The sequence below is a fragment of the Hermetia illucens genome, chromosome 2 (assembly GCF_905115235.1).
Source record: "Hermetia illucens chromosome 2, iHerIll2.2.curated.20191125, whole genome shotgun sequence".
In the NCBI taxonomy this organism is placed as follows: Eukaryota; Metazoa; Arthropoda; class Insecta; order Diptera; family Stratiomyidae; genus Hermetia; species Hermetia illucens.
Genome location: NC_051850.1, coordinates 121164710 through 121236798, shown reverse-complemented (window position 1 = coordinate 121236798; position 72089 = coordinate 121164710). Strand labels below are relative to the sequence as shown.

General features: G+C 41.8%; 1 protein-coding gene across 1 annotated transcript; it reads left to right on the top strand.

Moving 5' to 3' along the window:
• The first annotated feature begins 12031 nt into the window (after window positions 1-12031).
• On the top strand, window positions 12032-63608 carry LOC119648545 (gustatory receptor for sugar taste 64a-like). The gene is made up of 9 exons (XM_038050314.1): window positions 12032-12140; window positions 12229-12420; window positions 23317-23511; window positions 23605-23768; window positions 35101-35226; window positions 35605-35762; window positions 35848-36010; window positions 63127-63216; window positions 63406-63608. Exons 1-9 carry the CDS (start codon window positions 12032-12034, stop codon window positions 63493-63495), a joined length of 1287 nt encoding a protein of 428 aa, XP_037906242.1. The 3' UTR covers window positions 63496-63608.
• Window positions 63609-72089: the final 8481 nt, after the last annotated feature.

Genomic DNA, 72089 nt, shown 5'->3' with positions numbered 1-72089 from the left:
AGTACCTTATGAACATGCATCAAATAGTTCCCAAGACAATAAGATATTCAGTCAGCAACAGAAGATAATAAAAGACACATTGTTAACTTAAGATACATTAAGTTAGTTAGAAGTTAGTCGCAAGGCAGATTAAATATGAATAAATTTACTTTTTATTTAAAATTTCGCACTTCGTAATTTCATACTCAATACATACTTGTTTGTAGGAAGCTGCATACGTCGAATGTTCCCATATTTGAAATGATATGTCTTGTAGGATTAGAACTTAAAGGGGTCATCCCGTGTGTCGGGTTGGAGAAATTGATTTTTTTGCATGAATTGTATCTATATATAGTGGAGAATATGTGGGCAAAGGGATTTTCAGATATTCTGAGTGGTTCAGAAATTACAGTGTTAAACAGGTAAGGAGTTTGCAGCCGCGGCTAGAGTACTCGATGAGAAAGAGCATCGAATCCTTTTTAACTTGTTAGTTTTTTACCTGAGCCTTACAAATTCGAACACAGGTATAAAAATATAAAAAGATGGAAAACCAATCAATTGTCTAAACTTATTTGGGCAACTTTCTTCCATAAATGTTCAACAGATGAAAATCCTCAGCATCAAAATTGTCCAGCAGGCGAGGACAGTTTGTGCAAATGGCGCAAAGTGGAAGCTAAAGGAGAACTGGATAGTTTCCACCACGAGAAGGCACCTTTGACTGAAGAAGTTCAAACAGTCATCAAACCAATCTACGAAGATTTGTCGCGAGATGATCTCTTGAACAGATGTTTAGGAGCAGAGACCCAGAATAACAATGAGTCGTTAAACGCATTGATCTGGATCGCTCCTAAACACCTTCATTCTGGGGCCAAGGTCGTAGAAATAGCCACTTTTCTGGCTGTAATTATTTTCAATGAAGGATTCAATGGCATTCTCAAAATCCTAGTAACAATGGGATGTCAAGTTGGTCATATATGTCAGGTTTATGTCGACCTCCTGAAAACTCTTGATATTTGATAGTAAAACTATTTCAATCCAATTTCGCAAATTTCGACTTGGTTTTTCGCTTATTTGCAGATGAATGTTTAATAGGTAGAAAATAAGTTTTGGGATTAAATTTAGGAAGCTGCTTCTTTTATTGTGTTCAGACACACACATGCAGACTATGCTATTATTTTGAAAGTGAACATTGCATTCTGAAGAGTGCACAGACGATTGGAACTAATGACGTGGAAAAAGTGAAAAGTAAATTGAATTCTGCATCATCAGACTATGAAATTTTTCGAACCTCAAAAAACTTCAATATTGCGCATGTATATACATGCATATGTACCACCATGTATGTATCTTTCTGCTAGGATACAGAAGATGGTAGCAGGCTATAGAATTTGTAAGCATGACTGTCCTCATAAAGTTGGTATCAAAGTCGACTGTAGTCTTGGCGCTCTCAGAATTCCCATAAATTTCCGTTGACTTCATTTTACATCTTATAATGCATCACGTTCACATTCGCCAACCATGACACGAATGTAACACTGAACTTCATTTATGTGAAACTGCGGATAGCATCCTTGGCCGCGTATTTCTTCCGCTTAGAAAGGATTGGAAACATGATCATCTCATATATGCGCTTAATACCATATACTTTTACGTAAACCGTTTCAATAAAGTGAATGTTATGCAGCGTCCAAATAGTTTCACGTACAACACATAGTTTGTATGTATTATATGACTTGGATATATCATTATCATGTTCTCGACGTTCTTTCATGTTCTTGAAGTGAACATGCATTTTCACTATGCTGCTCCAAGGAGTCGCCATGGAAACTGTATATCAACAAGCAAATGAGTGTAAAATGTCAGATTTGTATCCTCAATTTTTTTATAGGATTATAAATAATATTTACTAAATATGTGACTATCTGCAAGGAATCTAAATTATATTTCTTTGCGATTATCATAGGCTCAGTTATACGTTTAAGAAATTCAATCACGAAGACTCACTAAGAATAAAATGTTTCAATGCATCCTTTGAAAGTACAACTCGTAGCTTGCGTTTTAAGATTGGGATAAATGAGGCCAGCTGTGTGTGTTTGAACAATTAGACCGTAGTGATTCCTTGCATATTGATGCGACGGGTAAGGGGTTCGATGACTACTTATGGCTTCAACCTTGCGCTGGAAAAAACCGAAGTAGTCATCCTAAGTAAAAACAGAATTCCGACCCTGCGTCCCATATCGTTCAGGAAGTCAATAATCTACTCAAAACTAACGGTAAAGTACCTTGGACTGACTCTTGACTCAAAGGTGAACTTTTTTGAACAAGTCAAAGCAGCAGCAAACAAGCCTGCAGATGGAGTTTCGGTCTTAAGTAGGCTAACGGCAAATATTGGGGCCCTATCTCTTGCAGGCGACGTCCCTTGATGAGTTCAACGCAGTCTGTCTTGCTCTACGGCGCCAAGGTACGGGCTAACACCTTGGGAAGGATGTATATTATAAGCGTTCCGCGCAAGTACAGAAACAAGGAGCTTTGCGGGTGCCGTCTGCCTACCGCACTGTCTCTGAACTGGCCGTAATGGTGACTGCGGAAGTGATCCCCTTTGCTTTTCTTGCAAAGGAGAGTAAAGTGTTATAGATGGGCAAGGGCGAAGAGCCAAGCCAGGTGATTGCAGATGAATGTAACTATGATAAATGGTAACTCTCTTGAAAAAATGAAACTAGAGGCAAATGGTTCCTTGAACTGACAGTTTGCTTCCTCCTCTCCCCTCCCGTTGGTGAAAGGAATTCCCTGATTCGAAGGCTCCGGAACGCGGGAGAGTTCGGGGCTAGTCCCAAGTAATGTGACAAATGGTTCCAGGCTAGCTCTCTGACGATGCGGTGATGTTTAGTTGGTAGTCTAACCACGTATGTTTGCTGGAGTCCAACACTGTGCATAAATGCATTCACCCACCCTATGTAAAAACAAGGCGGAATACCAGAAGCTCGTGCTTCTTTCATATTTTTTCAAACTACAAGACATATGTACATATTACAGCCATAGATATAATCCTCATCCTAAACAAGCAAACTGCCTATTTGCAAATACTGTACATATATATGCACGTATATAAATTGATTGTACCCATATTTCCAATTTACTTCGTACGCAAAAGCACACATCTTTTTCTTTTTCTTCAGCCTTTGTCCCGTTCACAAGCGGGGTCGGCTCGTCGTGATCGGCTTCGCCATTTGGCTCTATCGAATGCCTGATCTGGGTGCAATCTCGAGGCTTTCAAATCCCCATCCAGCGTATCAAGCCACCGTTGCTTAGGTCTGCCTTTTGGTCGTTTACCATCGACTTCGATGTTCAGACCAATCTTTGCAAGTGAATTCTCGTTTGCACGAATTGCGTGACCATACCATCGAAGACGCCTCTCTCGCAACTTTTCCACGATCAGTGCAACCCCATAACGATCGCGGATATCCTCATTTCGGATGTGATCTAAACGTGTGACGCCACTAGTCCAACGTAGCATCTTCGTCTCCATTACCGCGAGACGCCGTTCATTGTCTTTTATGGTCGGCCAACACTCAGAACCATAGAGAGCGACTGGACGGACGACATTGCGGTAAATTTTAGATTTGAGACGTTCGTTGATACGTCGATCACAAAGGACACCAGTTTTGGAACGCCACTTCATCCAGGTTGCGTTAATGCGTGAAGCAATTTCATAACGCAGCTCTCCATTGGCTGATAGCGTTGACCCGAGGTATTTAAATCGCTCAGTTCTGGGCAGATCATTGCCGCTGACAGTGATTGTGCCTATTTCATGGGGATCGGTCGTCAAAAATGCAGTTTTGTTTAAATTCAATCTGAGACCGTGTTGCATGAGGCGATCATTCCATTTTTGAACAAGTTGCTCGAGATCATTTTCGCTATCAGATGCTAGGAAAACATCATCTGCATAAAGCAGTGTGTAGGGCGCTGGACGTTGGATATCCCGTGTGACGGTGTCCATAACAAGGACAAAGAGGAGTGGTGAGAGGGCACTTCCTTGATGAACTCCAACAGAGACACGAAGCGGTTTTGATACACCCGCCATACTTCAAACTTTACTTTTCGGATCGTGGTAGAGTAATTGAACCCAGCGCATGAGTTCTTCTGGCACGAAGTGTTGTCGTAAAGCATACCAGATGAGTTCGTGTGGTACACGGTCAAACGCTTTCTCTAGATCCAGAAAGGCAATGTAAAGAGGGCGATGCTTCTCACGGTGTTTCTCCATGAGTAACCGCGCAGCGTGTATTGCGTCAGTAGTTCCGCAGTTCTTGACAAATCCGGCTTGATTCACGGTTGCATGCATTCAAAAATCTTCATGGTATGGGAAAGTAACCGGATCGGACGGTAATTTGAACATTCTGCTGGACTACCTTTCTTTTTCCATATTGGAACAGTGGTACTTTCTTGCCAGTCAGATGGTGTTCTTCCTTCCTGAATAACCCGGTTAAAGAATTCACTCAGCCACGGTGTTGGGTCCCAGCTCTTTGCTTTCCAGAGCTCAGATGCAATGTCGTCAGGTCCTGTTGCTTTCCCCGATTTCATTTGTTTTATTGCCTCCTCGACTTCAGTTGCGCTGACTGGTGGAACTGCTCCAAATGTCGGCAATGATTGTGGAAGTGGAGGATGAGCAAATTCTTCAGTTGAAATCTGCTCGAAGTATTCTCGCCATCTATCCGTCGCGGCTCGACGATCAGTAAGCAAAGTAGCGTTCTTGTCATTAACACAACAGAAGTGTTCGATATCCTGTGTGCGTTCATCACGGCTTTTAGCAAGTCGGTACAGATCTCTCTCGCCATCCCGAGTGTCCAGTTTATCGTAAAGATTTTTGAAATGGTTCGCTCGAGTGACAGCGACCGCTTTCTTCGCTTCCCGGTTGGCATTCTTATAAATTTGCCAATTAGCAGGCGTTTTATCGTCGAGAAATTTGTGGTAGAGGCGTTTCTTTTCACGGACCTTCATTTCAACATCATCATTCCAAAGCCAAGTATCTCGGTTGATGTACCGCTTAGCCGGCTTGGTGACCCCGAGGGTTGCAGAGGCCGCTTTGTGGATCGTGTCTTTCATTTGGTTCCATGATTCTTCCACATTCGTAATGGTTGGCAATTGTATGAGTGAGACCGCTTCTTCGTTCTTCTCACCAAATCGCCACCATTTAATGCGCGGCGGGCCAGTGCGTTCCTCACGCCGTTTTATCGGTGGCTTAATTCGCAGGACAGCAATCAACGGCCGATGTTGAGGTGCGATGGTCTCATAGGGAACGACTTTGCAATCAGTGACAGTGGTAAATTGTTGACGTCTTATGAGAATATAGTCGATTTGCGTTTTATTGTTCCCACTATAAAATGTGGGAAGATGAGACAATCGTTTGATGAACCATATATTCATAAGTACAAGGTCATGGGTGTCCGCAAAATCGATTATACGCTCGCCACCTTCGTTGCGCGCTCCGAACCCCTTTCCCCCATGGCACCTGTTACCGTCTGCCTTTTCACCCACATGACCGTTAAGGTCGCCGGCAATGATTATGTAATCGTCAGCAGGCACGTGACAAGTCTTTTCATCGAGAAGTTGCCAGAAGGCATCTTTCTCGGCATCAGGTCGACCTGTCTGTGGTGCATACGCGGTGAAGAAGTGAATAGTGCGATCAGCTGATATAATGGTGAGCTTCATCAGCCGATCATCAAATCGTTCGACTTCTTTAATGGCATCACGAAAACCCTCTGAGATGGCAATGCCAACACCATATTGAGTGTGTGGGTTACCAAAATAGAGAAGTTTGTAGCCATTTTTACCGCGTTCGCGTTCAATGTCGCAGCTTTTGGAACCAGACCATCGGGTTTCTTGCAGAGCGCAGATGTCAATGCACCTTTTCCGAAGGGCTCTTGCGAGTTCCTCGGTCTTTCCAGTTAGGGTACCAACATTTAGCGTGCAGACGTATTTGTTTTGTTCGTTGCGTGCGGACTAACTTGCCCGTCCTGCCGCGTCGACTGAGGTGGACGCCCTAGCATTTCTCCGAGGCCTGTGACTTAATCCGATCATCATGTTTGTAACGACATTCTATGCATTTTCTTGGTCGACCTGTCGCGGGGTCTGTCACCAAGAGAGATCAGGTAGGATTTAGCATAGTGGAATAACTCCAACTATACTTTATTTATCTCTTTCCCTGATCTCAGCATTTTATTTTTGTTTTACTGAGGATAGTACAGAGTACGTTGCCTCAAACCCTCCTCCTTTACCTGGGCTTGGGACCAGCATACTATGTTAATAGCATGGCGGAGTTACGCAAAAGCACACATATGTACGTATATAGTACGTATATTAAATACGGCTGGTCTGATGTGCAAATATATCTATCTAAATTAGACACTACCCGCAAACTTCATTAGCATGCATGTACAATTGACATGTACCTGTACCTGTTTGGAGTATTTGATATTCATATACAAATGACTGAAAAACTAAAACAAAATAATTCTTTCCGACCCCATTCATATGAACTTATTTCGTTGTGGTATTGACGAATTGATATGTGACAATGACGTCATACACGTTGTAGAATGCATGAAATTCACAAAAAATGGTAAAGTTTCAACTCCTATAATTTTGTTAATAATAGTTGGATTTTCTTCAAATTTCAACAAATTGTGCATTATGTTCTTCATTACATCCATGCCCAACGCTGTACTTCTAGGGTGGATGTAACGGGAGTTGCCGGGTAAATTTCTAAAATGTGGAAACATACTGTTATTAACTTTATTTGTGCAAATATCAAAATCGGATATATTTGGGGCCTAGATTTCGTAGATATGCACTACTGAAAATTTTTCTGTCGGGCAGGTTCTAAGAACGAGACCTGTTACACTTTTTGATGGTCATATTTTGAGACCTCACTCCCCTATGTTTCACCCGATATCAAATATGGAACCAGTTTCTACTACTACTACTAATTGAGCCCTTTCATTTGATACCCCACATCGCCAAATTTAATGAAAAAAAATTGTTCACCCTCCATTCATATGTATGCGCCACGTGCAACAGGAAACCAAAATACCTTTTTTCGTACGAAAACCAAAAATTGCGACACTATTCGAAAGCAATATGGATATAGCCATTATGTGCGAACAATGTGAAAATCTGCAAAGTGGAGTATGGATAGCAGATAAAAACGGCAAGTCGGGCTAAAGAAGACGCGAAGAAAGATCCGGAGGAATGGATTGACACGTGCCAAAATAGGGGGTATATATGATACATCTATAGCTGTTATGCAGCACTGAGCCACACATTAGAGGATTTCCCGTTATTGCTATTGCAAGCCGCTACAATCCAAAAATAATACCCGGCGACTTCAACGCATGGGCAGAAGGAGGGAAAACTAATGGACTTGTGCATTCTGGAGGAGTCAGAACTTTTCCGATAGACAGTGATGCGTTAGCAAAGGATTTGCAGTGGAATGTCAGCAAAGAGTACACACACTGCAATCATCAGACTATCAACTTCCAAGACTCGCATGGGAATAATATCAAGTCAACAAACAGAACTACGATGGGCTGGGTAACCCACAAATTTGATGCGAAAATGTTCAGAGGGCATTTTATTGTCGGGAAGCGCAAAATAGTTACAAAGGTCGTGCAAAAACTGCAGTGGCCATGCGATGCCTCCATGCCTCACGAAGAGCTTTCCGAAGACGAAATCTGAATTTCAGGTGGAATTTCGAAATGGAGGCATGTCGGTAAAACTGCTTCAAAGCTAGAAGACGCTCCCAGCACAGAAAAAAACCGTCTTGAGTTCGAGGAGATACACATGCAATATAAAAATACGAGGAAAAAAAATTGCAGGAAAGTATCAAGAAGAGTAAAACCGAGCATTACAAACGGATGTGTTCCGAAGTTGATTCATGTTCATGGGGTGACATATATAGGTCGGTGATGTCATCCCTAAAGGACATGCGCTCTCCACCGATTACTTGTCTTAAGTTACTGCGGAATATAGTGAACACTCTCACGCTTTAGAGAAGGAGTGTTTCCCGAGTTACAAAAGTTCATACTCATTTCGAAGTCAAGTAAACCATTGGGTGATCCCTCTTCGGATTTCGTAAGGCGACATCAACTGTTGACGCAATCAGTACGGTGACTGGTCTGTCGTAGGCTGCAATAGAAGGGTTACCTTCTTCTGGTGCGGCCTGTTGTGGAGTGGTAACACTAGATGTGAAGAATACGTTCAACTGTGCAAAATTGAAAAAAATCTTTGAGGCACTATTCAAACTAGAGGTCCTGATATAGATTGTAGACATTGTTTGAATCGAATTCTCCTGGGGAGAAACCTATACGGCGACTCTGACGATAGATTGAAAATATTCCTGACAGCTTGCGGTGTACACACAGAGGTTTGTTCTTCTATTCTTTTGCTGTGGCTAATTATGTACCCTGGAGTGATAACACTATTCCTTCCCAACAGCGCGCTGGGATTGCAATAGTAGCAAAATGTCTAGATTTTTTTTTTTGGGGGGGTAGGGTAGGTGAATGCATTTACGCACACAGTGTTGGACTCCCGATTCGGTACGTCGTCGGGCTACCAACTAAACACCTCCCCATCGTCAGAGAGCTAGTCTGGAACCGTTTGTCACATTACTTCGGGCTAGTCCCCGAACTCTCCCGCTTTGCGGAGCCTTCAAATCAGGGAATCCCTTTCACCAATGGGAGGGGAGTGGAGGAAAGGAACTATCAGTTCAAGCAACCCCCTGCCATCAGGCTCCTCCACCGGTCGAGTTCTATCTTCTTAGCAACGAGAAGGGCCCGAACGTAATGGGCAACACGGTTCCACCTGTCAGCAGTCCTCACCATCTTTTCGACAATGTTGTCTGGAGAGAGATCCCCTGTGTTTAAATAGAGCTGCTGACGAACCCCATCCCACCTTCCACAAGAAAAAAAAGTGTGGTGGTCGTCGTCCACAACTCCATTGCAAAACACACAATCCGGAGAAAGCGTCTTTCCAATCTTGTGCAGGTAAGTCTGAAAACCTCCATGCCCACTTAAAAATTAGGTAAGGAAATAGTCAGTCTCATCATGCTTCCGATTCAGCCACGCACCGAAGTTGCCGATGAACCGCGCAGTCCATCTGCCTCTAATTTCATTTTGCCAAGAGAGCTGCCACTCGTCTAGAGTGTGTTGCCGTTCTTCGCGAGCAACCACCTCCCTTGGCTCATCTCCCTTGCGCTTGTACATGGCCTGACGCTCCCTAGCAAGAAGGGCAACGGGAATAACTCCCGCGATCACCATCACGGCCGGTTCAGAGACAGTGCGGTACGCAGACTAGATGAGATCGAGATTTACGCAAACGTGGCGATATGGGAGATAAATTTTTGGTTAAAGAATTCCGGTCTACTACTTGCTGAAAATAAAACAGAAGTATTTCCAATCAGCAAGAGAAGGAAAGCAACGACCGCGAAAATTAAAGTTGGCGAGCAAATTTTTCACTCCTAACCATCCCTTAAATAAGTAACAACTGACAAATGCTGCCGAACATTTGTGGGCCAAGACTATGCTATTCTACGCAGCTTCAATATGTGCAACTGTGCTCAAAAATAAGCTAAACTGTAGAAAACTAAGAATGGCATATCGCCTAAGTACTCTTCAGACAGGCCGTGTTTATCGAACAACATAAAGGGAAGCACCACGCGAATAGCGAATAGCAGAATGTTCCCCATAGACATCTTAACTAACGAAGGCCGATAAAACATATGTAGCTGCGATTCTGGCGCATTTCGACAGCAGCTTGGCATGGCAAAAGAGGTGAAATGAGTAACAAACTAGTCGTTGGACCTCAGTCCGGACATTCGAAGATGGATTGGACGAAGACGGGGGGAATCAAATCGCGAGCTGGCACAATTCTTGAGCGAGCATAGAAGTTATAGTGCATACCTACATAGATTTGGGCACGACGATTCGGCATACTGCCCAAGATTCGTTAATACGGCTGAAAATGTGGAGTATATTGTATTTGCTTGCCCTACTGTGCACCCGACAAGATTGGAGGCTGTCGCATATAGGCGCTTATCGAATGAGAATATTGTAGAGTTCAGGCTATAGTCAATGGAAGCTTGAAAACAAGTCGAAAAAGTACAAATATTCACGAGTAGCTTAGGCAGGACGAATTCCGAAGGAAAAAAGAAAGGGAAAGAACTACAACGAGCCGCAGTTATGCAGCAGCCCCGCGGGGAAAGTGGAAACAGAAGGAGGTGGTGTTAGTGAATAAGCTTCCCACATAACTGCATGGCAGGTCCCCGAAGTTTCCGAACCTTTCTACCTTCCTACCTTTTGTGTAACACAAAACCTTAAAAAAATAGGATGGGAGGGGGGGGGGGGTGGCGGGTTTTATTTGTTTTGCACATATATATATATCATTCTTTCGGCTGTATAGAAATAGTACCTACATGTGTGCTTCGTTCCTATTGCTTCCTGTGCTATTTTTGTATCTTTTATGGAATTTCCGTTTATATAATATTACTAAAGCTGAACTGATTTTATTTGAAACGCGATATACGAGTACTGAATATGACACAATGATGCCGAATTTTGTTCTAAGTTGTCGTGGGGTAAAGGAGTTTAGCGTTAAAAATATCTTCCCTCAAACAATTCATCCACACCATATCTCCCTGATCTATATATGCACATAGATGATGAGTGGTTTTCTCCTAAACTACATAGAACAGCAGTGCGGTTCCTCGTGTAGTCTTCGTAAGCTGAATCGAAAACGATAGTATATTGCTTTATTAACATGACGTTTGCAACCATCAAATATATAAACTGCCGCAAGATAGACGTTCCAAACAATCCAAGAAACTCATTTTCTTATCCCATAATCATCCCAAAGATTGTCGTAAGTGAATGCTTGCTATTTGGAAACATCGAGAATTGACTATTGGTCTGGAAACACTCTTGAAACATCTCAAAATCAATTCGTATCGCTCATATTAGTTGAAATTATTGCCATATATCCTTGCAGTCGGAATAACTGTGGTAATCTGCTTGCCGGAATCCATGTCAATCGTCATAGCAACTCGTGCTTTGTTATCTGTAGTTTAGTAAACTCGATTCAAATCCAATTCGACAAAAGCGTATTTCAACTTTCTTGTCTCGTTAGCTATGGAATACGTAACGAGAACCATCGGATTTCCAGGTATCGGGGTCGATTTTCATATCCGAATGCGAAATTATCCACTGCATGTGTATGAAATGAAAGCAGGAATCGGTTGATTCTATTCTGGTTTTCTACGTCAACATCGGTCGAGTTGAGTTGTTATGGATGACATCCGGAATCAAAAGTGAATCAGTTATTTAATTGTCCTGGCAATAAGAGTCGTATCACATAATTTTCTTTCTCATTTCTGAGCAGCTTATTTACATATCCTCTCCCCTTCCATCAAGGGTATTACTTTCGTTGTGGGGATTAACTTCATTTCCCCCTTTCCAGCCTAAATTTTCGGAGGATGGCTAAAGTAATTAATCACATTTTGAAGTATTTGAATTATTTATATTTCTAGGACGTCTGAAATATTTATGACACCACAACAACTCAAAAATACAACATTTTCCATGGAAAGATTCAAATTTAGCATAATCACCCACTCATATGAGCACAACCCTAGTTCTGAGTCCTCCCAGAGCACGAGTATTTGTGGTTACTCCCATATTCGTTTGCTAATTATGGGTCTCTGAAATTGAGTTAAAGCGACAGTTCATTCGGTTCCAACTCAGCAAATCCATTAATATATTGTAATTTTCTGTTAATTAGATGTTTCGACAATGACAGTGTCCTTGGATGTAGAGCTTTTCAAAGATTTCGTTGTTTCATTACCATGATGCCGCAATTTCATGAAGTGAGGGTGGAAGACGGCAGCGAGCGTGATGGGAAATAATTTAGTTAAACACTTAGTCGTACTGGAGGGCACAGTATCTAGTACCGTCGCAGATTTGGTTCAAGTTAATGAAATTGGTCTCACGATAGCTGAAATAGTGAAATGAATGTTTTCCGGCGAAATAATCGAGTCAAGGATAGGACCCGTGTCAATATCAATGTTCCGGCTCGATGGGGATATTATTCTAGTTTTCATGAAGCTGTGTCTCCAGGTAAATGAAAGGATACTTAATATTCATCTTATTGATGAAATCGCAGTAGAGATCGATTGAAAGATATTTGCTTGCTTTTCTTTCGAAGTGATTTTCTGGGCTCAGTTCTTTGGTGTTATGCCTTTGAAAAATGTTCGACTTCCGGATCCTGAACATGTTGAGTTTCGCTGGCGCAGTTGGAGGCTGTTAGGTACTTATGCATTTTTGATCTGGAACTTCGTAGTTTCGGTTCTTTTTCTTCGATATCTATTACTGATTGGAATCACAGCCAGGAACACAGGTGATTATCAGTTAAAATAAGACTAAAATCAAACTCCTATACTTGTAACAGTATAGAAGCTTCATTTTAGTGAAGGAAGGACGTATTGCAGTTTTTAACTAAAAAATCACGAAGCGCCATATTTCTAAAGCTGCTGGAATTAAAGTAGTGATGGTTCGAATTTTTCCAGTAAACGCTTCGTTTGCAAATGCATGCAAGCGAATATATATTGAAATAAAATGCAATCAATGGAATCACGTTCCCAACAAATGGAAGTCAATCCACTTATTTGCATTTATTGTGATTTGCTTCCTGCTCAAATGTTAATTTATTTATTTTACTTGAATAAAATATTGTTAACTGTATATAATATATAATAGTACATTGTGGTAAATGTGTCTATACAATATAGAGCGTTAATTATGCTTACTTGCCGCTGCAATTAGGTTTGCATTATGCACTTCACTAGTGCCAGGAACAAGCCAGAATGCACTATATTCTAGTTTAATTTGCTAGCTTTGTACATACATTCGTAACATAACAAAATCTTCCGTCGGCTTTTCTTTACAATCAATGGTGATAAATTGATGCAACCCGCATTTTATCAGCCTCTTTTCGAACAACTCAACGCGATTTTCTTTGTCCCGCATTTCCCTTTAAAATTTGATCGTTCTTCTTATATAAAATTGAAATTCTAAATCTTCAAGCACGACCAAAAATATTCCCAAGCCAGTTAAATAAACAAGTCGTAATACCGGAAGCTCGCGCTTTGGGTATAAAGGTTTTGTGTTTATCTTATGTAAGAAACTTCAACGCACATTTTTCTATCCCTATATAGCTACAAATCCAACATAATCCTTCATATTTTTTCCAAACTACAAGACATACGTAGATATTATAATACATCCATAGATATTATCCTCACCCTAAACAAACTGCCTATTTCCGAATACTGAACATATATACATATGCACGCATATAAATTGATCATACCCATATTTCCGATCTATAATTAATTAATTCCTGCACAAAAGCATACATATGTACATATATAGCAGGTATATTAAGTACAATTGGTTTAATGTACAAATATATCTATCTCAATTAGACACTACCGGCAAACTTCATTAGCATGCATATACTATATACCTAGATACACACACGTCTGTTTGCAGTAATTGATATTCATATACAAATGAGTAAAAAACTAAAACAAAATGATTCTTTCCGACCCCATTCATACGAACTCCCTTCGGTGTGTTATTGATGAGTTGATATGTGATGATGGCAAAGTTTCACCCCCATAACTATGTCAGTAATAATTGGTTTTTCCCTTATCCCCATACCGAATTTTGCCGGGTAAATTTCTAAAATATGGAAATTATTATTCACTTTATTTGTGGAGATATCGGAACCGGATGTATTTTGAGGCCTAGATTTCGTAGAGAGTCACCACTATGATTTTTTTCAGATTTTTCGGTTGGATAGGTTCTGAGAACGAGACCTGTTACACTTTTTGATGGTCATATTTTGAGCCCCCACTCCCCTACGTTTCACCAGATATCAAATATGGAAGTTTCGAAAAATACTAACTGGGCCCTTTCATTTGAATTTGTATGAAAAAAATATTGCATCCTCCATTCACATGTATGGGAAGCCCCCCTTACACTTAACATAAAATGGCGTCACTTGCTGTATGTAAAGAGAACAACAGGTCACATGCTCTTACCAATTTTCGTGACAATCGGTCAAGCTGTTTCCGAATAAATCGGGTGTGATAGACAGACAGTCGGACAGACATACATCGACTCGATTCTAATAAGGTTTTGCTTCCCACAAAACCTTAAAAAGGAGTGGTGAATAATCCCTATAGTCTAAATGGCAATGTGGGTCTAGGAATCTCAGGAAGTAGGTGGCACTTTAGTAGTCTTCACTATTAATCTAAGATACCTTTACCTCCTAAGATGGTGCTTCCTCTTTCAATTGGGGATTAAGAATTCATCCAAAGTGTTCACTGTTTGCTGTAGAAGGCGACTAAAAAGAATAAGAATTTATGTGGTGGCAACCTACAAATTGCAAAATTTCGTACTAATAAAACATAACACATGCTTTGGGTAAGGAGGGATTTATCGGTTACGACCTTTGGTTTTCATACTGAGACATGAATTAATTTTTGGCATATGCACCGACCATTAGGTATTAGGTCATGGGATAGAGTTAGTTATGTAACTTTAGCTGGGACTCCTTTCTCTTATGGATGGCGTTCGTAACCGCGTCATTTTGAAATCCTCTTCGTAGTTTGTCCTGGATTGCTACCATCAACGAGCAGATCGCATCCCAGATCTTCTGACATACAAACATTCTCTAGACAATATTCTCCGATGATTGCATTTCACGAAGAGTGTGCTAGGTCTTCTAGGACCATATTGGAGTTCCGATATTCAGGTCAAATACCCAATTTAAACATGAAGGGGTACTGCTGGTAGCCTTCATGATCGGTGAGAAACTGGGTGAGATTTTTATTGATCTTTCAACGCTTTCTCTCTAGTCACTCCTCGGTAGAAGCAGCGTGTAAGTCCAACGACTCTTTTCTGACTGGTTCTATCGTTGATGCAATTTAATTATGGATCTCTTCCTTTCGGCTTTTTTCACTTACGATTGAGATAGACCTGAAATTATTTATGCAAGTCTGATTCAGAATTTCCCGAACCGATTCAGAAATTTCCGAACTAATTTCAGAAATTTCCAATCTAACTTCATACTTCTCCAAGTCAATTTCAGAATTTTGCATTTTAGTTTGGAAATTTCTGAAATTATTTTAGAAAATTCTGAATTGGGTTGGAAAATTCTGCCAAGATATCGCATCATCTTAGACGGTAGAAGGCACTTAGTTTACGTGCGTCACCTAAAACGTGTACCCCTTTTCCGCAAACTGGGACTATACGCAGCAAGATGGGACTCGCTACACTGGCTATGAGCAGCATACAAATATCTCGCGGCCCTCCTACATTTGGCATCATTCATGCTAGAGCCATACTCGCGGTAAATGCTTTTTCGGAAGTAAACATTATGTGCTGGTTTAAATAGAGTTTTGCATTTATCAGCACTCCTAATCATTTGATGGACGGCTTGAGAGTGATGATATGGTTCCTAATTGTAATGCACGCGTAATTTCTCTTACTGTGCTGGATGATGAGAACTGCTTCCGTCTTTTCTCCGGAAATTAACGGGTCAACAAGTCAGTCAAGCGCTTTCTAATCAAGCCTTAATAGCACTGATTGCTTCGCATGAGTACAATGAGCATCTTCGAGATGATTTGCGATCGCATCCAGTGCTATATTGCTGGCATAACGCATCATCGGGGACTTCTCCGGAACCGCAAGGTTTTAAGTACATTATTGTACATGATATTTTACAATTGGCGGACCAGCACGAAGCCTTGTGGGATACCCGGGGAGACAACGTAATCTTTGGGTCCATCAGCTGTATCGCACCAATGCGTCCATTTTTGCAAGAAGTTATCGAGAAGAGCTGCGAGATAGGTGGGATAGGGGGAGGGGAGGGGATAAAGAGTTTCGTATAAGGCTCCAATTGGTTAAATTGGGTGCATTCATCACGTTCGACGTCGCCACTATTAAAAATTTGTTGCTACTACTCTTCCCCTTAATTGTATTTTCTGACAAGCCAGTAACTAATGCATGCAATGGTTAATCTCGTATTATGGAACTCAAACTGCCGATCGGCTCTCGATAACCGGAAGTAAATTTCCTGTTCCAGTACTTTCTCCGTAGACTTGTGGGTCTGTAGGAGAATGGTTCACCAGGAGGTTTGCCAGCCTTAGGCAGCAGTGTTTGTTTCTGCCGCTTCCAAGAATACCATGAACAATTCTGCTAACCGGTTTCCATTTCATTGGCAGCAGCTCGGCCCACGGGATTATGTCCGCTTCCGAGCAGAGCTTGTTAAAACAGTCTCTCTTCCTCCATTGGATGGTTAACCTCAGGTTCTTCTGTCTATTTATCTGTCTGTCACACGCATTCTTCCCAAAAAATAAACGCTTACACATTGACGCGAAATGTGGTGGAAAGTATAGAACCGTAAAATATCGTACATGGGTTGCATTGCATTGCTGTACGTTGAACTTAAGGGAGTTCTCCATACTCGTAAAAGATGGATGAACTTTTTTTCAACTGAATATAGCCGTGTTTTTCGAAACAGATATTAATCTGCACAGGGAGAGTGTGGGGGTTGGAAAGTGGTCAACTACTTGAACAACGTAACCGACAAATCTAAAAAAAAATTATGGTGGTCCCTGCAGATGGTATCTAGGCCTCAAAATACCCCACGTTAGAATACCATAAAGCCTATAATATGCAGTATTACATATTTATTGATTGATACTATATATTATTATAAATTGAAAATTTACTGGAAACCACCCTTAAATTCGTCCTACATCACAACAATGTGGGCTTCAATATAAAGCATCCTACCGGAAAGTCTGGTAGAAATCCTATTATTATTGTCAAAGTTGTAGTGGGTTAAAGTTGCATCTTTTGCATCAAATTACCCTCCCTAGCAGATAAAATGCCAGTACCATGTCGAATTAAATGTCAGGCATATTCAATATATATATATATACACTACGTGTTATGTGAAATTGAGACCATCGTGTACCCAAATATTCTTGCATAAAAAATTAATAAAACATTTCATACCTGAACCACAGAGTTTTCGACTTGCTTTAACTTGATTTTGAGTTCCTGCGTTTAATAACTAGACTCTCTGGGATTAACTGGGCTTAGATAATGAACTTGAGGAGGACCCCTCTTCCTTCGGAAAGCATAATGGTGAATACTTCACTCGAAAATGTAGTGGGGAATAAGGGTCCTGACGACTGTAACGTAAACGGTGAGAGGTTTGTGTATTTCTGCAATTACTACCGCCTTGTTACTGGCAGCACATTGTCCGAGCATAGACGTTATCATAAACTCAGATGGGTTTCAAAATGTAATCTGCAGCCGACTTAGAAGCTGTTTTAACGAGGTGCATAACAAGAAAGGCACTGGCATTATTATATGGCCACTTGGCTTCTCCAGCTTGTTGTGTCCGCCGTTTCTCACAGAACTAAAGAGTTTCGACCAATCAAGTTTAACGCTCACCGCTTATGTGATCCAGCTGCTGTTCGAAAGTGAGAGAACTGTCTTTGCTGACCAGACGCATATGTCCTGTTTGTCCTGTTTGAATAGTCCGCTAATTAAAATGCTCTTTTTTCGGTTGTTATTCCAGTTGCTAACCACGTCCCGAAGGAGTGTCATAAGACATGGTGCATTGTGAAACTGTAGAATAGCATTGATACACATAAGGGATTGAATACTCTATTGATCGCTCGAAATGATGGCGAGCGTGACTTATTTTTGCCATCAATACATTCGAACGGGGTGTATCTGCCGAGCGTGATGATCTCTCTCCCATCGAAATTATTCATCTCAGAACCTCCAGCTTTTGCAGGTCTGCTATTTCCATTTATACGTAAATCTCGGGAATTTGAGATCTTTTCCAAAGGATGGAAAAAAGCTTAGTGAAATCGCGAAAAAGTGTTTCCGGCTTTACTGAGACAATTGGACTGGGGTTTTTTGCTTCCTGCCCTGATATCCATCCTCAGCGACTGCACTGATGGCTACATGCTCTTTCGTCGAATCATGGACCTTGCTCAAATCGGTGTGGATTTGTAGAACGAGGAAAGTAGTACCGGACTAAAGTTGGGATGTAATTTCATCATTAATTTGAAATAAAATTCTGCTGCAACTCCGTCCATGCACTTTGGAATTCGTATTGAACCTCAGCGGTAGATTTAGGCTAATGGTGGACAACAGTACTTTTGCTTGTACCGAACTAATTGCCCACAGTGCGGTGCGATGTTATTGAAGCAGCCGTTTTAGTTCTCGTCAAGTCTTGACAACTAACTATCACACTGACCTTAAATCGGACACAGGTGGCTGCCGAGATTGCGTTATTTCGAATGATAAAGTGGCGCTGATTTGCTGCGCTGCACATTTGTAGACTCATAGATGTATCGCGAAAACCGATTGATAACTCTTTGATGCTACAAAGGATGATACTAGGTGATAACTGATTTGCGTGGTAATTTTAAAATTGGGGGAGATAAAAAGCAAGATTCATTCCCTCAGCCCATTTCAGTCGTTGCTTACGCCAAACGGCTCAAGTAGTCTTCATAGATTTTAGCGAAATAGCTCCATCAGCTCCATCATTATGGGCTCTAACACGTAACGGCATTACAATTAATGATTTGGACGACTCCCACCGATTGCTTTTGCAGGATCTTGAATTTTCTTTTCTTCCCAATTTATTTTCGGGTGTTTTATACCTAACCGCCGAGAGTCGTGACCGTTTTCTTAGTGAGTAATCTGCAAAGTGACAAAGTTATTACACTTTAGACACTTATTTCCGGACACGCTACAATTTCAGATTGAGGAAAAATCGTTGTGTAAGATTACCTCAGAATAGGGCGCAGTGTGTCTGACACAGTTATGCGCCATTGTTCACGGTTTATTGAAATACATTTCTACTCTCTCCAGAACTTCCGAAAAAAGGTGGTCCCTGTTCGCTGTTCTGCGTCATGTATTGCTGGGATGACCCACTCGTCGGTGATCTTGAGAAAGTGGATGTCAAAACATGGCGTGGTTAAGAATGTTGTCGCCTTTTCTTAGTGTGTGATCTATCCAGTGCTATTGTCCCCTTCTCACCAATCCGTCTACGGAAAACCGACTCATATGTCAACAAAGTCCTTCATCCGTAAATCCCATGTATACAGGTGCTGATGAAAATTTGGAGGAATGCAAACACATGTACTTTCAACACAAAAATAACATTAGGACAGAACAGTCTCGGCTTATTGTTCGACAAAACAGTGAAGGCGGATCTAGATCTAGCGCGAGTAATTTCACATTTACCGCTCGGTGGAAATGGCGCTACCAAGATACACAAATTGCAATTCACATTCAATATTCTGTCCATTAATGCAAATAGAGAGTATCAGAATGAGAAATTTAGTTTTGTTGGTGTTTATCTTCAGTTTGATTATACTTGCATTTCCTTTGAAATCCAGAGCTATCTGGCGAAGGTCAACGATATGGTGAGAAAGCAAAGAAATGTCATCAGCGTAATGCCTCCAGCCAAGGCAACATAAAGAATCTCATAAATAACGTCGGTGGCAAGATATAACCCTGACGGACTCAACTTAGTGCAGCACATGCCATTTTGCGTCATGTGTTGACGCTCTTATAATAGTTATTAGTTTTTCTGGAATGTTCTCCCGGCGTCGTACATTTAAGATACACTCTCTTCTGAAAATGTTGAAGGCTTTCTCTGAATTCATAAAGAGAACTGATGCGAAGCGCTGCTTTGTTCCAAAATGGAGCAAAGGGTGTGGTGGTGAAACCGGTCTGTCACCTTTCGACCGGTTTTTCAAGATAATGCTTGATGCGTGCTAGTATTATTCCAGCCATTATCTTTACGACGGAAAAAAGTATGCAACCTGCCCTCCATCCTGAATTTTTCCAATTCACCGATTTGCTTTGATGGTTTCGCAATCAGCCAGAATTGATGCATGTTCAGGATGTGGCCGACAACCGGAGAAGCGCTCGAGAAAAGAGTATGTGGCTAATCTGATTGCTTGTAGGTTGTCAGTCAAATGAAACCAAACTGACTTTATGGTAAGCTCCACGATTGAACAATGCCCCAACAAAAATGACGCCAATCAACAGACCTTTTACAATATTCGTTATAATCCCCAAGACCGTGTCTCCCTATCACGTGTTGGAAGAAGGTATTATTAGAGTCCGCCCTGGCGTTCATATCACCCATTACGATCAGAAAACACCTACAGGAAGACTTATCTGGACTGCATTTAATTATTCATAGAAAGTGTCTTTATACTTCCGGGGATGCATAGCATTATACCATTGAAATATTGCTCAGGCTGGGACGGAATTTCACAATCAATATCTTGCCCGAAACCGATGCCCGAGTATTGGGGGCGCGCATTGCGTAAGCATGAATCCTACACCAGATTTGCTTGCGTTAGAAATTTCGGAGGAGGATGTCATGTCAACAAGAGGAAGAGTAGCATTCCAAGTGCTCTCAACCTGGTTGTCGAGGAGCGTATACACATTCCGAAGAACAAATCCTGCTCCAACTAATCCCTGAGATAGCTGGGTGTTGCACCGCCAGTCAGACCGCAGTGACCCGTTACTCCTTCTTTCATCGACAGGGTTGAGATCGTCCTTGATTTGACTTATATTTGCTGCAAAAGTTGCCTCTATTTTTGAGGTTTTGTGTAAAAGAAAACTTTATTAAAATAGGCTAGCTGTCTGTCTATGGGTCACATGCATTTTTCGTAGAAATGATTGTACCAATTGGCACCAAATTTGGTGGGTAGATGGGAACTGTAGCCGCACACACATACAGTGAATGAAGTCATTTTCCGTGGAATTTAGATGCAGGGGGTGTACAGTTTTTATCATCGAATATATTATAGTTATGTGGGGTAATGAAAGGAAGGTCTCGATCAGTAAGCTGGTCTCAGTTTTCACATTTGATGAACAAGGGGTGAGGGACATGGCTGAAAAGTGGACATTTCTTTAATGGACCTATTCTCAGAACTCATCCAAGTGAAAAATCTGACAAAATCACGAAGCCTCAATATATAGGCTCCGAAATACCCTCCATACCGATATATTTTCGAATAAAGTTAACAATAGTATATTACTATAACTTTTGACAGCGAAAATCCCCTGAGTTCACCTTAGAATCATAAAATGCAGCGATATAGGGTATAATACAAAATATGGACCTACCGAAAAGTTATAATAGGTCAAAGTTGTCGCTTCTGTGCAAATTCAATGCTTTGAATGTAAGTATCACGCGAAAGTGAATATTCTCTCTTCTCTCTATGCATATAATATTAGGTTGTTGCCAATGAAATGGCCGTTTTTGTACTAAAATTTGAAACGACCGTAAAGCTTACAAAAAATTATTTATTTAATCAAAATAGGTGCCAGTCGATTCAAAACACTTCTTCCAGCGAGATTCAAGAGCATTTATGCCAGTTCCGTAGAAGTCGAACTGTCGGGTGTTGATAAATTCGTCGAAAGCAATTTTGGCAGCCTCTTTGTTCCTCAATTGTTTTTCCGCCAAAAAATGATCCAAATGCTTAAAAAAGTGGTAGTCAGTTGGCGAAAAGTGGTAGTCAGTTGGCGAAAAGTCTGGTGAATATAGTGGATGAGGCAGAGTTTCATACTGCAATTCGTTCAACTTTTGAACCGTTGTTCTGGAAACATGAGGTCGTGCATTATCGTGAATGAGTATCACACCATCTCTGTTCACCAACCTCGGCCGTTGAATACTCAATTTTTAGTGCATTTCCTCGAGTTGGGCACAGTATTTCTGTGTATTTATCGTTTGTCCAGGTGTCAAGAAAGAATAGTGGATAACTCCAGCTCTAGACCACCAAACACTCATCATTACCTTCTTCGGATGGAGGGTCGGTTTCGGCATATGCTTCGGTGGCTCATTAGCATCTAGCCATTGTGCTGATCGGCGACGATTGTCGTATAATATCCACTTTTCATCACATATCACTATTCTGTTCAAAAAGGATCGGTTCTGTTGCGGGTGAGTAGAGAACTGCAAATTTCATTCGAAGCGCCATGTTTTGCTCCGTAAGGTCATGCGGAACCCATTTGTCGAGCTTTTGCACCTTTCCAAGTTATTGCAAGTGCCGGGAAACTATCGAATTGTGTACGCCCAGTTTCTCTGCAATGTCCCTCACTGACTGACGTGTGACGGATTCAACTAGCAGACGCAGCTCGTCCTTGTCAATCGATGGTACTGGATGCCCACGTGGCTCACTGTGAAGGTTCACGTCGCCTGACCGGAATTTTTCGACCCACGGCCGTGTGGTTCGTTCGGTTACCGTATCAGCTTCAAATGCGTTGTTTGAATTCATACAGAAAAGTATACGTTCTTGGTTCTTTTCCATCCTTGTTTTCCTTTCTATTCCCTGTTATCCCAACGATGGTCAAAACTGAAATGACTCCTTGATTGAATGTAGGAGTATTTATACTTCAATATTCAACACCAACATTGCCAACTGGTGGTGGTTTGATACACCAAAAGCGCAACTAACTTCACCTGATTGCCAAAACGGCCATTTCATATGCAACAACCTAATACATTACGTGCTAGGTACTAATAGAACAAATGTCCACTGAAATGTTTTTACATCAGGAATACACAACCCCTTTCATATCTGAAGCGTCCGGCTCCAGGTTTCCCGACTTGTTTCCTTAGTCGACAGCTCAGTGTCAAATTAGCGTCAACGCTCCAGAAATGTTCAGAACAATTCAGAACTTTTTTTTGATTTCGTAGATACATAGCTAGTGATGTCTAGCAAACTCTTATGCGGGTTTACAGATTCTTATTAACTCTGTTTTCGTGCCGTTTGTGTGTTTCCACTAATCATCCGAGTTTTGACTGATATCGTATTAATTATGAAGTGATCTTGCCAAATGGAGTCAAATTTATGCGCTGGCTGCTTCTCTGAAAGTAGTTTTTAATTAGAGTCATTGTTTAGTTTGGCTATTGTAAAGAAGAGTAAAAAATATAATCAAAACTGTTTGCAAAACAAAGCAATCATGGAATCTGCAAGAAAATCCGTTACAGCATAGTTAACACATAGTCTACACCATGTACTTAGCACACAATTTCTAAAATATGCGCGCAAGCAAAATTCGTAACTCAATTTAAACTGAATCATTAGATGTTGCATATCCTCATTCCCTTTAATTCTCGTGTTGCATCCTAAACGAATTCTATGAATAATCAATTTCCTTGCAGTCAGCCTTGTCTTCTTCACAATGTCCCAGCTAAGCTACGGGCTATTTCTATTATTGGCGAGGAAGTGGCCCAAAATGATGGCGCACTGGCTTGACAAGGAGAGCAAGTTCCTTCACCCGCCTTACACGAGCAGCAAGGATCACCTGAAGAGGGATGTCAAATTAACAACCGTCGTAATTGGTTTGCTGGCAATTTGTTAGTGTCACACACACTTTATTGTCGACTCTCACGTAAATTGTTTATTGAAATCAGTACTCATCCTCGCACATGCAATTTGTCTTATCCTAGTTGAGCACATCATGTTTCAAGCGTCGACAATATACACATTCTACATTCGAGTGACTCAGTGTCAAGTGGAGAGTGAGGACTACATCCGTCTATACTATACAGAGCATTATCCTCATGTCTTCTCCGCTCTGCCATACAATCATGTACTTGCCGTAATGATACAGGTAAATAAGGTGAATTGCTGTTGCAAATATTGACATGTAATTGATGCGTGACTCAAAGAGGCTTTGCTATGCTTACGAAGCCATGCAACCCAGAGCAGCAAAAAGTCAGATATTCATAAGCGAATCCCAGTTCTCCATTTCCAAAGACGCAGTATCCATTTCAAATAAATACAGGATAGATTACACTCAAAACGGTCCTGAAGATTGTTTTTCTTGAAAATCTTTTCCGAAACGTTTATTTTAATTAAGCATAAATTCAATTTCAATTCAGGGAGAAAAAAAATATTCATCCGAAAAAGCGTATTCACAATTCGGGTTGTCTTTTAGTCGGTATGGAAATCAAGCAGCCAGAGTGGAAGGCAAAAGATATAGAATTTCACTCCTCCCCCATTCGCAATGCTAAAGAAAAACTTGACTTCGGGCGATATTACGAGGTTGGGAAAAAGGATAAAAAAAAAATACGAAAGATACATTTTCCTTTCAGTGCATTCATAAAGTATGAGTACTTTAATCATTTCATGCCACTCTTATCTTCAAGCTGCTCGGATTATGCCATTAGGACTAAGTTGTTCTACTCGAGTTTGTTTTTCGATAAAAACTACAAAAGACGGAATAGAATGAAGGAAGTCTCGGCAGACAGGAGCGTTGGGGAAACGGGAACTTGTTAGAATTGGGGTTCAAATCAATAGAGTACAGCTGACGCCTAAATGGCCTCATCAGGTTTATGTTTCATGTCCTGTATTTAAGTGACTACAGCCTTTATCTACATCAGCAAAGTTCATAGTGTGTTTAACAGAGGAATCTGCTTTAATGAGTGTTACGCAGAACAGTGATTGTCGATATCTTCTACAAGAGAATGAAAAGTAATGGTGAGAGTTTGCTAACTTTCATTTGAATGAATGCTTTTGTTTATTTTCTCGATTAGGATATGTATTTAGCGTAAGTGTGGTAAGGTGAAATGAATGTGGGCGGTGGGACAGAAAGAATTGTTTCGACTACTATGAAATACTGAAATATTGCTGGGTGTGTAAGGTAGCCCATTAGGCTAAATGGGCGGGGATTTAAACTCCCTTACATCATAATGGTAAACTTTTCAGTTTAATTGAGAACTGGTTTGCAGAGTTGGGCAAAATCGTAATCATAATTATGATAATCACAGGCCGTCTAATGTAATCGTGCGATCGTAATCACCGTAATCATAAGCAATCAATCATAAAAAATCATCATAAAACTATGAGCAATACAGTTTGTACTTTACGAATCAACTTGCCTATTGGCTTTGACCTTTTAACTAAATAAATTTTTGGATGCGTTACAATGAGGAACTAACGACTGGTTTGTGTATTAGTTGAAATGATGTTTTCGTGCAAGTTGACAACATTTCAGACATCAGACAGACACATGTCTGTTTCGGGTAAATGTTTGTTCCAGACAAACTGCTGCGTCAGACAAAAATCTGCGCTCATTTTATTCAAATTTCTGTGTCAGATATCAACAGACAAATGTGTGTGTCAGCTAAATTTCTGTTTCAGGCAAAGTCTGTGTCTGTGCCAAGATAATGTCTGTACCTATCCCAGACAATCGCTATTCCGTGGAGAAATCCACTCCCTTGACAGGTCAATCCGCCTCTCTCCCACATACAACTGAACCCTGAAAACTTCAGAAAACTCAGGGATACTTGCGCTTTTTTAGGCAAAACCACCCAAGAAACCAGTATCTTTTCAACAAAGTATTTCCATTCACGAAATGGTGAATGTCCTGGCAAATCACTTCCTTCGAGCGCACCTCTAAATCTTCTATATTCGCGGTCAACGTTTCGAAAGCATTGTTGGCGAATCGAATCCATAGACCAACTCCAATCCTTACGAACTTCTTATCGTCCTAAACTTAGCCAAAACCTTTTTTTGCCAACCTTTTGTCCATCCTGATGAACATGATGATGCCCCCCCCCTCCTTGTTGGTCCAAATGCAATGGGAGCTGTGATTGCAGCCTCCAAAAATAAAAAATCGAGACAAAATCCCTTCCACAATTTTAAAAAAATGCGATCCCAATATTTCCACCACATTTTTCTAAATCATTAACCACTGCCTCCTCAAAGCCCACATCTCCACTGATTGGAAGGGTGCTCGCATTACTCCCATCCCAAAAAAAGAACGCTAACCTGCTCAATCCTGATAGCTCTCTTCTATTTCCTAGCCTATCTTAATCTGATCTTCCTCCGCCAAAATTTCCGAGCGGACGATTAGATCTCTCATCGGCGAGCACTGTGATTCCAACAACCCTCTTCTCGAGTTCCAATTCGCCAATCGAACTACACACTCGGTTGAGCACGCACTTGTTGCCCTCAAGACTGATATGCTTCTCGGTATCAATTGAAGGATACCCTTTATAGCCTGTCTTCTAGGCTTAACAAAAGTTTTCCGACATCATCACTTTCCATCTGCGTCTCCGTAAGCTAATTCTTATCTTTCTAGACTGGCGGAAATTCATAGTCAATATTCAACTGTATCTTTCCTCTTCCTATATTGGCTGAGCAAGGCATTCTTCAGGATCCAGGCCCTTCTGCACCCCAACCCAACTCCACCCACATGTCCTACCCGAATCGTTCAATAGGCGGATGATTTCATCCTTTATGCTTTCACCTAGGACATGGTGAAGTTCGTCTGAGTCTTTATTAGATGTGCTTTATTGATATTTCATCCGCTGGAAACTTTCCATAGATTCCAATAAATGCAAAACCATCGTATTGCATGGAAACATGAGAAAGACGCCGAAATTGTGGAGTGACATCAGAGCTTTGTCACTCAAAGTCCACAACGATCCTATTCCAACTGTGAATCATGTCACATACATCGAAGTGACAATGAATTCCCGTCTTCCCCACGTCCCTCATATAACGGAGCCACTAAACCGTGCAATCAGTGCCTTCAGGTCCCTGTATCCTATCCTAAAATACAATATTCCTACTCTCAAAAAATTAATTGTTATTAGCAGCTTATCCGACCACATCTCATTTCTGGTCCGATACCTCCGCTTAAAAGAGCGCAGAATCCTTCGCCACTGTGACAACATTTGTAGAAACGAAGACCGCTCCAAATTCATCCACGACATGATCCTTTACGAGGTTTGCCAAACCCCGCGTACCGACGCCTTCCTTGTCCGTCATGCCCTCAACTTCCTGGCCAAATGTCAATCCCATCCCAATCCTCTTGTTTGCTAGGCATGCAGATCGAGATCGTTGAGGATAATCTTCTTCTGACCAATCTATTTCCTCTTATCCCTCCAATCAAAAAACCGTCTGTTCGATTTGCAAGGTAGAGTAGCTTTCTACGCTGGCAATTTAACCGATTCCCAATTTTTTAAATGTCCCATCATTAACGCAACAGATAGCAACTCTACCATCGCGTTCGCTGCTGGCCCGTCATCATCCATTATCGATCTTTATGGATTTGGATACATTTTTCTTTGGATTTATTACCTATCCTTAGGTTCGTTCTTCTTGTGCTGCAGTAGCAGAATATTACCGATTTATACGGCACCAATTGTTCTTGATTGTCTCCAAAGACCTGTCACCTCCGGAAATGTTGTTCAGTTTTTCTTAGGTCTCTGCTTTGTTTCTAAACGCTCTCCACAATCGGTTGTGGAGATCCTCATTTTCGGCAATAATAAAGTGTAACTTCGCCTGTAACTTATCCGACGATTCCTTGCTCTTGTGTCTGGGTTTTATGCGGGATGATCGCCACTACTCTCGTTTTCTTTTGCCTGCTGTTGATAGTTTTTACTGGATCCAAGCCTATTTTCAGATAGCGCAGGTATGACATCCGTCACTACTGGGACGTGCTTTCTTTTTAAAGTCTGATCTGCCAACACCATGCCTCCTCCAGCCTCCAGTTTTCGAAGTACAGTAGTCTGCTTCTTTGATTCTTTTGTTTTTCCCGTTGCATATTGTACTCATTTAATGCTCACTAGTATCGGCGTTAAGAGGTCCCTTATGCCACAGCCCTCGTAAAATAGTAAGTTCACGCTTACGTACTGAGGCGACCAGGTACCTACGAGGTTCTGTTGGAAATAGTCAGCTACCCTTGACTGCGAATTTTCCAACGGGCACGGTTTCCGTAACCTTCTGGATCTCTTTAATGGTAGGTTTATTAAATACAGGGTTGGAGTTCATGATCCAAGACTAGGCTTGGTAAATGAGAAGCTTGGCTCCTTGAGAACTGTATGTTGGTTCCCGGAAAGACACATATTCGTTCCCTTGGAGATATTTATCACTGTTTACCCAATGGATGGATGGAAACAAGGGGGTATACTTCATTCTATTAGCAGCAGATGAATATGTGTGGTTAAACTGGCTAGGTTGCATTATTCATACCTGTATTGATACTTAAACGCGAATGGCATTGAAGAGGCTGACAGATTGGTTTCAGAATAAAGAAGAATGAAGAATGCGATTAAGGCAAGGCCGTAAGAATTTACATAATTGAATGGTCGCACTTAGGCTCTTATCGAAAGCGAAAATCTCTTTCAAAAATTTTGAGTTCGCTAGAGTTTCATTTTTACTGGAAATTTCTTCAAGTTCGGGTGTCATTAACATAAGGTTGTGAATGATATTACCATGACGATTTCAAATAGCAGAAGGTTGAGAAAAATGTTGACAATACAAATAAGAACAATCACAACAGTTTTAGCTTAAACGGAAACAACAATATATTCAAAGCTAATGATACCCTTTTACGAGGTAATTTCAAAGATACCCCTGTTCACGTCGAGGGCTGCCAATTTGCACCAAGATGACATACTTTATTCGCATTTGATCGTTGGCAACAGCACCAGTAATGAACATGGTAGTGATTACCGGAAAGCTAGTATAGATGATAGCCGCTACCGAGAAACCTGAAGGGAAAATCTTGTTGGTTTCCGCCTTTATTAAGCCTCGGTTCGTAAAAGCCTGCGAGTGGTGCAGGCCGGAAACTATATGAATTGACATACCAAGGGATAGTACCCCATCAATATGGATTAGGAAAGGTTTTTAACTCAGTAGTTTTCTTTTATCTCGTATTGCTGTTAGCATCAGAATGTAGATTATGGGTATAAGTAAGAGATGAACTAAATTGTTTGGTAATATTTTGGAGAGGGAAATCTCGTCAATGATGAAAAATTTGGAATCCCACTTTTCCCATTAAGCCAGGGTATAACATTACAGTCAAAGCATCTATTTTTGTTGTAAATACCAATTAAAAGGGGTGAAAATCTGTAAATTCTAAAACGTTATTGCTAGCAAAATGTAAACAGTGCTACAAATAAGGGCTACACGCTAACGGCTGGCATACCGCCAACGGTTTCGAGCGAGAATTTCAGTGATATCGGCTGGAAAATCTTGGCCTAAGCGAACTTTCCATCTTACGGCACTGTGCGTTTTTTCAAGGTGCGCCTTTGCGACGTGGAAGCACTTTTCCTACGGGATTTTAGCTGCCAAAATTCGGTCCAGATTACGACCTACCCGGCAACGACAAAGGAATAACAATTTGTGCATTTTCTCATGGAACGTGCGCTCCCTGTACAGAGATGAAGCTGCTGAGTAACTAGCCGATACCCTGTCCCAATATAGGACTGATGTAACAGCGTTACAGGAGATGCGTTGAACAGGGACCGGTTTCCTGGAGAAGAGCCGCTACACCATACATTATAGTGCCGCCCAGTAAACCATGTGTGCTCGGAGTAGGTTTCTTACTCAGCCAAAAAATAGAACCTGCTGTTATAGGATTTGAAAACATAAGCAAACGGCTATGCACTCTGCACTTGCGAGGCAAATTTAGAAATATAAGCCTCATAACGGTCACGCCCCTACAGAGGAGACTGCAGAGTCGGAGAAGGATATCTTCTACGAGGGAGTAGAACGAATTTTCGGAGCCTGTCCCCGATATCATATCAAAACCATACCTGGGGATTTTAACTGCCAAGTAGGGAAGGATTAGCAGCAATTAGCAGTGTCACACGAAATTATTCTTGGAAGTACCAGGCTTACGCGAAAAGCGGTCCACAAACATACGTGGGCGTCTCCAGGCGGGACCACGTGTTCATCGAACGCCGCCACCTCTCGCCTTGATGAATGTGAGAACATATAGTAGGGCCAATATAGACTCGGATCACTATCGTTGGCATGCTGCTCCAAGCTCGAACAACAATACCACTCAGAATCCCCTCTGACAATCAGCTGAGAGTGAATTCCGAAGCCATTCACAATACAGCCCTACGCGACACCTACAAGGGGGGAATGAATGTCGCAATAACCGCAATCAACGGAGATCCTGGCGATGAAGTATCAACCACCTGAGGAACGTTATCATTGATGCGGCCACAAAGATGCTTTGCCCCAGCCGCAAGAAAAGTCGGAACGGCTGGTTCGACGATGAATGTAAGGTAGCAACGGAACGGAAGAATGCTGCACACCGAGTAATGTTGCATTCTCAAAGGACGCGGGCACGCGCGGGGACTTATCACGAATTTCGTCGAGCGGAGAAGCGACTTCACAGACGGAAAAAGGAGACTGACTAGGCTGACCCTGAACAATGTTTGAGACCAGATAAAAGTAGCAGGATCACTCTCAAGACCAATCGACATCAACAACGGTCTACGATAAAGGGATGCCCTATCATGCGTCCTCTTTAACCTGGCCCTCGAGAAAGTGATCCGTGATGCTGACGTAAATCAAAGAGGTACGATCCTCTTTAAGTCCACCCAACTACTGGCCTATGCTGACGATATCGACATCATGGGAAGAACCATTCGAGACGTATAAACTGCCTTCATCCAAATCGTGCAGGCGGCACGAGTTCTTGGGCTGCACATCAATGAAGCCAAGACAAAGTGTATGGTGGCAACGGTAGCGCCGAAAACCAATCAACTAACAACAACAAACCGCAATGATGAAACGGGAAGAATAGAGATAGGAGACTACAACCTTGAATTCGTTAATAATTTCTCCTATCTAGGGTTGAAAATCACAAACGATAACAGCTACGATGATGAAATCGACGCATGGTTGTTGTCAGCCAGTAGAGCCTATTTCAGCTTAAAAAACTATTCCGCTCGGAACGTCTCACCATAGGGCCAAAACTCTAACTGTACAAGACAATGATCTTGGCAGTCTTCATGTATTCCTTGGAGACTTGGGTTCATAGCAAGAAATCGCAAACTTTTCGCCGCGTTCGAGAGAAGAATCCTCCAAAGAATTTTTGGCCCCCTACATGAGGATGGACAATTCCGTAGCCTACATAACGACGAAATCTATGAGCGATACCATGACCGTCCGGTTGTGGATAAAATTCGGCTCAATAGGAAGGGAAGGAAACAACGCAATGAGCTTGGTAAAAAAGGTAGGCAAACAAGAAAGCTGCAGGTAATAAAACCATAGGAAAAAACCAGAAAGGAGTGAGAAAAATGGAAAACGGTTATATGGTAATTAGTATGCTTAAAGTCATATATAAATAGGCATAGTTTAAGATAGATCAATCAATTAGGTATTAGCGCTGATGAAGGACCACCAAGGTCCCAAAACCAGTGTATGTCATAGAAAATGAAAAATTTACAGAATAAGGAAGAAAGCCTAGTTCTTTGCTTAATCTATAATCCCTGTGAAAAAAACAAAGATGTGGCAACCAGCATCCTGGAAAGTGTGTTGGAAATCCTAACAACCTTTACTATAACTTTAACGCCGCAGTTACCTTTTTCGCGTCGAATTACTACCCCTTATTTATAAAATGTTAGTACCACATCGAATTGAACATCGAATATATTCAACATTACGAGCTATATATAAATGGAAATATTTTTATATAAAAAATCAAAACCTTTTATACCGCGCCGAGCAGATAATGTCTTGTTGCGCGTAATGGGGTATACGGTTCTGCAATTATTGCTGTGCAGGCGGTCAAAGGATAGTATAGGTCCCAAGGTGAAACGTGGATTGGTATCCACGATGGAGCATAAAACCTGGGAAATGCCTGCTGAACCAACACGAACAGCTCTACTACCACCTCCACGTGGTGATCGCTGGCAGTTCTTTCTTAACGAAAGACTACAGACGGAGAACGATGAAGGCAGATCTTCCACGCCTAAAAATGGGACAAATTGCACCAACTGGTCCTCCAGGTTGGGGGCTGGGTAGGGCTGACACCCCTACATGGAAAACCGATGTTACGAACCCACGAAGGGAGCCTCGGACAGGATGAATTTTACAACGACGAACCCGGCAACTACGAAGGAATAACGATTTGCGCATTTTCTCATGGAACGTGCGCTCCCTGTACAGACCGAATGCTGCTGAACAGCTAGCCGATACCCTGTCCCAACATAAGGGTGATGTAACATCGTTGCAAGAGATGCGATGGATAGGGAGCGGTTTCTTGGAGAAGGGCCGCTACACCATATATTATAGCGGCCATCCAGTAAACCATGTATTCCGAGTAGGTTTCTTAGTCAGCCAAAAAATGAAACCTGCTGCGAAAGGCTACGCACTCTGCGTTTGTGAGGCAAGTTTAGAAATATAAGCCTCATAAAGAGGAGACTGCAGCGTCGGAGAAGGATTGTCCCAAGTATCAAAATCATACTTGGGGATTTAAACAGTCAAGTAGGGACGGAGCAAGTATCCAGGCGATACGTTGGCTCCCATAGCTTACATAGGGATACCAATGATAACGGACGGGGGATTATTCAATTAGCAGTATCGCACGAAATGTTTGTTGGAAGTACCTGGTTTGCGCGGAAAGTGGTCCACAAACATACGTGGACCTCTCCAGACGGGACCACTTTCAGCCAAATTGACCACGTGCTGATTGGACGCCGCCACGTCTCAGCCTTGATGAACATATAAGGGACCAATATAGACTCAGACCACTATCTCGTTGGCATAGTGCTCCCAGCTCGAATTACGACACCACCTACAATTCCCTCTGACAATCAATTGAGAGTGAAAGCCGAAGCCATTCACAACACAACTCATCGCAACACTTATAACAGGGAAATGGATGCCGCAATAACCGCAGTCAATCGATGGCAGAATGGGCATATTAACGCGATGGGTTGAGTATTTTGATGAACTACTTAACAACCAGAACATCGGCGAGTTGGAGGTCCCGCCAACTGAAGACGACGGACAAATGCTGCCACCACCAAGCATAGAAGAAACAGTCTGTGCAATTCATCGGCTTAAAAATCATAAGTCGCCAGGAGCTGATGGAATTAAAGCCGAATTGGTTAAATATGGAGGCGACCAATTACATCAAGTGGTTCATCAACTGATGCTCAAAGTATGGGACAGCGAATCAATTTCTGATGACCGGCAACGAGGCTACATAAAAAGGGAGATATCACACAGTGCGGCAATTATAGATCTATAAGATATTCTCCCCTATTTTTCTAGGCCGGATAGCCCCATACGCCCAGAACATCGTTGGCCCATTCCAAAAAGGCTTCACTCCAGACAAATCAGCAACAGATCAGATTTTCTGTCTGCGGCAAGCGATGACCATCAAGTTGTGAATAAAATCCGGCTCAACAGGTTATGGTGGGCGGGTCACTTGATCCGTATGGATGAGGATGATCCAGCCCGGAAAGTTTGTAAGAGGACGAGGCAGACCCTGCCTGAGATGGAGCGATGGCGTAGGTCAGGACGCCAGACAGCTTTTAGAGATATCGAGTTGGTGAACCTCGGCGCAAAACGTGGATGTCTGAAGTTCATTATTAAGACAGGCCTAGACCGATACCGGTTGATGCGCCGTTGATGATGATGATAATGAATCGTTGCTGTTTGAGAGTGGACGTTATCGGAACCCACTTTGAGATTCGTACCACTCGGCACCATTACATTGTCATCTTTACGAACCCTTGGCTGGACTGTATTCCATTGCTCAGAGAAAGTCTCTTTTTCCTGTGAATAGAAAATCTCTCGTGGTGGGTAGTACTGTACTTTTGAATTGTTTCTTTTCTGGGCCAGAATCTCTAAATAAGTATTCTGTCCAAAAATGGGCGGATTAGCGCTTATTCTGTCAGGCTTGTCAGAGTACCATATCGCAGCGACCACGAGGGAGAGCAATGCTCTGCAGAGTCCCATCATATAACTTTAGTTACCCCGAAAAATCTTGCTGGTAGCGCTGGAACTCATGTTCAAATTGGGGGAAGCAAGCATTCAATTCATTCATTCCATAAATTGACTCGTGTCCCGAAGACAATAGCCACAAACCGTTGCCAGTAAGTTTGCCCCTATCCGAGGCATTGATTCTATACCAAGGAAAAATAGGAAATCGAGTGAATTCTTAATCCTTACTTCACCGGGGAGTCGCTATCTCAATGGGATAGAGACGCAATAAGTTAATAACGAATACTGTTGAAAGCCGCACCTTCCCCTTGTCCTTCTTGGATGTTACACAGTCTCACAGACTATAATGACTTCCGAAATAGGCTTGGGAAATATGCTGAAGTCAAAACCCTTAAAGTTCATGTGTATATCCTCAACGTTAACTACAAGTTTACCCATAAAGCTAAGTTTGAAATATTTGCATATAAGGATTCGGTCCACATGTTTCAGCTGCAAAAGATACATCACGCCAATATTTTAGCATCTATTTGATACCAATTAAGATATTGTTTATTTTCCAACAAGTGGTCCTTTTAAGATTGTTGACTGTTAATCTGAACCAAATTTTAATTAAGTATCGTGTGGGTGAAATGAAATACCGACTACGGAAAAGATTCATATCTTCCAGATGAGAAATATCCCCTCGCCCCCACTCTTGCATTCTCCAATATTGATCAGCAAAGTCAAATCCGCTTCAACAGTTTCCCTGGGCTCCGCTTCAATTTAACGCTCCATAATTCTTCCTGTCGAAGGAGTATAGAGGAAGGACACTTTATAGTCCATTACTAGCCACAGGAGGATAATGAAACAATCCCCAGCATATAATATATAGATCATCTCCGTCGATTAATTTTGTATCCACCAGGATAAATTACTGAAAATTTCCATAAAAGTTCCTCGAAAAACTCATCAGATTTTCGCTTTCATGTTTAAGTGTTCCGAGTGCTAGCGTTTCTCTGCTGTTGTACGGCGGGAATATTGTAATCCTGGAGGTGTGAGTGTGTTTAACATCTGCTAACCTCCTGACATGGCACGATAGAAACATAATATTATTTTAAAATATTCATAGCTTATATTTTTATATTCGGGTGAAATAGAGGAAACTTTGAGAGCGCAAAGGTACATTAGCATTGGAAGGAACTCGCGCACTCTGCGGAGATGTTTATGTTTAATATTTTGTTTTCTCCTCGGAGCAGGTACTCAGCTTCACCAGCACGTTTGTATGGAACTTCATGGACCTCTTCATAATACTGATTAGCATTGGATTGACGAAACGTTTCAAGCAGTTAAATGAACGTCTGCTACGAGCCATGGAGGAAAATGTAATAGGATTAGGGATACAGCGGGAGCGCCTGATCCGATTCTCGTTGAAGCGAGTACAAAGCGAGTTTTGAATGAAATCAGTTCGCCATTTTGATTTTCTAAAAACGCTCGTAGTACGTGAGGCTTTCCGCGGAAAATCTACCACTTGCTTCAACACGAACAAGAAGCAAATGGTGTGCGCCATTTATTCAATTTTGTTATTGCTTGTCTTCGCGCTTTCATGCAATTACTTTCCGCGGAAAGCCTCAAGTGTTGAGAAATCAAAACCGTCAAAACTATGACTGGCAGCTCCAAAAATAGACGATATCATTCGAACCTCGCAGAATGTCTATTTGCATGAACATAAAGTCATTCCTTCGATCTTTCATCCTCTCCAGCCCAATAGACCGGAGGCATTCTTCCGAGAAATTCGTCTTGACTTCATCACTTTGTATGACATCCTTGGCTACGCGGATAAGGAGATGTCGTTCATCATTTTGTTATCGTGTCTCAACAATCTGTACTTCATATGCTATCAGCTTATGAACATTTTCCAGTGAGTAGTAGACGGAGGATATTGATGGAATATTCTGTGGGAATTTTCTAGAGAAAAATGTGATTCGTGTTTTGTATGTTCACAGAAAATTGAGGTTCCCGATCAACTATGGGTACTTTTGGATGTCCTTGCTGTACTTAATGGGACGCAGTGCTTATCTATTTCTTCAGGCATCTACTATACAAGATGTTTCCAGAGTGCCCGTTAAAATCCTGGCGAAGACACCGCGCGGAGTGTGGTGCACGGAGGTAAATTTTATGTCTTTATGTGTTTTGTTTCTGTCTTCGCACAATTTGCAACTCAAGTGGAAGTCTCCCACTTCCTGCCACTTTCTCAACTATTAGGCAGTGTGCTAAGTGTGTACGTTTACATCAATAATCACACCCGAGCTTTCTTAAGATGTTGAGAAATTGTGCTTACAGGTTGTGTGTTTTGTGAATAGACGGTAATATGGCACTAGTGGATTCAGAAGAGGTTTCTAGGATTCATGTGGTACATATAAGAATTGCAGTCAAGTCGCAAAGAGTCATTTCGTGAAATATTAAAGGAACCATCTTTCTCTTAAAACGGTATAGGAAGCATGTGAATTTCAGGCATTGTATGCGAGAGATTTTTAGGAACTTTGAGTATTATTCCTCGGGGTTTTAGTAAGGACGAGTGCATCTTTAGTGTCGGCTACAATTTTTCTTTTTACATATTATTATGCTTCAACGCAATTTAAGATGCCGTCTGCCCTCTGATATGTCATTGATCCCTGTTTGTGTTTGTTTTAGAAGCTTCTGCAAATAAGATCGGAACAAACGGTAGGTTCTTGAGTTTCAAAGAATATGAATTCACGATGATAATATTTTTTCTTCAGTAAAAACCAGGATCTTTCTAGACAGTCTTTTCTGTTTCTTAGAGTTTGGCATAACTTCATAAAGGTTAAGGACAACTTTGCAAAAGTTCCGATTTAGTTGGAAAAGAAGGCAAAGACCCACTATAATCCGAATGACTGGGATACATTTAAGCAGCTTAGTCAGCAGATGCGGGGGTATGGAGATTATAAAATGACTGACATTTCTCTCTTTATCCTAGAAATCCGCTAAAAGGCATGGAAATTCGTGGGGTGGGAACATACTTATCCGAAATATTGATATTTTTTAATTAGATATTTTTGGATTACCAGGTGCGCTTGACGGCAGAAGCCGTTTTTATATACATATGTGATATGTTTATTCAAATCCAATATCGATCCTGCTTCTCATTGTGCTGTTCACAAAGTAGGGGCTATGAGTAGACAGTCTTTTCTACCGAATGACTGCTCTACTTAATATGGCGAAACAATCCAATTGGATCAGGGCCTTAAAGTGTATTAGAGCACTTCATGCAAGATCGTAACAGTACACTACAAGATTACAGCACCCTATAGGAGGTAGTGTGGTCATCATTGCGCTCGCTCAAGATTATCACCCTGATTTGACTCAGGTACTCCGCCATGTTATTAACATAGTATGCTGGTCCCAAGCCCAGGTAAAGGAGGCAACGTACTCTGTACTATCCTCAGTAAAAACAAAAATAAAATGCTGAGATCAGGGAAAGAGATAAATAGAGTATAGCTGGAGTTATTCTACTATGCTAAATCCTACCTGATCTCTCTTGGTGACAGGCCCCGCGACAGGTCGACCAAGAAAATGCATAGAATGTCGTTACAAACATGATGATCGGATTGAGTCAAAAGCCCCGGAGAAATGCTAGGGCGTCCACCTCAGTCGACGCGGCAGGACGGGCCCCGGTCCTGTCGAGAAATGGGCAAGGGTTCTTGACGCATGGACGGCGTCAGGACGTAAGCAAGTTAGTCCGCACGCAACGAACAAAACAAATACGTGTCTGCATGCTAAATGTTGGTACCCTAACTGGAAAGACCGAGGAACTCGCAAGAGCCCTTCGGAAAAGGTGCATTGACATCTGCGCTCTGCAAGAAACCCGATGGTCTGGTGCCAAAAGCTGCGACATTGAACGCGAACGCGGTAAAAATGGCTACAAACTTCTCTATTTTGGTAACCCACACACTCAATATGGTGTTGGTATTGCCATCTCAGAGGGTTTTCGTGATGCCATTAAAGAAGTCGAACGATTTGATGATCGGCTGATGAAGCTCACCATTATATCAGCTGATCGCACTATTCACTTCTTCACCGCGTATGCACCACAGACAGGTCGACCTGATGCCGAGAAAGATGCCTTCTGGCAACTTCTCGATGAAAAGACTTGTCACGTGCCTGCTGACGATTACATAATCATTGCCGGCGACCTTAATGGTCATGTGCGTGAAAAGGCAGACGGTAACAGGTGCCATGGGGGAAAGGGATTCGGAGCGCGCAATGAAGGTGGCGAGCGTATAATCGATTTTGCGGACACCCATGACCTTGTACTTATGAATACATGGTTCATCAAACGAGTGTCTCATCTTTCTACATTTTATAGTGGGAACAATAAAACGCAAATCGACAATACCACTGTCACTGATTGCAAAGTCGTTCCCTATGAGACCATCGCACCTCAACATCGGCCGTTGATTGCCGTCCTGCGAATTAAGCCACCGATAAAACAGCGTGAGGAACGCACTGACCCGCCGCGCATTAAATGGTGGCGATTTGGTGAGAAGAAAGAAGAAATGGTCTCACTCATACGATTGCCAACCATTACGAATGTGGAAGAATCATGGAACCAAATGAAAGAGACGATCCACAAGGCGGCCTCTGCAACCCTCGGGGTCACCAAGCCGGGTAAGCGGTACATCAACCGAGATACTTGGCTTTGGAATGATGATGTTGAAATGAAGGTCTGTGAAAAGAAACGCCTCTACCACAAATTTCTCGACGATAAAACGCCTGCTAATTGGCAAATTTATAAGAATGCCAACCGGGAAGCAAAGAAAGCGGTCGCTGTCACCCGAGCGAACCATTTCAAAAATCTTTACGATAAACTGGACACTCGGGATGGTGAGAGAGATCTGTATCGACTTGCTAAAAGCCGTGATGAACGCACACAGGATATCGAACACTTCTGTTGTGTTAATGATAAGAACGGTACTTTGCTTACCAACCGTCGAGCCGCAACGGATAGATGGCGAGAGTACTTCGAGCAAATTTCAACTGAAGAATTTGCTCATCCTCCACTTCCACAATCACTGCTATTTGGAGCAGTTCCACCAGTCAGCGCAACTGAAGTCGAGGAGGCAATAAAACAAATGAAATCGGGGAAAGCAACAGGACCTGACGACATCGCATCTGAGCTCTGGAAAGCGAAGAGCTGGGACCCAACATTGTGGCTCAGTGAATTCTTTAACCAGGTTATTCAGGAAGGAAGAACACTATCTGACTGGCAAGAAAGTACCACTGTTCCAATATGGAAAAAGAAAGGTAGCCCAGCAGAATGTTCAAATTACCGTCCGATCCGGTTACTTTCCCATACCATGAAGATTTTTGAACGCATTCTTGACAATCGTATTCGCGAAATCGTTGAAATAACCGTGAATCAAGCGGGGTTTGTCAAGAACTGCGGAACTACTGACGCAATACACGCTGCGCGGTTACTCATGGAGAAACACCGTGAGAAGCATCACCCTCTTTACATTGCCTTTCTGGATCTAGAGAAAGCGTTTGACCGTGTACCACACGAACTCATCTGGTATGCTTTACGACAACACTTCGTGCCAGAAGAACTCGTGCGCTGGGTTCAATTGCTCTACCACGATCCGAAAAGTAAAGTTCGAGATATGGTGGGTGTATCAAAACCGCTTCGTGTCTCTGTTGGAGTTCATCAAGGAAGTGCCCTCTCACCACTCCTCTTTGTCCTTGTTATGGACACCGTCACACGGAATATCCAACGTCCAGCGCCCTACACACTGCTTTATGCAGATGATGTTTTCCTAGCATCTGATAGCAAAAATGATCTCGAGCAACTTGTCCAAAAATGGAATGATCGCCTCATGCAACACGGTCTCAGATTGAATTTAAACAAATCTGAATTTTTGACGACCGATCCCCATGAAATAGGCACAATCACTGTCAGCGGCAGTGATCTGCCCAGAACTGAGCGATTTAAATACCTCGGGTCAACGCTATCAGCCAATGGAGAACTGCATTATGAAATTGCTTCACGCATTAACGCAACCTGGATGAAGTGGCGTTCCACAACTGGTGTTCTTTGTGATCGACGTATCAACGAACGTCTCAAATCTAAAATTTACCGGAATGTCGTCCGTCCAGTCGCGTTCTATGGTTCTGAGTGTTGGCCGACCATAAAAGACAATGAACGGCGTCTTGCGGTAATGGAGACGAAGATGCTACGTTGGACTAGTGGCGTCACACGTTTAGATCATATCCGAAATGAGGATATCCGCGATCGTTATGGGGTTGCACCGATCGTGGAAACGTTGCGAGAGAGGCGTCTTCGATGGTATGGTCACGCAATTCGTGCAAACGAGAATTCACTTGCCAAGGTTGGTCTGAACATCGAAGTCGATGGTAAACGACCAAAAGGCAGACCTAAGCAACGGTGGCTTGATACGCTGGATGGGGATTTGAAAGCCTCGGGATTGCACCCAGATCAGGCATTCGATAGAGCCAAATGGCGAAGCCGATCACGACGAGCCGACCCCGCTTGTGAACGGGACAAAGGCTGAAGAAAAAGAAGCTTTGACTCAGGTACTCATTCATAGCTGAGTCGGCTGGTATTCGATGTAAAATCAGGATACAAATTCCACTGCCACCAGTGAGATTTGAACGCTGTCATACGGGACAGCGTTGTGCTCTAACCATGCAGCTATCGAGACACCTCGCAATTAACTAACTTTTAGTAAATAAAGTAGATCATTTCCGTAGAAGAGAAAGGTTAATTACCTTTGATGCCAGGCAAGGTTTGAAAGTAATTAGCAACGGAACAGCACTTGCCGGCCGTGTTAGCTGAGGGTTTGTAGTGTTGTTATTGTTGAACTGCTGGTGGTGTACGCAATTACTGAAGCAAATCTAACTCGTCTGTTAAATTTCGTTGAGTTTGTCACTGCAGATTGTTGAGCGCAAGTCTGGCCGGTTTTCGTAATGTCTCTTTCTGGATGGTGTATTGTCCCGATAGCTTCCTTGTGTTGGTCTGAAATAGGATTTCCTTCGATGTTGTTTACTGAGAAGATTCCTGTCGATCGATGTTATTAATAGATGCGGCATACTGCGGTGATAGCTCTGTTATGAATGCAGACCTTTCCGACATTTAGTGGCGGCATACGCCTTTCTAAGCCTTACAATAGATGCCTCCTGAAAGTTCTGCAGCTTGAACCGCTTCGCTAAAGCAATGCAGATTAAATCCTTAGAAGTGGCCCCATCTATCGAGCACGCACGGCAGTAATTTTCTCAAGTAAATTTTTTGATTTGGCTGCAGGAGACTATGGCTTTGCTCTAGACCAGACCATTTTTTTCGACGGTGTGATTTCGTGCTCCACGTTCGAGTTTTGACTGCGTCATGGAGCTTTACGTTTGCCTCTTTTTAATGTGTGTGTGTGTGAGACAAAACCTTACTAAAATCAATTGAAAGTCTGTCTGTGCGCCTGTCTGTTTGTGTGTCACGATTGGAAACGATTGAACCGATTGTTACGAAATTTGGTGAGAACATCTGGTCTGTGTGTCCCTTTACATGCATCGTGGCGCCATTTTGTGTTTGAATTTGAAAAGGGGCTTCCCATACATGCGTATGGTCATGTGGGTTATAAAATGAAAGGACTCAATTAGTACTTTTCGAAACTGATCTTATTTCTGATATTAGATGGAACCTACCCAACCGAAAAATCTGAAAAAAGCACAATGATGCATCTATATGAAATGTAGGCCTCAAAATGTATCCGATATCTGCACAAATAAAGTTAATAATAGTGTATTAACATGTTTTCGAAATTTACCCGAAAACCCCGCTTAAGTTCATTCTGGAAGTACAAAATTTTGCAACATTGTAGCTGATAATATAGGAAATCATTTGAATGCAATCCAACTATTATTAACAAAGTTATTGTAAGTCAAATTATTACATTCCATGTAAATTTATTGCATTCTAGGACGTGTATGACGTCATCATACGTATACGTATATGCTAATGAAATTTGCAGGTAGTGTTCAATAAGATGAATGTGTCGTGCACAAAGTAAAGTGGAAACGGATGAAAATGCGTCAGACAAATTTCTGTCTTTAATATGAATGTACATATACATATTTTGTTTGGCAATATACGAAGAAATATTTTGTACTCTTGTATGTATGTATGAATGAAGAATCGTTCATAGAGAGTTACTCACATAAAATGAACATAAAACCTTTATACCTGGAGCACAAGCTTTCGGTATTCTGACTTGTTTGTAGATTTCTTAGTATTAAGTGTATTTGAAACGAAACTGAAATTCAGTCTCATTAAAATTATTATTTTGAAAAAATAGCAATAATAAAAGCAATCTTTGCGGATGTTAAATGTTACAGAGAAGGATGAATAAGAGGTAGATCTATATTGGCACGGTGTTCCAGAATAAATCTTCAAAAGTTGAATCTTTAGTCTATAATTTTTTCCTGGAATTTTACTACTTCTTGTGAATGATGAGGAGCTCTTTAAATCGACTCATTGCCTGTTTCCCACAAGTAACTTTTTCGCTTAATAATATGAAAGGCGCGACGATATGTTATTTCACCAATATTAACTGAAAATTACCCCCAGCGAGGAGTTGATGCAGAAATAATACCAATATGCTCATAGCAACAAAATACGTTACTCAACGTTCAATTATAATGGAATTTTCCACCAATTATGCGTGATAAAAATCATCATAAATCAACGTAATTTGCACCTATGTAATGCTGTAAACCTGTAAACCTTGAATGGTAAACACATTAACAATACTCCTGAATTTCGAAGGAAGCAGCCCAATCAGATAAAAAGTGAATGAAAATTTCCCCATGAGGTTTGATATATCTTTTTCTCCATATATTCAAATGGAGATTTGTAAGTTAATGGGGACGTGTCAGAAAGATTGACTTCTTTTTCGAAAAAGAATTATGTTGAAAAAGATTAGTTTTTACTAAATTTAATTGAGTTTTCGTGAAATTGTAGTATGTCTATCAAAATTAGTTAAATGGTAACAGAACCTTATTGAAATCTAGAGATACATACATATTAGTTAGGCCTCACATTCGCTGGTATGAATGATCTGTGGTAATAATGCAAAGATCGAATCATGAATTTTGAGACGAAGAGAATAGTAGTTCGGGCTCTTCCAGGTATATAGTCTAAGAAAGGTCTTAGATCTGAAGGCAAATTTACGAGGATCAGTGAAAATTTAATTCTCTCTCTTTAATTCTACTCTCTCCTATCTCACACATTCTAAGACTTGACTTTGCATGGTATATTTTGAACTGGTTGAATACTGGAGTAACAGCTCATTTTTATGTAACTCATTTTTCGAAATAGTAGTGGTACGCTAGGAGACGCTGTGGTCCACAGCGTTGTTGTTGGGATTAGTACTTTGCTTTGACACAATTGAGTCGACTGGCATCCAATATCTAGCCCACGATGCAAATCCATAAGCTATCAGCAAGAATTTATCCATGATCTAATGATCTATTTTTTGCCGTTCTTTATATACTATGCAATAAAAATATGCAAATTTGCAAGAAATATGTATCTAATTATCTAGTGATAGTGACCTTTCAAACATCTTTTTAGGAATTTGCGTAAAATGTCTGTCTGTTTGTCTTTTTAAGGTTTTGTGTAAACACAAAACCTTATTAAAATCGGTTTACCGTCTGTCTGTCTGTCTGTCTGTCTGTCTGTCTGTCTGTCTGTCTGTCTGTCTGTCTGTCTGTCTGTCTGTCCGTCACACGCATTTTTCTCGGAAACGGTTACAGCGATTGACACCAAATTTGGTAGAAAGGTGGGAACTGTGAACGCTCACGCATACAGTGAGTTACATCCTTTTACGTTGAATTTATGGGGGGGTCCCCATACATGCAAAAGGGGGGTGTAATTTTTTTTTTCATCAAATATAGTCGTGTGGGGTATCAAATTAAAGGTCTCGGTTAGTACTTTTCGAAAACAGGCTTAGTTTTGACATTTGTTAGAAAGGTGGGGAGTGCGGGGGGTTGAAAGTGACCATTCCTTTACGGGGGCCATTCTCAGAAACTACCCAACCGAAAAATCTGAAAAAAATCAAGAGGCTGCCACTATATGGTGCCTGGGCTCCGAAATACCTTCCACACTGATATCTGCACAAATAAAGTTAATAATAGTATATTACTATAATTTTTAGTAATTCGCTGCAAAACCCCCCTTAAGTTCATGATAGGACGACGAAATTTCGCATCAATATAGGGTGTAACATAGAGCATGATGTTACCAAGTTTGGTGGAAATCGCACTATTGCTAACAAAGTTATAATACGTCAAAGTTGTCGCTTCTTTGCAAATTCAAGGCTATAAATGTCAATATCATCCGAAAGTGGATATTCTCACATAATATTGTATATGCATATATTACATGCTACGTACAAAGAAATGCACAAAACCTTTCGTAACTGAAGCGTCCAGCTTCCGGTTTCCCGACTTGTTTTATAGCAAAACTTGAAAGGTCATTCCGGCCAGACGGTTATATGGGATTTTTAAAAACACCTCCTTCTCCATCCATTCTCTCTGCGGGATCTGTAATCTGGTATTACGTGGCGGGGCTGGATCAGTATTTAACTGTTATTCGTGATGGCGATCCTCTTCTTCTCTTTCTTCCTTCTACATACTTCCAACTCCAGTATTACGTGGATATTTTTCATTGCTTCTTTCACTGTTTTCCACACCTTAATCGAACTCAAAATATTCTCCATGATGCTTTCCGTTGATAGCTAGGTAATGGCTACTGCTTCCATTTTCGTTCTGTATGATTCCAACCTTGGGTAATGGAAGAGTACTTACTCCGCATCCCCCGTTACGCACTCGTATCTCGGGTAGTTCGGTGAACCATCAAGACCATATCAATGGAGGTATCCTCGATAGCCACCATGCCCACTACTCAACTCAGTCAAGTCATAGCATATTTTCGTTTAATCCAGTGCTCGAAGTTTATGATTGGAAAATACTGGATTCCCTACCTGTTCTTAAATATCTCGGGATGACTCCTGCAATTCCGATGTCATTTGAGAATTTAATGGACGTCAGCCAGCGAGAGAGACGCAACGTTATCACACAACGTTATACATTATATTCTACAACAAAGGGCCGCGGACTTATCTTTGTGGTACTCCAGAGGTTATTCCATATTCTTTAGGGCCCTCATCTAAGTCACAAAAAAGACGCCTTTCAATCACAAAGTAGACACATGAGCTTCTCTTTGGAATTTTTGGCAAAATGTCTTACCCCTCCGCACTTTCGACATAGGTCAGATCTGTCATATAGGCTGCTGCAGTTTTTCGCTACGTGTTCGAGCTTCAGCCATTTAAAGCACTTTAGACTACCTACGGGAATGACTTTTTCGTTACTGGATGGCAGGTTTTTCGTTGCAATTTGAGTATTTCCATGCGCTTTCCTCATCTTTATTATATTTGTCCCGCGGACAGATTGTGAACTCGATTGCAACCCTAGGGCTTCGCATAACTCAGGTTTGATGGCAATTTCAACGAAATCCTTACATTCGATCGTAATAAATCTCCAGCAATAACTTGCCTTTCTGTGTTCGCCTGATAGGCGTTACGTTCTCACTTAGATCTTTCATAAAAGATTCCCCTTTTACTGTGGGTAAAATGTCAGAATATATAAGTATGCTTTTGTTAGTAATAATGAGACCATTGGGTCGGGCCTCCTGTTGGAGTTTTTTGTTTGTTTTCAATACTCGTCCAGATTGGTTCCTCCCTTGTCTTATTAGCTTTGGTTGGAACGACGACTGGTCTTCCTTGAGGTGATATTCCTGGGAGGCATTTTCGTTTTTTTTTAAAGAACGGTGAATTTCTTTCGTAACCTCCGCATTCGATTTTCGGTGCTGTTATTCCTATCGTTTTTAGGGAGAGATATAGTGGAAGAAACGACAATTTACTTGGTGGAATAGAAACTTCAGGGAACAACAAATTTGTGAAACTGAAGCTACCTCTATTCAGCAACAAAGTTTGGGCCCATATTACACTATTTGCGAAAATTTCGATTTATAACTCGCACATTGGCCGATGCCGATCTTGTAGGTTTGAAACGCTGGATGGTGACTTAAGAGCATTTTTTCACCCGCCCCAAGCATATTACTGCAGAAAATGGCGCATTCAATTGAGACGAGTAAATCTCGCTATTGAACAGGACAAGGGCTGAAAAAGAAGAAGACTAAAGCAGATCTATCCAACAATTCGAAACAGACAGAAAACCAGTCTAGGATAACCTTAAAGTAAGTAAATTTAAATATGGTAGTATACTTTTATTACCTTTATTTGAGCAGATATCAGGAGTTAGATACCGTATAATGGCAGTTTCGAGATTTTCTTCACATGATTGGATATTCTCATTTTCAGAAGGGTCCGCGAAAGAAATGATTAGTTTCCACCCTCTGCCCTCCCCCCCCTTTTGCAATAAATATTCGAACTGATGCCAGCTTCGGAGAACACTAATCGAGACCACATCTGGTCGTGGTTAAACTAAACATAGAACGATGTTAGTCACTGCATGCGAGGTGCTTACAATTTTCGCCTTTTCACGAAATTTCACTATCAATATGAGAAACCGATTCTGAGATTTTGTTTTATACAATATCTTAAAAATCACGAATTGACCTGGGAGCGGGGGGGGGGGCGCAATTTTGGAGCAACTAATACTTATTATTAGAGCGTGATATGACAATAAAAATTGTCACGTGGTGCATCGAGACAAAATCTGAGAGGAATTGAAAGTATAAAGCGGACTAGGCGTGGGTTGAAGAAGGAACGATGGATCTCAACCAAATGGCTCTGAATTTGGAAAGCTAAAATATGTACGCATATGCATCATAAAAAATTTCTTGTAGGAAAAGCTACTTATTTTAATATGCAACTCGCTCCAACTGGCTCTGAATCTTTTTTAGGGTGCTTGCATCCCTAATGTAGATCTTCCCCTCATCCTTTAATTGTGGCAATATATTAGATATCATAGGTCTCGCATAGATTGGTGTACGGTTGTGTTGTGTGTGTTTGGGGTGGGGGAGAAGCAAAGCCTCTGAGCACTCAGACGTTAGTGGTCCATTGTACTCGATTCCCCCATCTAACAGAATATCCCGGATTTGTTTATGTATCGCAGGATTTCCGTTAGTGGATGCACCACTGCAGTTGAATCACATCAGCGCCAAAAATCTGATGTCTGATGCGTCTATAGGCAGGGCACTCACATAGAAAATGTTCCGTGGATTCCGGTTCTTCATTACAGGATGGACACATATCATATTGGAAAACTCCTTTCCTGAACATATGCCCAGCTAGTGAATTATGGCCAGTCTGAATGCCCACACTAGTTCTGCAAGTCTTCTTGCTTTTCGACAGGATAAACTTTGTTTTATCTTTTTTAGGATCTGACAGTAAAAATTGGTATGTCTAGCAGCATTAAGGCCCCGGCACCTGTCCCAGTTTTCGATAGCAGCATTAGTCAATGAATTTAGAAACAGAGTCCAATCGATTTCTACATTCCTGAACGATTTTTGAAGTGATCAGAGTCCTACTAAACGCTCTTAATGCAGCTTTACTATCACTACGGATTGCGATGCGCCTGCCCTTCAACCGCTTGTCAATCATCGAGGTTGTGGTCTCTTAGGGTGGGTTATACTTCAGCCTGACCGTTGTGTATTCCCTCAAGGGAAAATCTACTTCTCGTTTTTCTTTGAGAGGTAGACTCCTGCTCCAGAACCATTTTCTGTTTTTAAGCCATCAGTGCAGAAGACGTCAGTATATCTTGACAAGCATTTTTCTGGTTCCCCCCAGTTTTCTTTTTGGAATGTTGTTTTTCTCATAGCGCGATTTTAATTGTGGTCGCCAACTTGAGCCGCGCCTGAATCAGATCATAGGGTAGAGAACTGGAGAGGGTCTGACCGAAAATGCTTTTCAGAACTCAGTTGGATACTTTTTAGTCGAGATCTCGCGTTAGAGTCTCCAAAACATTCAAAAATCCCCAGAAGGATCAACTCGATGGAATTCTTGGTGAAATCCTGCCTTTCCAGATGCACTTCCCCACCAACGAGGAGGAGTCAGATCCTTGCTTAGAGGGTATGCAGCCCCAGTCGTGTGAGACGATCAAATCGGTTTTTGCTGACAATAAAATCGGCTGGGCCATAAATGGCTTCTCCGCACATAACTCTCCGGGCTTAATGCCACTTTTGCTATAGAAACAGCAAGAAAGGGTAGTGCCATTGCTTGTCTCTTTGGATAAATAGGGAGCATTCAACAACGTTGCGAGGCCAGATAAAAGCAGCAACATCATTCTCGAAACCATTTAACATCAGCAACGGTTCTTTAAACAGTCCAAGTGATCTGTAATGTTGAGGTAAATGTGAGGGGTATGATCCTCTTTAAGTCCACCCAATTACTGACCTATACTAACGATATTGACATCATGGGAAGATCGACGTACAAACTGCCTTTATCCAGATCGAGCAGGTGGCGCGGGATCTTAGGCTGTACACCAATGAACGCGAGACAACATTAGTGCCAACTCGCACTGGGTAAACGAGAAGAATAAAGACGGGACTATAACTTTGAGACCGTTGATAATTTCTCCTATTTAGGGTCGAAAATCACAAACGATAACAGCTACGACGATATAATCCGCGTACGGTTGTTGGCTGCCAACAAAGCCTATTTCAGCTTACAAAAACTGTTACGCTCGAAACGTCTCACCATTGGGTCAATGCTATTACTGTACGAGACAATGATCTTGCTAGCCGTCATGCATTCCTTGGAGGCTTGGGTTGTCAACAACAAAAATTGCGAACTCTTGGCTGCGCTCGAGAGAAGAATCCTCCGAAGAATGTTTGGTCCCCTACATGAAGATGGACGATTCCGGAGCTTACATAACGACGAAATCCATGAGCGATAACATGGCCGGAACGATGGCGTAGGCCAGGACACCAGACCGCTTTTAGGGATATCGAATTAGTAAACCTCGAAGCAAAACCGGGATGTCCGGAGTTTCTTATTAAGGCAGGCCTAGAACGGATATCGGTTGTTGCGCTGTTGATGATAATGATGATGATTCGACAACGTTAATACCAACGCAGTCAAAGAAATTTTATCTTATCTTATCTTACACATTGGATAATATCCATGTTAAAAACTAGGATAATCCAGTCTGATCTGGGAGGTAGCTACTTGACTAAAACTGTACCCAGAGGTACGCCCCAGTGTGATGGCATCTTTTTGTTACTTTGGTTGATAGTGATGAACGAAGTTCTACGAATATTGGACAGTAGCGGAGTGGAGTTGGTTTCATATGCCGACGAGTTGACGATATTTGTGTCAGCGATGTTTACCTCAGTTATGAGTAGAATCATCAAATGAACCAAAAAGGGGATGATGTTATTCGGCACGCCTGCAAGTGGACCTTTGTAAGAAAATGGGGTCTTCGGTCTAAGGTGGTTTTCTGGGTGTATACAGCCAAGGTTCGTCCCATCCTTGCGTACAGTTTTATTGTATGGTATTAGACGCTGAGCAAAAATTTTAATAGAACGAAGTTTTGTAGGATTCAAAGGACAGCGTTTGCAGGTGCTAATGAGGTTCAGCAGGCCTACCCGCCAGGTTCTCCCGTACGTTGTATCGTGCAATGCTGTCAGACTACGTGAGTTCGGATGATTGATTAAGATTAACTATTTCGGTAGCTTTGGACGGTCCCTACCGACTACGCCATATGCAAGCCGAGCTTCACAAGGAACTTTGCTATGGGCTTTCTACTAGCGACATGTTGTAAAGTTATGACACAGTATTCTTCACCGACGGATTAAGGATGGTCTGTGGAGTCGGTGCGTGTGTTGTATCGGATAAACACTGCGTGACCGAGTTGTATGGTCGCCAGTGTATTCCAAGCGGAAGTACTGGCGATACGGGAAGCATGTTGATGGTTGGTGGATAATTCGACTCGCAAGTGTGTCGTTGATATTCTGATCGACGGGCAAACGGCTGGTAAATCCCAACTCTAGATCCAGCCTGGACTACGGACACTAGATAAGCCATTCTTTGAGGACGTCAGGGGAGAGATCTTTAGTTGCAGTTTGGGAGAGCTGCTATCCTTCGTGATAATACGGGCTAGTTCTAAATTTGTGAGCCGGTTGGACTCTGTCCCTTTTGCTCTTATCATAGCAGTCACGATTTTAGGAGCTTGTGGGATCAAAAGGGTATTCCATAGCGATAATTGGGTTCTTCGGAGCGGCCACTGATACTCACCTAACCAGAGCAGAGGCTTACGCCTAAACACCCCATGGATTCAGCTTGCCGTTAGATTATTGACAATTTTGGTCATCATAATCATCATCAGCGACGAAAAGACCGGTATCCGGTCTAGGCCTACCTTAATAAGGAACTCCAGAGATCCCGGTTTTGCGCCGAGGTTCGCCAATTCGATATATCCCTAAAAACTGTCTGGCGTCCTAGCCTACGCCATCGCTCCATCTTAGGCAGGATCTGCCTCGTCTTCTTTTTCTATCATAGATATTGCCCTTATAGACTTTCCGGGCTGGATCATCCTCATCCATACGGATTAAGTGACCTGCCCACCGTAATCTATTCAGTCGGATTTTATCCACAACCGGGCGGTCATGGTATCGCTCATAGATTTCGTCGTTATGTAGGTTACGGAATCGTCCATCCTCATGTAGGGGGCCGAAAATTCTTCGGAGGATTCTTCTCTCGATTTTGGTCATACGAAAGTAAATTTGTCCTTTGACTTTTGCTATCGAATGAAGAGCTTATGCCAGCTCTTCTTCAATTCCAACACTATACTACATTTTTTGTCGGGAGCTAAACTCACCAGTATAAAGTCTATCTCTATGCAAGATGTGCACATCTTTCCACCGCAATATGGTTCAAAATTGATGATTTATTAGGTCATAAACTTTTGCCCTCTGCAGTGGTTGTTTTTTCATTAGCTGGTCATTGATATTTTGAAGTTATATTGGCAGTTCCTACTGCGACCACACCGGTGTATCTACACTTTCTGGAAAGATTAAATGTTACTCTGCATTCGAATTACAATGGTTTCGACTTTTTGCATCATTCTTCATTCTTTTCCCAATTAGGACCGATGCGATATTGGTGTTTTATATGTACTTTAAAGGTTATCAATTCAATCAATCCTATCGTCTAACCCATCCATTCCTGGTAAGCATGAAAATGTACCAATTCTACTTTGGTTTCCTGCAAATGCCTAAAAGTGATTAGTCTCAATACCAAGAGATCATAATTTATCGAGCTCCGATATTTTCGGTAATACTACAGTGGATAACTCCTCTTCAAAGTGGCGGATAATTACATAGAAAAGACTCCTCGAATAATAACTTTATTTTCAGCCAGGCTAATACCAGGTCCCCTTATAACAGCTTTCCAGAAAGCATTCACTCAAATAACACATCCATAGTGAGCGAATCCCAGAATGCATGAAAGTTAGAAATTGCTTACTTTTCATCGTTCTGACACGACATATTGTAATTTGTCATCACATCCACTTTAGGCGTAAATTAATGACACGTTCAGGTGAAGACCAACAATTTATTCGCCAACTTATCTAACATTTCGAGCTTGTCAAGATTTACGATGGGGTGAATCAGTCATCCCTTCACATTTGATGTTGATAATATATGAATAGGCCGGACAGAAAAGCGTTCAGGGCAAGGCAATTAGGGTCCAAATATGTGAGTAATTAAGTCGTAGAGACAAGTGGTAGGACCTTTTTCAATAAGCTTCCAGGAGGAGGGATGAAAAGGCGATGCCTTTCGAACACCTTATGACATGAAAATTTCCCGCATGGACAACGATGACGGTATAGAAACTATGATGTGCGAGCTAATACTGGAAAATTTAATTAACTTCGGTCCTTTAGGTTCCTTGAAAGAGTGTCAGAATGTTTCTTTACTTTAAAACTAACACAAATGATTCTGCATGATTAAGCAGGAACAACAAAAATTCGTTTTTATTTGAAATGATGGGAGCTGACTTCGTCCAAGGATCAGGAAGGTTCTGCTGAGTTAATTGAGATGGCAATCTTTTAGGGTGAATCGCTGCCAGGAAGTTGACCTTTCACTCGGAAATTTAACTTTGATTCAGGGTTCATTAATCATTTTCGTAGATAAGCGGCGAATATTTTGAGAGTTTTATAACATTCTCGAGTTTATGTCTTTGCCCCGTGGAACTGAGTGTTTTTACGTAGAAAACAAGCATTCTTTTTAAATTTTGTGTAGCGTCTTAAAGTCCCTTTCAAGCTTTAGTTAGTTTGATTTATGTGTAGACAACGCCTAGTGATAGTCGTAGAGAGGTGAAATTTTTATATTTTGTTTTCCAGCGAAAGATTCGCTGCTTATACGCTTCCAAAAAGCGTTGCTATAGATGTTTCCTTATCTCTTAGTGTGGAGATACTTTGGTTGCTTGTTGCTATTTGCGTGATTGCGTGATCTATGTTTTTACATTCCGACAGTTTGTGCTCCCACTCATCTGGTTTGCGGACTTAAAAGTGATCAAAGGAAGCAAATTCGATAAGATTTTTTCATTTACAATGTACTATTGAAGAGGACAGGACATTTTTTCTAATTCTTAAGTGCCGCTTTTGATGGAGGAGTCAATTTCATAGGGTAACCAACCAACAATGCAATTGTTACCATTCCTTTAATTCATTTGTAATAGCATTACAAAACGACTGCTATTTCACTCGATAATGGCGTTCACGTGATTGAAATACCAGAGATGTGCCCGGCCTTAATAATATATTGTGGGGTATCTAATGTGCCGTTACTGTCGGCCGATATATACTACAATGGTGTGGAATCTTCAGCTTTACAGCAAATTCAAAACCGCCGATTCATGCATGGGATCTCCTAGCTTTATCGTACTAACCAGATTTTCTGCAAAGAGCCACAGTCACTGTTCCTTACTTTGGATCTGTGGATTTTACTTGAAGGGTGCTCTACTTGTCGTCAAAAGTGACTAAAAGAGTACAAATTGGTAGACCAGCAATCTCTAACTGTCGTATTCCTAGAGATCGGACTGATTTTTCGACTGCGACCTTGACACTTGTTCCGACTTCAGCGATACAGACTGGATATTTTAATTTTAAGCTAAGTGAGACAGGGGGACTGTAGGTAGCTCAATGACAATGGTGTGATATTTGTGGCTTCTAATTTGTAAATGGACTGTTCAAACGCAGAGTGAGTCAGCTGAAAGTTGGTTGGGGTTCAGTTGACCGGAAGCGTAACACATCTAATGAGGTCTACTATATCACGATGGAACGTGCGCTCCCTGTACAGAGATGGAGCTACCAAGCATCTAGCCGATACCCTGTCCCAATATAGGGCTGATGTAACAGCTTTCCAGGAGATGCGTTGGAGATGGACCGGTTTCCGGCAGAAGAGTCGCTACACCATATATTATAGCGGTCATCCAGAAAACCATGTGCTCGGAGTAGGTTTCTTAGTCAGCAGCCAAAAAATAAAACCTACTGTTATCGCCTTTGAAAACATAAGCGAATGGCTATGCACTCTGTTCTTGCGAGGCAAATTTAGAAACATAAGCTTCATTAACGTTCACGTCCCTACAGAGGAGACTGCAGAGTCGGAGAACGATACCTTCTACGAGGCAGTAGAACGAACCATCGAAGCCTGTCCCAGATATGATATCAAAATCATACTTGGGGATTTTAACAGCCAAGTAGAGACGGAGCCCGTATTCAGGCGATACATTGGCTCCCATAGCTTACATTTAAATACAAATGATAACGGACTGCGGATTATTCAATTAGCAGTGTCACACGAAATGGTTGTTGGAAGTACCTGGTTTGCGCGGAAAGCGTCTCCAGACGGGACCACTTTCAACCAAATTGACCACGCGTTGATCGAGCGCCGCCACCTCGCAGCCCTGATGAATGTTAGAAAATATAGGGGGGCCAATATAGACTCAGATCACAATCTCACTGGCATGGTGCTCCGAGCTCGAATAACAACACCACCTAGAATCTCCTCTGACAATCAGGTGTGAGTTAACACTGAAGCCATCCATAACACAGCCCTCCGTAACACCTATAAAAGGGAAATGCAATAACCGCAGTCAATAGAGATCCTGGAGATGACGCATTCAGAAATGATCTTCACAATCACCTGAAGAACGCTGTCATAAATATTTTCACAAATATGCTTTGCCCCAGCCGCAAAAAGAGTCGGAACGGCTGGTTTGACGATGAATTTAAGGTAGCAACGGAACGGAAGAATGCTGAATATAGAGTAATGTTGCATTTTCAAAGGACGCAGGAAGGTACGGTGACCGGAGAACTGGCTTCACAGACGGAAAAAGGAAGCCTGGGAGAACCAAGGGGTTTGTGAACTCGAAAAGTACACGGAGCAACCGCATCAGGCGCGCGAGCTTTACCAACAAGTCCGCAGGTTGAAGCCTTACACCCCTCGATACTCATCCTGCCGAGACAAAGAGGGAAATGTGATTTCCGACAGAATGGGCATATTGGAGCGATGGGGTGAGTACTTTGATGAACTACTGAACAACCAAAACATGAGTTGGAGGTCCTGCCAATTGAAGACGACGCACAAATATTACCACCACCTAGTATGCAAGAAAAAGTCCGTGTAATTCATCGGCTAAAAAATCATAAATCGCCAGGAGCCAATGGAATTACAACCGAATTGGTTAAATATGGAGGTGACCAATTACACCAAGTGGTTCATCAACTTATGCTCAAGGTGTGGGATAGCGAATCAACGCCTGACGACTGGCAACGAGACATTATCTGTCTCATACATAAAAAGGGAGATGTCACGCAGTGCAACAATTATAGAGGTATCACGTTGTTGAGTACCATCTATAAGATATTCTCTTCTATCTTGCTAGGCTGGATAGCACCATACGACCAGGACATCATTGGCCCATATCAGAGAGGCTTCACTCCACGCAAATCAGCAAGAGATCAGATTTTCCCTCTACGGCAAGCGATGGAAAAATTGTTGAAACATGGACATCAGTTGCACCATCTTTTCATCGACTTTAAAGTCGGCTATGATAGCGTAGCCACGATAAAATTTTACATGGCCATAAGACAATTCCGTATTCGGACGAAATTGATAAGACTGACTAGACTGACCCTGGCCAATGTGTAAGGCCAAATAAAAGCAGCAGAACCACTTTCAAGACGATTCGACATCAACAACGGTCTATGACAATGGGATGACCCATCATGCGTGATCATGACCCTACCCGAAAAGTCTATAAGGATAATATCTATGGTAGAAAAAGAAGACGAGGCAGATCCTGCCTGAGATGGAGCGATAGCGTAGGCCAGGACGCCAGACAGCTTTTAGGGATATGGAATTGGTGGGCCTCAGCGCAAAACCGGGATGTCTGGAGTTCCTTCTTAAGGCAGGCCCAGAGCAGATACCGGTTGTTGCGTCGTTGATAATAATGGTCATATCACGATTAACTCTACATTTATGAGTTATCTTTTGGATGAGTGAAATAAGGAACGGGCTGCAGCTCGCCCCGTTTGGAAACATCACTTAATGGTTGCGTATTGTACTTACTTGCATTGATGGAAAGTCACCATTTCAAACGGCGCACTGGAGAATATTGATGAACATAAGCCCCCATCAAAAGTACCCTTTTCAGTCTTTCAAGTTGTTGGCCACCTAGCAGAAAGGTACCATAAGATTTGATTGCAAAAACTTGGAAGCAGAACGATGGCTGTAAGAAACAGAAGGCTCCTATTGCTACTTTGAGGGGTGGCGACAGAGATGCGGCTGAACTCCGGTTTCTCGAAAAATTTCGGAAAGTCCAACGTAGCATATGCATTGATAGAAGTGAATTTATTCTTGGTTTGGGCAAATTATAATAACTTCGTTACTATATGCCAGTGGTGGTGAGTCTTTCGACGGCTTGAGCCATGGCGTTTACGGGCGATTACTCATCCACAATAGGGAGCAGCTTAAAATGTGGCGGCGGGGGTATGTTTTACCACGGTTCTCATTTTCAACTGTGTAAATTCCGGTGAACATCCACATTTTGACGATGAAATGGCTGGTGACTCGATACCGACTCCTGCTCGAAACAAAAGTGAAATAATCTCGACCAGCGATGGTTTAAGCCGGGCTCCTTCCAACTCCTGCAGTCTCTTTCTGCTGTCACTTCCACATCCTAGTAAGGGAGAAAGGGAAAGGGCGGCAGGATTTCAAAGTTGGAGAGGTATTTGCGTACCTATTGCCGTCTCAAGGAAATTAGTTAAAATTAGCTTGATCGAGAAAGTGTAGGTTTCTGATCTATATCTTCTTGCATTGACCACATCGAATTCCTTTAGTCTTTGCGGAGCAGTGTGTGGAATTCAAATCTACGCTTCACTTGCCTTTCATCGCTTTCGAGAATGGTTTTTACATCGTCAAAAGGGAGAATCTCTGAAATGGCCTACGCATGAGAGTCATTTCCAAGAAACTAGCAGCTGTTATCAAATCTACATGACGGTGTAAAATGTTACATACTGCGAAGGTTGACAAGGTTACATTCAGCCCCGACACTGTTCGGTTGAGGTTTTTTTGCTATCTTTTAAGGAGTACGTGAAGGAATTCAATGGACCTTAACATCTTTCTTCAAACACCCCGACTATGCTGATTGCATGTGTTTGCTCTGTCACTGAATTATGGAAATGGTTCCAGATTTGAAGCAAGTTGCAAGCAGACTCAGGCTGAACATAAACACTAATAACATGAAGGTGAACACAGTTCAATTAGTCACTGTGCTTTTCATGTTTGCATTACTGGGGAGAAAAGCCAAGGCGTTGATCAATATGTCTATCTTAATGCTACTGTTTTTAGGCAATGAACTTGACGTTACAGAAAAACAATCCGGAGATTCTGCTACCTCAATACCAACATTAAGTTGAGGTTGCTCTCGGAGGATTTTGAGGTTCAAAGTGGAGTCCGCGCGGGTTGCATTCTGTCATCGATTTTATTTCATCTTATTATCGGTGTCGTTCTTTATGCTGCCTTGTACGCCTTCTTGGAGAGATTTCGACGGAGCCGAAGTACATTATAGGGAATAACTAAAGTGGCAACAGGAGCGGTTGATGCGCCGTTTTCCATTAATGGGATAATGGTGACTATATAACATATGTACATATAGTAGCTTGTTAAGTTTATGACTGCACTCGATCGACTTAGGGGATAAAATTGGTTATTTTAAAACTTTGTCTATTGTCGCCGAACTCCCCATATTGTCATTATTCTCGCATGGAATATAATCATCATTGACGGCGCAACAACCGGTATCCGGTCTAGGAATGCCTTAATAAGGAACCACAGACATTCCGGTTTTGCGCCGAGGTCCACTAATTTGATATCCCTAAAAGCTGTCTGGCGTCCTGGCCTACGCCATCGCTCCATCTTAGGTAGGGTATGCTTCGTCTTCTTTTTATACCATAGACATTGCCTTATAGACTTCCGAGCTGGGTCATCCTCATCCATACGGATTAAGTGACTCGCCCACCGTAACCTATTGAGCCGGATTTTATCCACAACCTGACGGTCATGGTATCGCTCAGAGATTTCGTCATTGTGTAGGCTACGGAATCGTCCATCCTCATGTAGGGGACCAACAATTCTTCGGAGGATTCTTATCTCGAACGCGCCCAAGAGTTCGCAATTTTTCTTGCTAAAAACCCAAGTTTCCGAGGAATACATGAGGACTGGCGAGATCATAGTCTTGTACAGCAAGAGCTTTGACACTATGGTGAGACGTTTCGAGCGGAACAGTCTTTGTAAGCTGAAATAGGCTCTGTTGGCTGATAACAACCGTGCGCAGATTTCATCATCGTAGTTGTTATCGGTTGTGATTTTCGACCCTAGATAGGAGAAATTATCAACGGTCTCAAAGTTGTATTCTCCTATCCTTATTCTTCTTCGTGTTTGTGTTTGATCAGTGCGGTTTAATGTTGTTGGTTGATTCGTCTTCGGTGCTGACGTTACCACCATATATTTTGTCTTGCCTTCATTGATGTGCAGCCCAAGATCTCGCGCCTCCTACTCGATCTGGAAGGCAGTTTGTACGTCTCGGGTGATTCTTCCCATGATGTCGATATCGTCAGCATAGGCCAGTAGTTGGGTGGACTTAAAGAGGATCGTACCTCTTGCATTTACATCAGCATCACGGATCACTTTCTCCAGGGGCAGGTTAAAAAGAACGCATGATAGGGCATCCCTTTGTCGTAGACCGTTGTTGATGTCGAATGGTCTTGAGAGTGATCCTGCTGCTTTTATCTGGCCTCGCACATTGGTCAGGGTCAGCCTAGTCAGTCTTATTAATTTCGTCGGGATACCGAATTCTCTCATGCCGTGTACAGTTTTACCCTGGCTATGCTATCATAGGCGGCTTTAACGTCGATGAAGACCTTTTAATGTATGAGACAGATAATGCCTCGTTGCCAATCGACAAGCATTGATTCGCTGTTCCATACCTTGAGCACAAGTTGATAAACCACTTGGTGTAACTGGTCGCCTCCATATTTAACCAATTCGGCTGTAATTCCATCGCCTCCTGGCGACTTATGATTTTTTAGCCGACGAATTTTATGGACTCTTTCTCCTAAACTTGGTGGTGGCAGTGTTTGTCCGCCGTCTTCAATTGGCGGGACCTCCAACTCGCCGATGTTCTGGTTGTTCAGTAGCTCACCAAATTACTCAACCCATCGCTCCAATATGCCATTCTGTCGGAAATCAGATTTCCCTGTTTGTCTCGGCAGGATGAGCATCGAGGTGTATAAGGCTTCATCCTGCGGACTTGTTGGTAAAAACTTGCGCGCCTGGTGTGGTTGTTCCCTGTATTTTTCTAGTTCACAGATTTGTTACTTCTCCCAGGCTTCCCTTTTCCGTCTGTGAAGTCGGAGCACCATGCCAACGAGGTAGTGATCCGAGTCTATATTGGCCCCCCTATATGTTCTGACATTCATCAAGGCTGAGAGGTGGCGGCGTTCGATCAACACGTGGTCAATTTGGTTGAAAAGGGTCCCTTCTGGAGAGGCCCACGAATGTTTGTGGACCGCTTTCCGCGCAAGCTATTTACTTCCAACAACCATTTCGTGTGACATTGGTAATTGAATAAACCGCAGTCCGTTATCATTTGTATTTTGGTGGAAGCTATGGGAGCCAACGTATCGCCTTCCCTACTCCAAGTATGATTTTGATATCATATCTGGAACAGGCTTCGAGGGTTCGTTCTACTGCCTCGTAGAAAGTATCCTTCTCCGACCCTGCATTCTCCGCTCTAGGGGCGTGAACGTTAATAAGGCTTGTATTTCTAAACTAGCCTCGCAAGCGCAGAGTGCATAGCCGTTCGCTTATGTTTTCAAAGCCAATAACAGCAGGTTTCATTTTTTGGCTGACTAAGAAACCTACTCCGAGCACATGGTTTACTGGATGGCCACTATAATATATGGTGTAGCCCTTGGACTTATACTACCCTTTGACCACCATGGAATATGCTGACATATATAGAAGACTGCAATCCAGATATATTGTGTTTTTTTTTCGAAAAAATTGCCGGTCTATCTCCGGAATGTATCTTTGCTCTGTTGATGAAAAATATCTAAAAAATTACTGTGTAACACATAATCAATTTTTCCATCGCTGCTAGGTGGGGTGAAACAAAGATCATCTTAAAGTACACTTTTTGGATCCTGTAATCCATTGGAGGTGTGCAAGGTGGTCTTTCCGTATTGTTTAGCCGTCCGGTTTTTTAAGGTTTTCTGTGAAACAAAACCTTATTAAAATTGATTCAATTTCATCTCGTCTATCTGTCTGTTTGTCCCACCTTATTTACCTTAAAGTGAGGTGGGACCCACTTTCGGAAACTACCCAACCCAAAGTCCTAAAAAAATTCATGGCCATGCGCTTATATAAAAAATAGGCCTCAAAACATATCCCATTCCGATATCTGCCCAAATAAATTTAATATTAGTACATATATCACCAACCAAGTCGACCGGAAAACCCACCGTGTTTACCAGCATTGAGGACAGTATCGCGCACAATACAGCAAAAGTTTCGTGGAATCTGGCTATTACTATCAAAGTTGTAGCAGTTCAAAGTTGCTGCATCTTAAGCCATTCTGATAAGATGCTGCCGTCATAATTAAAGAGAATAATTGAAATCCGAGTGAAATGTTAAAGCCCCATATATGAAAAAGCTACTTCCCCCCAACCCTTTTGCCCTTTACTGCTTAAGGTTTTATTTTCAACAAAACCTTATTAAAATCGGTTTACTGTCTGTCTGTCAGTCACACGCATTTTTCTCGGAAGCGGTTGACAGCAAAGTGGTGGCAAAGTGGCAACTCTGGACTCCATACATGCAGTGAATTATATCGGCCTATGAGGAACCTTAGAGGGGGGGGGCTCATATATGCAAAAGAGGGGTGTCAGTTTTTTCCACCGAACATAGTCATGTCGGGTATCAGATGAAAGGTATCATCTAGTACTTTCCAACTCAGGTAGTTTTGAAGTCGATTGCGAATCTGGGAAGTGAGGGGTTATAAAGGGGTCACTTAAATTAAGGAGCCATTCTCAGAAACTACCCACCACATAATGCTCCGAAATACCCCATACCTACATCTGTTAAAATCTGCGAACCTCCCTTAAGTTCATCCTAGACCCGCAAAATTGCATTAATGTAGGCTTTAATATAGAGCTGCCTTCTGGGAAGTTTGGTAGAAATCCTACTATTATTAACAAGGTTAAAGTAGGTCTAAATTGCCTCTTTTGCTTCAGACTGGTACTCCCTAAGAGACAAACTGTCAGTACCACATCGAATTGAATATCGGATACGTTAAAAGTATACACATTACGAACTATGTATAAATGAAGCCACTGTGTACCCGAATATTATTACATGGAAGATGAACAAAACCTTTCTTTCCTCAAGCACCGACCTTCTGATTTCCAACTTGTTTGTTCCTACTTTAGGTGAACTCCCTCACATTTGCTAATAATGTTGAACTCCTAGTGTGAAGCGTATGTGATTAACCATAATCGATAGAGTACTTTGGAGAGCAAATTATTAGTGTAAATGGCTGTTGAAAAATGGTACGCAATTGAATTTTAAATTATTAGGCAAGTGCAACTGCCATGCATTCAGAATTTTCCACATAGGGAATCACAAGACCTTTCATTCCCGAAGCTTCAGGAATTTTTTGTTAAGGGTTTTAGTGAAAAAATCGAATCGCAAATCAGTGAACACGTTTTTTCCGCCCAAAGTTTTCACGAAGACGGCAAGAATGGAAGCGGTTATTTTATTAAACATTTTTTTCGAAAAATTGAATTACACATCTTATTCAATGTGAAATATGTTACAAAATCATATATGAACATATAATATAAAGATAAAAATACATCCGTTCTTGAATGAAACTATCTCTAGAAACTTTGAGCACTGTTTTTCCGGTACTGTAAATAATCTCTTTGAGGCTCGAATGCGGGTCCTGGCCCTATCTCTATTGATACCCTTTGCATTGTATAATAAATTGGTTTAGTTTGACTTCCGTGAAACCTGCAGTCAAGAGCTCCTGCGTTAGCACAATGTCGGGATACAACGTGTCAATTACACATATGCGCCATCGTTTGCGATTCTATGAAATATCCTTGAGCTCCCCTCAAGATTTCCTGACAAGGTCGCACTCTTTCCCTACTGTTCTGTGCCAAATGCTCTTAAGCCCATCCGTCGGCCATCTTGGGGGAGTGGATTCAATGGCATAAGCAGCAATGCCGCGTTAATGTGTGACCGAGTATGTGTTAGGCTTGTGCGCTGATCAAATTGATCGTTTGTAATAGTATCAGGCTAGCGAACCGCCATGATATGCAGATAGGTGTTGAGGAAAGCATGCATTTTTTAGTAACACAGTTGCACAGAACAGTTTCAACTTCATCTTAGTGTTCAGATAACTGCATTTCCAGATTTTAATCGAATCAGCGAAAGCGGAAAGGTTACTTTTGGAAGAAAATATAATATCGGTGACAAGATGCAATCCTGGCGAACTCCGTTTTCAACCTGAAATTACCCCGAGATTTTACTTTGGTACAGCACGTGAAATTTTCGCGTATGCCGCTCTGATAATAGCTATAAGTTTCTCCGGATTGACCCAAAAGGGAGGACCAACCTTTTGGCACCATCGAAAGCTTTCTCGAAACCTTTGAAAAGCAGCTGCAGTGTATATTTAAACTTCCCGCACTATACGTTGCGGTGTCCGTGAGAAACAATACGACAAGAGATTTGCGTCTGTTACCACTTGGCTTCCCAGAGTACTAAACACATTGCTGCAAGAGGGAGAGGAGTACTCTCCTGAGTCCCAGTAATTTATTTCACTTAGGTCCAAAATGCCGAATTTATATCGTTTATATAGAAACCAATCATAGTCCGTTTTCGATAGCCAAAGACCTGGCGCGAGGTTAGTCCCTGTTCGAGGCTTTGTTGATGTTTCGGTGGCAACAAAGTTACAGAACTCACAGGTTGCTAGCCCACACATTTCCTCCTTTTTAGTGGCCTCTTTCACCAACCAGGAAAGGCTTTGAGGGGTTAAACAGGAATGCTAAGGTACATGAAAAATGTTAGTATTCATCGAAGTCAATTAAAAATGTGATAGAAACGCATCGCCTGAACGAATTCAGTAAAGATTCGGTAAGCTCCAATCGCTTGAAGTCCCGGGCAAAACATAGGACTTACAATATTTGAGAAACAAGCTCACACCCTTCCAGGCCTCTCTAGACGCTATTTTATGTTGTAAATGTGATATGTCAAAAACTAGCAACTTCATCTCTTTAGTATGAAAATTCTATGGAAAAACATCCTTTTAAATTTACAGCACCTCAAAGGAAACAAAATCATCGGCTCAATAAAATAAATTTGAAATCCATGAAAGCGATGACCAAAAAGACTTTCCAATTTTCCACTTAAGTGATTTGCTTCAAAAATATCCCTCACTACGATAATGGTCGTAAAAGTGGTCGATTTATCACAAACTGATCCAATCCCCCTTTCAAAAGGTTGCACATTGCTTTTGTGAATTGAGCATTTTTTACACAAGACAACATTGAATCCTTTTTTCAACCACTTTATGATGTCAATACGAAATTGTAAATTATTGCAGATTGACCGTTTCTTATATCAAATACACACGGAGACGATAGCACTTTCGGCAATGGGTCTATTTCATTTCACCAGGAAGCTTTTCTTTTCGGTAAGTAGGTCGGAAGGGAAGGGCCAAGTTGTAAAGTTAGCGCAGAGTATATGGGGCTGGTACTAGTGGTTTACAGTATTTTTATGTTGCCGAGATTTCGTACATATGTGTCTGCGTGCTGCTGTTTACATATGAATCTACATAGAATTTAGGATAACATATGACCCTCCCATATATTTTTCTTTCCAGATGGTCGGGACGTTCATGACGATCGAGCTGGTGATAATTCAGTTTGATTTAACAAGTAGGGACCACGAATTACCGCCATTGTGTGAATGACTTTTTTTGCGGATCACTTTAGAGTTACTTTTCCATAAAATTTTTATGGAATATTGGTCAGTGAATTGGTTCCAGCAAATAGTCTTTGGAGGCACAATGAAAATCAGATATAAGGGAAGGCAATATATATTTATTGAGAAATATATTGGTTGCAAAATAATATAAATATGTGGCTGCATGAATTTGGTGTTGTTAATGTCACCCAATTCTAAGACAGTAAATATTAATTGCATATTAATACTTGCCCGTTGCAGTTGGACTACCTTTGTCCTGGAAGTGAGACGATAGTCAAGAAAAACGAAGGTCATACTTAGTTTTAAACATGTTCATAGTCCGCAGTCATATCTTCTACCTGATAACAGAATGATGACAAGTGCCTTGAAAACTCATAGAATCCATATCGCTTGCTATTGTAAAAATTGTTGAACGCATTCTAAAATATCATAATATGATGCCTGTGAATGGCCTGGGTCGACTTACGAGAGGACGTTTTCCTTACTTGTGACTGCTTTGGAAATCGCGGCCTTTCCTTCGGCTTGCCCTCTCGTTCCTCGTTCTTTCGTCTCATGCTTGTGATTCCCTTCACCACAAATTCCTAATTGATTTTTCAGCATTAATGTTTTTTAGAATATTTTTAAGAGCTTTCTGAGGTTGCCTTTCTGAATCTGTTAAGGGGTAATACCACCCTAGATATCTAAAATTTTTTGTGGTAGGGAAAAGTAAGGGAGTTTGAATATTGAATTACGTTATAATCAAAATAATGCGAAATAATGTAAAACCCCAAAATTCACAAGGACAACTGGGTGGAGTTCGAGGAGGAGGAACCCCAGGTGAACAGCTAACCATTCCTACTTTGCATAAATGGAGAGTTCCTACAGACACTGGAAAATGAGGACTACAAAGTATGGTTCGGGGTCAGGAACGACAAGGTAAAAATGTTTGCAGCCGACGGTGCCAGCGAGCTTTGTGTATCCGGATTTGAATTTCAGCGACCTAACCGTGATCAAACGGGAGCAGACAGGAGCAGAAAATGTATATAACTCATTGACTTATATGTACATGACCCATTAGCTCCACCAGAGGAACTACAATATCTGACGTTTACTATCGCAGCGAAGATAGATAACCTGTTGATTGACTTTGTTATTAACACAAACTTAATAGTGTGCATTAGGGGCCGAACACCAACCTTCCATCTTCCCAGCTCGGGGAATTATAACGGTCGGCGCTCGCAATGTTTTTAAAGTCTCGTGTCCTGTGGTGTGGCTTAGAACTGCCCAACCTCATCTCTCAATAGGGAGAACCACAACATCTGTTACAGGCACAAATACCGGCAGCCAAAGAACTACCTCCTGAAGAGGTACAACTCAGCCACAAAGACTGCTAGAAGGCGGGCTTGGCTCGATTAGGGCCAGACCAATGGAAGAATTAATGAATTTGGGAGGCTCAGTAAGATCTGACTAAGGAATGTAAGGCTTAACCTTTTCTTTTAAAAGAAGAAAGTTCTGGGATATTGAAGATGCTGGCGGAATTTACACCTTTAGTTTGAACTCCGTTTGGAGGTTATCGAACTCCCCTTGCGCAAGGTTATCGAATTTTCAATCACTGATTGGGCTGTGAGTTGTTGCATAAGAATAAACTCGCCTCGGATGGGGAGCGACTTCAATGATACAAACTATGGCCACGCTCCTCGGACATGGACATTCTGATCCCCAGTGAAGTGAAATGCACGCACTCTGGACAGTACTAGCGCCTTCTAGCGGCACTGTGCGATTGCACTTTGGAAAACCAACTGGTAGCAAGTGCGAATCTGCCGTCAACTTGTAACTGATGGCCACCGCAAGGCGCTATAGCCTAGGAGCCGGTTTCTAAGAGGATCTTCAACGCAAGATTCCAACCTAGGTTAAGGAGGATCACAGTCGTACAGTTGTACAGTGCTATGTACTAAGGGGGATTTCCGATATAATGGGGAAGGGTTCCTTCTTCGATCAATTAAAAACAGTCCAGGACTTTGTAACGGTGATAGTACGATTATGATGGGTAATTTGAATACCAAGGTGAGCTGTGACAACAAGTTGCTGAAGCATGTCATTTGCGTTAAGGATGTTCTCTCTCGGGTGCTTCGCAGGTCGCCAGCCACGTCCAAAGGAATATCATAAGGTCTGGCTAACTGCGGAATCGTAGAAGAGTAACGCTGAACAGGAGGAACTGATGGTTCTGCTGATCGCTGCGAGCGTTGGCGAGTGTGACGCGCGGAGTGTGCGCAATGATAAAAGGGAATTTCTTATTCCGCTGGTGAGGGAGCAACCTGCATGTGGTCGCAAATCTTTCGAATGACCCATAAAGGATGTTAACGATCGACTCCTTATCCCGTGGCCACTTAAGGCAGTATGGGGATACGGAATGTTCCTTCAAGCAGAGGAGACATAATATAGCCAATGCATTTAATGCATTCGAAAGGAATAAAGACGCTGGGCTTGACGGTCTCATGATCTGATCTGAGTCTGCAGATCAACTACTTCCACTCATATAGAAATTCTGTGCATCCATAAGTTTTCCGAGAGAGTGGAAAGGGGATTGTTTTCAGTATTTGAGTTTTCGACAGGTTGAACAGGGAGCGTATCTAATTTCTAAGAAACTAATAATAAGAATTTGAGGTGCAAGACGAAGTCTGCAAGGTTTGCATCCTTTCAGCGATATTAATTCTTCTTGTTATCGGTGATGTTCTTAATTTTGCCTTTCCGGAGATCATCAAATCTTTCCTCAAATACCACAGCTTCACTGATGACATTTATTTGCTCTCTCATCGGGTGGTGGACCTTGAGCTAATGGCTTTGATTTGTAAGAGAGGCAAATAGAGTATAACTGAAAATATACACCAACAAAATCTAGGTTCTCAATCTGTCGGGTCATCGTACTCTCCTAATCTGCATCAGTGGCCAGAGCAGCGAGTGTCTTGATCAATTTGTATATCTAGCACTGGATATTATCCCACCAGTTGTTGCCTTGTCTTAAATCTGGAAATGCAGTTATCTCAACAACAAGATCAATTGAGTGCTAGTGTTCTTTCTGTGTTGCTATATAGGAGTAGCACATAGGAAGTGAACCCACTATTACTCAAAAGCTCCAGGACCCCAGAATAGCTTCTTGAGCCGTACACGTCCGGCACCCATATGCAGTGTGAATGGGAGGCGGAAGTGACAGTGAATAGGTCACACGTTAAGAAGAGCGACAATTGTATTACTGCAATATAACCTACTCGCCCAAGATGGTCGGGCCGAACCGTTATACCCCACCAATGGGTAAGTGGCAACTTGGAAACGAGTCCATTAAATAAGTGATCACAATCTCCTCCGAAAAGAAACACGTTTCAACAGTATAAGACACGTTTCAAAAGTACTAATCAACACCTTTCGTTATTATGACTATACTTGACGAAAATAAAATATAAAAGCTCCTTTTGCATGTATGTTATCTAACATAGAAAGATGTGGGGTTGTGTTGATTGACAGTTCCAACTTTTTCGCCGCGTCAATAGAAAACTGCGATCCTGACAGACTCTCCATACCTGTAAATTACTCAAACAAACTACGCCATCGCATCACCTAGGAGGCAAAATACATGCCCTTTTGAGGAAAAGGTTTGGAAACATAGATTCGGGCAAATGTAACACTTGCACGGTTAGGGAAACTAACGAATACATAATCTTCGAGTTTAAGGATTATACCCGGGTTCGGGTTAAGTGTATATGGTATAATAAGTGTTTTAACCTTCAACAAATCTTTTTGAGTAGAGATCCTTGCATGATTGATGACCTTTTATATTTCTTTAAGAAGGTTAGAGTCAGATTATAATACATTTACTGTCAGTTTCTTCGAGGAACGACATTTCCTGCCATCCCCGTTCTTTTTCTTGCATTGATCTATCATTACCCCTCGGCGTTCTAATGGTTCGCAGTGGTTAGTAGAGTCGCGATCAGATACTTCTGATCCACACGGTGCCAGATACATTTAAACTACCGAGCAGTCTCTATATGTTCGTGCATCAAGTTGCTACCGGCTTTCTGGTCTGGCTGGGCTGGGGGTCTTCAGATGGAGGATGCCGACAACTTTTATTTCACTCGAAAAGAACTTATTATGCATCCTGGTCATCATCACCAACTACGATAACGACTAAAGAACACTAATATGTATCCTCGCGTGAATTAATTTTCATAATTCATAACCCTTAAACATGAATAACTAACACCTGTCCACGTGTCCAGTCTGTTCGGGCAGGTTTTGACACTTATGTTATCGGAAGTGTGCCGGCTAGTCAAAGAAAAATCAATCTTAATAAATTTGTGTTTGGTTCTTTTTGGCCATAAACGATAGTGTGTTGCTGGCAGCATAGGCTAAGTGGCTGCCCTCAGTCCTTTTGGTGTAGTTCGTGGGTAGTATCGGGTCTTGTTGGACTGTTAACCTACCGGGTCCCAGATGACCAACAAAAACACAGCAACGACGAGATATTGATGTGTAAATATTCATATGCTTCCTTTTCAGACTGCGCATGGACAGGTTCTTGCTCATCTCTGGTGGGTGGACCAAAAGGCTATAGGAAGGTTCCCATGAGTGAGTGGAAAATAAGAGGAGTTAAGTTGCGATGCAGGAGCTCGAAACCCCAATACCGGCGGCTTTAGGGAGTTAGCAAGTTGGTTCTCGGCCACCAATATTCCTTGACCGCAGTGCTTCGGTGGAGGATAAATTGGTCAAGGTTGTATCTAATGCTACAAGGGTTTTAGATTTGGAGAAAGAGATGTTGAAGCGATGCGCGAACTATCAAGAACATCAACAGCCAAAGCGAAAAATGATGGACTGGAAGGGGGTTGGGAGATTGTCGGCTGATCAAAAGAACTTCGATATCCATTGCATTTGTTCCAAAAAGACGACCGCGGGAGGCACGAACGACAAATCTACCATTTCAGGAAAAGCTCATAAATTCTTAGAGCTTGCTCAGTTGATCAGTTTAGAGCAAGAGTAGTTGACCTGAACGAATATATCAGGAACAAGCACAACGAGTTCATCTATTAAACGCATGGTGAGAGCCATTAGGATCCTAGGAGGAGTAGAGTTCCTAGGAAAAGCCAAAACCTGCTCAGATCTTCCTAGGTCCTAACCACATAGTGATCGAACAAGCGAAAGATTGTAGGAACAAGAGCGGGATCCTCAAGCGAATCCGCAAGCGCAAAGAGGAAAAGGGTATATTAGCAGTTCCGAAGAACGGAATTAAACGTTTGGGGGAATAGAACATGTGCCACAAGTGCGATCAGCGTAAACTGGGAAAGGAAGGAGAATGGTGAATGGGCTATGATCGTAAACGAAAATGGGAAAAGGAAACTGTTATCACTTACACAAATGGATACACTTAGAAAGTTGAAAGCTGACATTTAAGATCTAGGCGAAAATTTCAGCGAGATCTGAATGATAGAGGTCCATATTTGTATTGAAAAAAAATCCCGATAAAACTGACGTTTAGAACTCACTTGAAGAGAAAGTACGTGCCCAAAAAGATGAGTTTTATATACACTAGTTATCTTCACGAAGTGGCATCCAGAAGAAAAGTCTGTAATGCATTCAACAATTAAGTTGGAGGAAGTATCCATTGTGAGACTTAGCAGAAGCTACGGCGACAATCAAACCGCCGCGATGCGACTGCCGGTGGAAATAGCGTAAAAATCGAGTCAGATAGGTTATCTGTCGTCTGAGAGAATAGACGTGTTTAAGTGCCTCATTTTAGATACTTCGTCAAGGCATGCCTCAGTGGAATTGATTGGTCTGCTCGATGCAGAAGGTGTGAGACAACGGTCAGGAGCAAGGAGGGCAAGGCAAGGAGTGCAAGAGGGACACCAAATGCATATTCTGCAAAGCAATGGCTGCAAGAGATAACCGGCATATTGCCGGAATTTAAGAAGAAGTTAATTGTAATGAGAAAAAAGGTTTTATGCAAATAAACCCTAATCATTGCGAGGTCACTCAGGATTTGCTTCAATAGGCAACCAAGAAACACCAAGGTGGAAATTGTCATCATAAGTAATAAATAAGACTGGTGGAGTGGCGATATACCTTGTTCTTGATGCAGAAAGATGAATTCAAAAGTTTATTGCCGATGATTTTAGTGTATACGTCCTGGAATAGTGAAGCAGAGAAATTAACGCAAGGGGCCGAAGCAGTCGGATATAGTTTTTGGCAAACGAAGGTGATAACAGGTAAGCACCTTTCGGTGAAGACGGGCTTTAGCAACCCTGTACTGGCGGGCGGCATGTGCTGGCACGTTAGGGAAGACTACACCCACAGACATCAATCACGTGCGACCACGTGGCATGATGCATCGCCAAAGCTCCATTCCTAGGAGATGGACGTTCACCAGTAGAATATCCAACTACTGGTGGAACAGCGAACTCACTGAGCCACACCAATGGCTAGCAAACCTCTGAGTGAACCAATCTCCTGCGTTAAAGGAGATGATCAACGTCAGAGTGCTCTTGCTTGCAGAGTAAGGTCTTTTGAATCGCCAGATCAACCGTAAAGGCAGCACAACTAACAATGAAGGCAATTCACGGACTAAGTAATATCAGCAAATATTGTGTGGTGGTGACCCTGGATGCCAGAATTTCACTACTTGCATCGATAGCTATTTACAAGAATGAAGACTCTGGAATGAAAATATTGCATGTTATAGCAAAGCTTTTAGAATACAGCTGTCCTCATGGGAAGCGTTGGGCTTCCACTTGCGGGTGGAAAACGCAAGTGGTTGTCATTAGCGCGGTAAGATAAATTACGCCCGCATTAGAATTGGCAATGATAACATCATTTCTAAGTTGACAATCAATTACTTGGAAACGCAAAACCCAATTCTCAAAAACGTGTGTAGTATGCGACAAAGCAGGAGGAGAGCTTAAGAAAGTTAGCAAGCTAGAGTTAATAAGCCCGCATGTTGGTCCTACGAAGCAGGGAGGTATTGGGGCGAACTTGGTGGGTACAGATCCACACACTGACGTGTTTAGGAAAGAGATTGCAGATTTTTCCAAATTCTTAACACATAAAAAAAAACAGATAGACGGGCAGATAGTAAACGATTTTAAAAAGGTTTTCGAATAATAGTTTTGGTTTCCCGATTTCTGCTGTAGTTTTTATTGAAAAAAGTACGGGCAGCTTTCCAACTTCAAAAATTTTTATTACCTAGATACATTTATTTCGAGAGTGACTTAATCCTTACTGTTTTACGCAAACCTTAAAAACAATAAACAAGTCAATAGTTGGTAGAACTTATTGTTGCTATCACGATTAAGAGAAGATGCAAGAGGCTAAAATCCGACTTCCTACCACAATAACTGCAATAATTGCACCAGGCGTACTTGTTATCAGATCGCCCCTGGGAGACAATTATTACCCATCTACTAGGACTAATATTTAAATATGACATTCTATTGGGCTTGGGGAATTGGGAAATTGGAAAACACCGATTACATAGGTATGGTCCTCCTTAAAGATTCAACTGAAGCCTACAAAATACTGAGAAGTGAAAGGAAAGTTTTCTTTCAGAAATAGAGCCCTCTATTTACTTACCTGGGTGTATTATGCTTTTTTTCACAATTTAGAAAACGACTTTGATTGTCGCCTATTTTCTTCTTCCTTCCTTTTTGCTATTATAAATCTCAAATCTCTGAAGGAAGGAATTACAAAAATGACAGGCAAGAAACATCTCATCTAGGTTAAAGCTCCATAGAAACATTAAGATTATTGCCGACGTTATAAAAGTCACTAAGAAATTAGGTCACACCGAAATTACGTTTTTAGGAAAAACATAATCTGGGCCAACATCTTTCAGATCACCAAGTTCAAAGCTAGTTTATGCAGATGGTGAAATGGAGTATTATATTTAGTGGTAGCAAGCTGCAACCTTCTCAAGAACTACATATAACATTCGTTTCCCTAGCAATTGAAGGGAAATAAATTAGTAATTAGCGTGAACCTTTAATATTCTTCCCTAAACCACCAGACCTACATTTTTCTTAGTCGCTCGCTCATCCATATCCTATTCACACTATAGACATCCATTGTCTGGTAATTGTGCCTATAACAGGAATTGTTACCACCGATGATTAGCTGAATCCTTGGTTACCCCTGCTAGAGGGCGGAACGGCACCATGCAGATACACACTCATGAAATAATTTAGTAAATTAGGAAAATAGGCTTTCACCTTCTCCATCAGCAGACTCCCACAGTAATTAATTGCTATTTGGTAGGCAATCACATCCTTATTAGTATTAAGCCTTGGGTACGGAACAGATTTCATTATGATTTCATCAATTTCAGTTAATAATCTACTTAGTGGTGGAGCCAAGTGCCTTTACCAATACAGAGTGGCATCCTCACTTGTGCTTTCTTGGCTATGGTATTTAGTAGTTACGTATCTGTAGATACGGGCGTCCAAGGATAACATTGGAAACATTATGAAATTTCATAGGATAATTTGATATTAATTTAGGAAAAGATGCTTCCAACTATGTAGATACAATAGTATTAAGAGGATGGAAATTCATTACTTAACGCTG

Coding starts and splice junctions, on each gene's coding strand:
- LOC119648545 (XM_038050314.1), top strand. CDS start 12,032: ATGAATGTTTTCCGGCGAAATAATCGAGTCAAGGATAGGACCCGTGTC. Junction 12,141..12,228: donor TCATGAAGCTGTGTCTCCAG/GTAAATGAAAGG, acceptor TTTCTTTCGAAG/TGATTTTCTGGGCTCAGTTC. Junction 63,217..63,405: donor CCAGGAAGCTTTTCTTTTCG/GTAAGTAGGTCG, acceptor TTTTCTTTCCAG/ATGGTCGGGACGTTCATGAC.